At 36.7% G+C, this 72,089-nt stretch overlaps 3 protein-coding genes across 4 annotated transcripts; all 3 read left to right on the top strand.

The window, feature by feature from the left end:
- The first annotated feature begins 39,999 nt into the window (after positions 1-39,999).
- Positions 40,000-46,783, top strand: LOC118482206. 2 transcript variants are annotated; one of them, XM_035977791.1, is made up of 4 exons: positions 40,000-40,183; positions 44,879-45,263; positions 45,449-45,698; positions 45,785-46,783. In XM_035977791.1, exons 2-4 carry the CDS (start codon positions 45,065-45,067, stop codon positions 46,533-46,535), a joined length of 1,200 nt encoding a protein of 399 aa, XP_035833684.1. In that variant the 5' UTR covers positions 40,000-40,183; positions 44,879-45,064; the 3' UTR covers positions 46,536-46,783. The 2 variants fall into 2 exon arrangements, with proteins under 2 accessions (XP_035833684.1, XP_035833685.1); XM_035977792.1 differs by lacking the exon at positions 40,000-40,183 and adding an exon at positions 44,104-44,221.
- On the top strand, positions 41,726-43,214 carry LOC110879309. The gene is made up of 2 exons (XM_022127754.2): positions 41,726-41,911; positions 42,000-43,214. Exons 1-2 carry the CDS (start codon positions 41,740-41,742, stop codon positions 43,163-43,165), a joined length of 1,338 nt encoding a protein of 445 aa, XP_021983446.2. The 5' UTR covers positions 41,726-41,739; the 3' UTR covers positions 43,166-43,214.
- A 790-nt stretch (positions 46,784-47,573) lies between the features above and the next one.
- Positions 47,574-53,269, top strand: LOC110879310 (agamous-like MADS-box protein AGL11). The gene is made up of 9 exons (XM_022127755.2): positions 47,574-47,710; positions 48,285-48,475; positions 51,835-51,916; positions 52,141-52,202; positions 52,326-52,425; positions 52,519-52,560; positions 52,654-52,701; positions 52,819-52,985; positions 53,071-53,269. The coding sequence occupies exons 2-9, from the start codon at positions 48,294-48,296 to the stop codon at positions 53,072-53,074; spliced, it is 687 nt and encodes a 228-aa protein (XP_021983447.1). The 5' UTR covers positions 47,574-47,710; positions 48,285-48,293; the 3' UTR covers positions 53,075-53,269.
- The last annotated feature ends 18,820 nt before the right edge of the window (positions 53,270-72,089 follow it).

Genomic DNA, 72,089 nt, shown 5'->3' with positions numbered 1-72,089 from the left:
ACAACTCATGACCTAGAGTTAGGAGCCATAATTTTCGCTCTTAAAATTTGGAGACATTATCTGTATGGAAGTAAGTTTACTATCTATACGGACCATAAAAGTTTAAGGTATATATTTGGGCAAAAAGAGTTAAATATGAGGCAAAGAAGGTGGATGGAAATCCTAAGTGATTACGACTGTGATATTCAATATCACGAAGGAAAGGCAAACGTAGTCGCAGACGCCTTAAGTCGTAAGTATCATGAAAAGCAAAAGCGAGTCCGTGCTCTTAGGTTAAATCTACAATTAGATTTAATGGAACAAATAAAGGAAGTTCAAGGAACGGCAATCAAGGACGATGCCGAAGGAATGAAAGGTTACCTAAAGGAATTAGAACAAGGAAAAGATAGAAATAAGATTTTAGAAGAATCTCATAAATCTAGGTATACTGTACATCCAGGAAATAATAAGATGTACCAAGATTTAAGAAATAATTTTTGGTGGATAGGAATGAAAAAGGATATAGCTGAATACATATCTAAGTGTTTAACCTGTTCACAAGTTAAAGCCGAACATCAGAAACCTTCAGGACTACTACAACAATTAGAAATGCCTGTATGGAAATGGGAACTCATAACAATGGATTTAGTTACTAAGTTACCCAAAACCAGAAAAGGCAATGATGCTGTTTGGGTAATTGTGGATCGATTAACCAAATCAGCTCATTTTCTACCAATAAAGGAAACCTTTAGCATGGAAAGGTTAGCCAAGTTGTATGTAGATGAAGTAGTATCCTTACATGGAGTCCCACTCTCCATTGTATCGGATAGAGATAGTCGTTTTACTTCCCGTTTCTGGACAGGTTTCCAAGAAGCAATGGGAACTCGACGTAAATTGAGTACTGCATATCATCCTCAAACGGACGGACAAAGTGAAAGGACGATACAAACCCTGGAAGACATGCTCCGAGCATGTGTAATTGACTTTGGTGGTAATTGGGATAGCCATTTACCATTAATTGAATTCTCCTATAACAATAGTTATCATTCGAGCATCGAAGCTGCTCCATTCGAAGCACTGTATGGACGCAAGTGCAGAACTCCCGTTTGTTGGGCAGAGATAGGAGAAAGTCAGTTATCAGGTCCAGAGATTGTACAAGAAACCACAGACAAAATAACTCAAATCAAGGAAAGACTGAAGACTGCTAGAGATCGTCAGAAGAGTTATGCGGACAATCGCCGTAAGCCATTAGAATTTCAGGTTGGAGACAAAGTACTTTTGAAAGTATCTCCTTGGAAAGGAGTAGTACGATTTGGTAAGAAAGGAAAACTGAGTCCAAGATATGTTGGACCATTCCCAGTGATCCAACGAATAAGACCAGTAGCTTATCGTTTACAACTACCAGAAGAGTTAGCTGGAGTACATGATGTGTTTCATGTATCCAATCTCAAGAAATGTCTATCAGAAGAATCCCTGGTAGTACATCTTCAAGATATAGAGGTAAATGAAAAGCTGAAATTCGTAGAGAAACCCCTACAAATAGAAGATAGGAAGATTAAGTTTCTCAAACACAAACGACTAGTGCTAGTAAAAGTCAAATGGGAATCCAGGAGAGGACCAGAATATACTTGGGAACTGGAATCAGAAATGAAGCGAAAGTACCCTCATCTATTTCAGTAAATCTCGAGGACGAGATTTTTCTTAAGGTGGGGAGAATGTAACAACTGCCACTAAAATCAATAATTAGGACGATAATTAGTTAATAAGAAAACCCTAATTGAGACACCCAATTAATTCTGCACTAGCCCTAAAATTTTCAGAATGATCGGAATCAGGATCAGGGCCCCTAAAACTCGAGGGGGGCAAACCCTAGTTGATAATAATCTAAAATAAAACGTTGCAAACTTCTGATTGGTTAATTGTTTTGATTCACCCAAGCTAGTCCCGAGCTAGGCAGCCTATGAATTAGACTGCTTAGCTTACGGACCGTAAGGGGTCCGGCATACGGTCCGTAAGGGAGTCCCAAAAGTTGCTATAAATAGCCGACCGTGGCATTAGAACAGAGGTGTTAAAACGTTGCACAAACCTTCTATGAACGTTGAGATATCCTGAAATCAGTTCACCACACACACACACGATCACGAGGTGCTGCCGCAATCAGGGTAATAACTCGATCGCTATTACGATTCAACGTCCGATCGATTATAACTATCCAACGATTGTCCGAGTGCTGCTCAAATTGAGCTTGTACTTTGTTATTCATTGTGATTTCGACTTGAATGTTTGAGTGCTATTCGAATTCGGACTATGCTCTGTCATTCGTTGTGAATCCATTGAATTGTTAAGTATCGCACTTGATAATAGTTGTGAAGGTTTAATCTCGTGAATTGACGTAACTGCTGAATTAGTTACTAATCCTGTTTGTGTGTGTGCATTGTTATTTAAATTAGGTTAGAAGGCTAATCAGTAAAGCTTATACTCTGCTCGTAAATCTGCAATGTGAGTCATTCCTCTTTTATAAACTCTTTTCTCACAGTTTGTGAGTTATTCTATTTTTATCAACTGTTTTACAAAACTCCAAGTTATTTTTAAAGTTATAGTTACAGTGATTAAGTCTATGTAATCACCAAATTACAGCCGGTATGTGGGGTTTTGTATACATTACTTATTTCCCGTCACACTTGGACAAACGGGTGGCCAAGGGGTGATCTGACCACAGTCACAGACACCATTGGACAAATGGGCTAGCCAATGGATGGTCGAGTGACAAATATTGTGGGTAGTTGGTTTGATATCAGAAACATTGTAATTCCCCTTAATACTGTAGATTATAACAAATGTGTCGTTTTCAGTAAAATGAATGATTCACTCAGTATTTCCCCGCTGACAAAACCTTTTTCAAACATGTTTCAGGTGATCTGGTATGAGCAAAGAAAAGTGTCGTGGAGCACTCCCAGCTTAGAAAAGTGGCTCAGTGTAAATAAATAAATGAACATGTTTTGAAAATAAAGATTTCCCTGAGAAATCACATTATTGTAAATTTCGGGAATTTATCCCTAAGTTATGAAACGGGCAGTTTAAAGTAAGAGATCCTGTTTTAAAAAGACTTCCGCTGTCGCCTAAATTAAATACCACGAGATTCCTGTCCCGCGGCTCCTGAAACGGGTCAAACCGGGTCGGGGGCCGTGACACTTCTTCTTTAATCTTTCCGTAAAAGAATGCAGATTTGACATCCAGTTGGTAGACCTTGAATCCCTTCCATGACGCATACGCCAAGAAGATTCTAATTGCCTCGAGTCGAGCAATAGGAGCATACACTACAGTAAAGTCAATCCCTTCTTGCTGACTAAATCCTTGGACTACCAATCATGCTTTGTTCCTTATAATAACCCCTCTATCATCTCTTTTACATTTGAAGACCCACTTGGTCTTGATCAACTTCTGATCTTCCGGTAGATCAACCAACCTCCACACTCCAAGCTTTTCAAATTGTTGTAGCTCTTCTTGCATTGCATTTACCCAACTCTCTTCGGTTAATGCTTCTTTATATTTTTTCGGCTCTACCTGCGAGATAAAAAATTTTAATAAGAAGTCTACTTGTAAAGGAGCGACAGATGCGTAAAAACATGTAAGCCCTTTGTTTATTTGATTGCGGGTTTTCACTCCGCTTTGAAGGTCACCAATGATTTGCTTTGATGGATGGTAAGATAATGTTCTTGGCATGACTGTATCCGGTATGCTCACTTCCGATTGCAAATTTGTTATATTTTAATCACCCGTGTGATCAACAGCATTTGAAGTCTCAATATTTGGTTCCTCGTCATAAGTCGGATCGGTTTCCGATTCTGAGTCTTCAGATTGGTCAAACATTGGAGCTGGTTCTTCTGGGGGTTCGTGTGCAGTTCCACTTGGACCGGCCTCATGATCATTTGAACCCTCGGTGGGCGGAGAAACTACCAACGGTCTCGGCACTTGTTCTTGTGAAAGAGACTGCTGTTGTTGTTATAAGTACGCCAGTTCCTCCTCACTAGGCTCTGTCGGCAAATGGAATGACTCCCAGAGATTATTGTAATCGAATAGCAACTTGTTTCCGCGAAGTTTTTCCGGAGCAGTAAACCTTTGACAGTCAACGTGTTGAACTTGTATAATCTTCCCCAAACACGGAACAAATACTCTCTTCAACGGACTAGCGTAACCTACAAAAAAAACCTTTATTAGATTTAGCACCAAATTTACCGTCTGGATCAATGAATGTGCATGGTGATCCAAATGGTTCTAAAAATTTCAGATTAGGTTTATAAAGATGTAGCAGTTCAAAACAAGTTTTCTTGTACTTCTCCACCGTAAGAACCCTATTGAGAGTGTAACATGCCGTGGCAACCGCTTCACTCCAAAAATATATCGGTAACTTCGAATCTGCTAGCATGGTATGAGCTGTTTCGATCAACGTACGATTTTTCCTTTTTGCGACACCGTTTTGTTGTGGAGTATACGGTGCGCTGAATTCATGAAGAATACCATTATCGTTGCAGAATTCGAGCATACGGTTGTTCTTGAATTCTGTGCCATTGTCGCTTCGAATGCGTCTGATCGGCAGTTTGTAAAGATTTTCCATCTTTCTAAATAGCTTCATCAAAGAATCAAACGTTTCGTCTTTTCTTTCTAAAAACAACACCCAGGAGAATCTTGTAAAGTCATCAGTAACGACTAAACAGTATAGATCTCCACTAATGCTTTTCACATTTACCGGTCCAAATAGATCCATATGGAGTCTTTCGAGCAGTAATCTGATGGAGTTCAAAAGCTTTTTCGGATATGATTTCTTTGTCTGCTTACCTTTCTTGCATTCGATACAGTCATCGTTAAGATGGAAGCTTTTCAAATTAACACCCTCAACAAGATCATTATGAACTAAGAAGTTCATCTTTCTGACATGAATATGCCCCATTTTACGATGCCACATGATGGATTCTTTTGCTGTTGTCTTCGTCTTACTTACAAAGCATTGAGCCTTTTTATCTGTCATTGTTGCAACGCTCATGTTTAGTATATAGAGATCATTTTCACGAGGAGCGCGCATCAACACCATTTCTTAAGGTATCTTAAACCCTGGTTTCAAAATCAGACATTCATCTTTTGTGAAAAGAACAGTGAACGACTTGTCACAAATCTGTGAGATGCTCAACAGATTATTTTCCAACTCAGCAATGTAATTCACTTTCTCAAAAGATACGACACCGTTTGTAAGTATTCCTTCTCCGACGATTCTACCACCTTGAGTTCCAGCAAACCCGACATGACCTCCATTAATTGATTTGACATTGTAGAGAAGTGCTAACATTCCTGTCATGTGCCTTGAGGCGCCGCTATCCATTATCCACTTAGAAATGATAGACCTTGGAAGCCCCTGCACACATCAAAAGACATTTACTTAAACAACGATGCCCAAGATTTTTCAACATTTGGTATGCTACCAAAAACAATATCATGAGCTACTTTGTCAAGTTTTGGAGTGTTAAAAACAACATTTGGAACATCAGGTTCTGGTTTTGATTTTAGAGTTCCCTCTTTGATAGGTGGAAATTCTTCAATCACCTTTTCTAACTCAAACTCAATTTTCTCATTGGTTGCAAGAATTTTTGGTTCAGATTTTAAAAACTTTTCCATTTTCTTTTCTTCAAAAGAACGTTTAGGTTTTTCCACCCATGATTGACTTTGGGAAGTCTTTGTTTTAGGATAAACCTTTGAAGTCTTTTGTGACTTTGAAGATTCACCAATCTCAAAAGTTGATTTTGGTTTGTCCTCTGACTTCAAAGATTCACCGCGTTTCAGAATACGCACAGGGGATACCATCGGTGATTTTCCCTTAACATCTTTTGAAACTTTTGGTTTTGGTTTATGGAAAACTGGTTTTATCATCTTTTTAACACATTGTCTTGCCATATGACCAATTTCATTGCAGCGATAACAGATTCTTTTGTCATATTCAACAAAAGTGGATATGTTGGTCTCATCTCTTATCTTTTTAGCCGCAATAAAATCGTCAATTGCTTTCTGACTAAAGATATAATCTTTTTCAACTTCTATGTTATTACTAGCCACAAACACTTCACTCAGTTTTTCCTTTGTCTTAACTTCTTTCTTAGCCATGTTCTTCTCAAAACCAACACCTTTCTTTTTGAAATTATTAACATGTCTCTTATTATTACCATTTTTACCCACCCATTCGTTTTTCTTTCCCGGGTTGTTTGTCGGTTGTTGTTTAACAAAAGATTTTTTTGGTTTTGAAAGAAATGAGTTGTTGTTAACTTCTGAAATGTCAATTTCCACAAGTTTGAAAACTTTTCAAGATTTTCCAGATTAGCATTCTGAATCGGGTACTCAAAATCAGTATATAGTTTGTCAGTTCCGATTATCGTGTAAACCACAATGATTGAACTGTCATCCAAAACTTTATCTGATTTTGGGATAAACTTATCAAGAAAGTTTCCGTCATCATCAGAATCTGAACTGGAATTCTCAAAATGAGTTTTAACCGTTTCGAATTCAGTGTTATCACTCTCTTCACCCAACACTTGGTCTACAACTGTTTTAACCAGTTGTGACTCGTTGTCGGCGTCAGACGGAGAGAATGTAACATTTATGTTTTCCGGTAACTCATTCTCCTCTGTTCTTAATTTGAGATTCAATGCCTCTTCCACCTCGTCTGGATATTTCTGAGTATAATGATTCCACATTGGGGGTGGAACATTTTTGAAATCTGTTTGTTGAGGAACGATCTGATCAATCACATATGAAGATGAAAGGTAACTGATCAACTTTTTGTCAACTCTTTCTATCTCAATGCGCATCAGTTCAAGTTCCTTCTTTAAAGATGCGATTTTGTCCAAATGAATATTAATCGACATTTGCTTATCCATGACCGTAGCTTTGAGCAGATTAACAATTTTATCATTTTCCAAACTCTCAGTTTGAATCGCTTTAATTGATCGTGACAGAGTGTCATAAGCTTCTTTAACATCATTAAAATCAAATTTTAATTTGTCATGAAACTTTTTCAATTCTTGAAACCGTTTTTCTTTTTCAAGACAATCCATGCATGGTTTTAAACAATTTTTGCATGGCGTTTCAGGAATTGGATCAAATTTTTCAAAAACCTTTTCTTGTTTGTCATTTTTACTTTCTGATTTACCAAACTCTCCGGACTCAGACTCAGACTTCTCTCCGGATTCGGACTTCACATTTTCTGATTTGCCATCGGACTCGGACTTCTCATTTGACTCCTTTTCAACTGACACTGACTCTTGAGTTGCATCTTTGGTCTCATTGTTATCAGAAGGTGTTTTAGTTTGTTCTACCTCTTGCAACTTGACCATAAGAGCTTTGTCTGCTATTTCTTTCAAAGTCTCTTCATTTATTTCCTTTGAGACATCAATGATCTCTTGAACCAGTGTTTGTTCAGCTTCGTACTGTGGGCAGAAACCCGTAGTCGGTTCTCCAAAGAAACCTGCAAAAGAGTTAAAACACATTAGAAGGCATTATAGATTTAAATGTATTAGCAATAACCTCCTGTTCAGACTGATAATAGTAGACCACTGCTGCTGCCTCTTCTAGTTCAGCAAAACTTTCTTAGTCATCACTTCACTGACTTCTTCAACTATTTCCGGTTCCTCAATAATTTCAGCCATCATTGCAAGACCCCCTCCTGGAATGTACTTATCCCAACTGAAACCTTCTGGGATCTTTTCATTATCTTGATTCAACAAAATAGCTTTTTCTGTTTTGGATGGACTGTTCTCGATTTGAGGTCTTGGATTGAATGGTGTTTGACTGTTTTTGTGATAGATGGCCTGTCGGTAATAATCGTTGGCAAATGGATTCTGGTGATTGTTAACTTCTCTGTTTGGACATTCGCGCTTGAAGTGTCCCTTTTCTTTACACTTGAAGCAAGTAACTTTTGATTTGTCGAATCCAAGTTTAGGATCAGGACCTGCAAGACTACTTCTTCCAGTAATTTCCATGAATCTCTGAGCTCTTCTCATAATGCTCGCCATACCCCATTTAATGTCAATGAGTTCTAGTTCCTCTGGATCAATTTGATCGTAATCTTCTTTTGTCATGTCTGGGTTACCAATTCGTCCTGCTACTAGACTCTCGTAAGACTCAAGTACAGAAGCTAGAAGTGCTATATGCTGCTTTGCGGCTGTCTTGGTAAAATCTTGACCGTTTTTGATGTTAACAGCAATGTTGCACAGTATCCCATGAGCATAACTCTGATTGTTCGAACCTGAAGAACCTTGAGAAGAAACTTGTTCTGGAGAACTCTGAACCTTAGGGTTTGCTTTGTAGTTTGGAAACGGTGAAAAGTTGTTGTTAGATGTGCTTTGAGGTACTCCCGATGAAGAATCTGCACTGAATGCCGTTTGAATCTTTGGACTTGGAGTAGATGTGGCAGATGAGCTTCCTTTATAATAAAGCTGAACATCTTGCTGCACATTTGCAGATTTCATTTTACTCATCTTCCGCATCTCAAGCTCTTGAGCTTCAATTCTCTCGATAAACGTACTCAAATTGAAACCAATGTATTCCAAGTTGTTCTTCAAAACCATTAAGAACGTACCCCACACTTCTTGTGGTAATGCGTCAGCCAACTTATCAACCAACTCTTCGTCTGTTTTATCTATACTCAAACGCTTCATCTCCACTACCAAGTGACAATACCTCTCAATCAATTCTTTCGTTGATTCTCCACTGATAGCAGTAAATATATCGAATTCTTTTTTCAGTAGTGCCTTTTTGCTTTTGATCATCGCAGCACTTCCAAGAAATTTCATTTTAAGAGAGTTCCAAATAGATTGTGGGTCATTCTGATGCTGTAGCAATACCAAAATGTCTTCCTTAATTGCGTGTTGCAATATACTGACCATCTTCTTCTCGGCTTTAAAACTTTCTGCTTCAGCTGTAGTTAACGAGTTAAGTGTTTTCGGAATACTAGCATCATTCACAGGAACTACGTATTTCATTTCAACTTTCAACCAACATTTGAGATGATTTGCCTGAACCCATGTACGAAATCTATCCTGCCACCCCGAATAATCATCAATGTTGAGCAGTTTCGGTGGTTTTTGCATGGTTCCGAGTTCATTTTCCAAATTCATATTCTGGGCTATACTCGTTGGAGTTTGAACAGGCATACCTCCTCCGAAGAACGCATTATAAAACTCTTGATTGTCCATTTTAAACTTTGAAAATGTTTCGGAAAAAATTGTAAGTTTTGAAAAATCAGACTTTCAAGCGAACTGACTTCCAAACGATCTGGATTTTCAAACGGACTGGACTTCAAACGAACTGAAGTGTTTCACACGATCTAGACAATTTCAAGCGACCTGAATTGTCCAATCCGTGCGAAGTGACAACAATCTGGTTAAAAAAACTTTCAATTTGTGCGAAGTGAACAATTTCACACGAACTGGTACACACTTCGTGCGGACTGAACAATTTTCACACGATCTGGTCCAATTCGTGCGATCTGAACCAGATTTTCAAACAATCTGGTAAATTTTCAAACGAACTGGTTCAATCCATGCGAACTGGACACAATTTTCACACGAACTGACACATTTTCACACGATCTGATGTTTTTGACACTTTTGGATCAGTTTTAGTTCGATTTATGGTCTGTAACTTTGTAGGATTGTTTAAAATGGTGTTTTACACACAATATCCAAAATTCAGTTCATTTTGTCTGTGGATTCATCCAAAAATCCAAGAAAGAGTCGAAGTTTAGAGTTCTAAACCATTCAAAACACTGATATCAACTGATTTGACTCATCCTGAGCTCTGATACCACTTGTAGGATCGAGATTCGATCAATACGAGTCAATCTGAGTCAAATCTAGGTGTCTTGAAAGGCGGAAACAGACTAGAACCTTTGCATCAGTCTTAGAATAGGAGTAGAAGAGCAGAAATACACTTTAAACACGTTTTCCATTGATTATAAACGTTTTCGTACGGAGAGAAATGGACAGCAGGTCGGTACACCAAATCTCTAGAAGTTACAAATGAAAAACACAAACAACCTATTTATAGGCACACCAGTTCGCACGGGATGAACAATCCATTTCGCACGAACTGACATGTTCCAGTTCGTGCGACCTGGCATTACATAAGCCACTTCGTGCGAACTGGCCCAATACATATAAAACTTACATTTTTAACCCCTATTTCATACAAACGACACGACCTAGACTGATGACGTAGGCGATAGACATTGTGTACCAACAACCACCCCATTTTGTTGAGGGGTGTGGGGGCAAGTGGTTTCAAGTAATATTCCTTGTTCCTTGTAAAACAAGGACATGTCATTGGAAGTGAACTCACCCCCGTTGTCGCCCCTAATCCGCTTGATCATTTTCCCAAATTGTGTTTTAACCGTATTACAGAAAAATTTTAAACTATCACTCGCTTCATATTTATGTTTTAAAAGGAACACCCAAACACTTCTACAATAATCATCAACCAAGTTTAAGAAATAACGTGCTCCTGTAAAAGAAGGTGTACGATACCTTCCCCAAATGTCGCAATGTAATAATTCAAAACATTCATTAGCCTTTGAAACACTAGTTGGAAAAGGACATCTAGTAAGTTTTGCCTTAGAACAAGAGTCACAAAATTCATTAAAAGAAATACGTTCAAGGAAATCAATCCCATTGAGTTTTTCAGTAGAGGCATGACCCAACCTTTTATGCCAAACGTCTCCGGTTGTCATCATAGCTCTTCTTTTATTGTCAATCATCTCCATTCGGTATAGACCACCATTCCGCTTACCCGCACCAATCAAGTCCCTCGTTTTGAGCTTCTGCATGATACAAAAGTTAGGGAAAAAAGTCATGGAGCACTGTAGGTCGTCAGTTAACCGGCCAACCGAAAGAAGATTACAATTAAAATTAGGAACATAGAGAACATCTTTTATTTTAACCCCATCTTGTAAGATGCAGTCACCCCTTCCCTTTACAGGTATGGCCTCCTCATTGGAAATATAGATAGGTTCCTCTTTTCTATTTACTGTTTTGTTTTGAAGAATTTCAATTTTATGGGTAATGTGTTCGGTGGCGCCCGAGTCCACTACCCATCTGTCGTTCCGATAAAACTTACCTGCCATATTGGCTACACAAGGGGTGCTGTCTTTAGTGCCATCACCGTCATCAGAAAAGTGGTTCAAAAGAAACTGGTATTGATTGTTTGTCAAACCTGGTATGGGGCTGGAATGGGTCACGACGTATGATGCCTTCGCTTTAGCTTCTTCTCGTTTCCCTTTGTTACCCGGCCACCAATCTGGTACCCAATCTTCTTGAAACATCCATTCTTGTTATGCCCATCTTTATTACAAATGTCACAGTGCTCAACAACTTCTCCATGTTTCGGTTCCTTGGAAGCACTCTTATCCTTCCAATTCGTGTCGCGTCGGTTGGGCGTGTAGGCCTTGAGAGCGATGGCTTCAGGTCCCGCTCTTTTTCTGCGGATATGGTTCTTTGCCGTCAATGAGTCCTACTTTGTTTTTGGCAAAAAGGAAGTTGAGCATTTCCTGGGACCAGTCGTCGTAGTTGCTGTCGGTGAGATTCTCATTGACATGGAGTTGTTTCGGGTAGTCAGACGGATGGATGTATAGAGGTGAACTCACATCCAAACCGACTTCGGTTTTAGGGTTGGCTTCATTCTTGTCTCCTACCATGACGAGGAGGTGCTGGTCGGGATAGGTTTAGTACCACTCTGATACCATCAAGAAATCGATGGTAAGGGTTCTTGTTATTCTGTGTATTTTGATGGATGCAATACATGACCCAAAACCAGGAAATAAATACGAGAATAGGAATGCAAAATAAAGAAAGTTGCTGAATATAAGGACTAAATAAAACGAATGATAGGGAGGAAATAATCCCGAGAATATCTCGATTCCAATAGCATTTGCGTTTACGGCAGAATAATGGCTGCGAACGGGCCGTAAACGCAACAGTTAACCGCTGCATTTGCAGCCGTTAAACCGCAGCGTTTACGGCCCGTTCGCAGCCGTTATACGGCCTTTTTCCACAATTCCCAATTCGGTTCACAGCTTCCTCAATTCGGCTGTGTTCGTGTCTTAAACAGGTCGTGTTCATGTTTTAACAGGTCGTGTTCGTGTCTTAAACAGGTCGTATATACGTTGGTAATTTTTTCGTGTCTTAACAGGTCATTTCGTGTAACCTGTCTATTAGCAGGTTCGTGTTTGTGTTTCGAAAATCTGACACAATAAGATTTCGTGTCGTGTTCATGTTTACGTGTTTCGGGTCCGTGTCTTATCGTGTTCGTGTCTTAACAGATCGGGTTGATACGTTATGCCAGTCCTAGGTATTTTTGTCATCCCTAGTGGTAAGCTGTTATCCCCTCTATCCAAGGGTGGAGGGTTCAAACCCTATAAAGTGCACCTGTACGAGTATTTAGAAGGATGTTGGTTTGTGGTTCATAAAAAAAAGAAATTGTTAAATAGAACCAATTACAAGAGACATGTAGATGTATCTTGGATTGAAAGTTGGAGCGAATATGAACAAGGTTGGAAACTGGAAGGAGGTAGTTGACAATTTAAACAAAAGATTATCAAATTGGAAGGCAAGGCTATTATCTTTTGCGGGGAGACTCACGCTAGTTAAATCGGTCTTGGGATCAATACCGAACTACTTCTTGTCCGTTTTTAAAGCTCCAAAGAAGGTGATAAAGATACTAGAAGGGATAAGGAGTCGGTTCCTTTGGGGTGGGTGTGGGAGTGGAAATAAAATACGCTGGTTAAAATGGGAAAGAATAGTGATGACGAAAAAAACAGGTGGACTCGGGGTCGGTGGAATTAAGGAAATGAATATGGCACTTCTAATAAAATGGAGGTGGAGGCTCAAAGAAGATCCGGAGCAGTTTTGGGTCAAAGTCATAGAATCATTACATCGTAATAAAAGGGTCGCAAATAGCATGCCATTTAAAAAGTCTTCAGCAGGGGTCTGGAAAGCAATCGTGGGGATAGAAGATGAGTTCAGGAAGGAAGGAATTGAAGTGAACAGGGCTCTTAGATGCAGAGTTGGAACCGGCGAAAAAACATTTTTTTGGCTGGATTCATGGGCGACTGATAGGCCTTTGAAGGAGGAATTTCCGTTGATATTTGGTCTGGCAAAAAACAAGATGAACAAGGTAAGCCATAATTATAAGAAGAATCAGAATGGGGTTTTTTGGGATTGGCAGTGGTGTAGGTTGCCGAACAATGACAGTGAGAAGAATGAGTGGATAGCTCTAAAAGATTTACTCGTGAATCAACCAGTGGGCCGTAATGAAGACGTGTGGAGGTGGAAGGAAAATAACGTGCTGGGTTTCTCGGTAAAGGATGTAAGAAAGGATTTGTCAGGAATCATCGACGTAAACATGGTCCCAACCGATTACGAATGGAGCAAAATCGCTACTTCCAAAGTAAACTTATTTGTGCTACGGGCTGTGGAGGAGAGGATACCGACGATGGTATCATTAAGAAAAAGGGGTGTACAGCTTGGATCGGATCTGTGCAAGGTGTGTGGTATAGAGCCGGAAACGGCCGATCACATTGGTATCCATTGTCCAGCTGCGAAAGAAGTGTGGTTGCAGATATGGCTATGGATTAAAATACCTCTTCGGGATCACCGAGAAAAGATAACAACAAGACTTTCCGAAAAAGCAGAATGGCCCAAGAAAAAGATGAAAATAATATACGCGATACATCTGGCAACTGTTTGGCAGCTCTGGAAAAACAGGAACAATAAAATTTATAACAATAAGTTTACGGACCCATTCAAGATTGTGGAAGAAATCAAAGAAGAGACGTATGACTGGGTAAGAACTAGGGCAAAGCTCTCGGAGATAACATGGAGTGATTGGAAGAACTTCATCTTTATGGAGTAATTTTAGTCTAGTTTTTGGTTGTTAGTTTTCTGGGTGCAAGTATTTTCTTTTATATACTGGGTTGTAAACTGGATTGATAAGAGGCAATATATAGCACCTTGCTGTATGTTTGTTTTTTCTTTTGTTTTTTGATGGAATAAAGTTGTTTTGTTGTTGTTCAAAAAAAAAAAAAAGATACGAATGATGTGTCCGAGGGTAGATCTATATGAACTAATCATGTGTTTGTGGATCTATATGACTCTATAACATAGGTTGGAGCACAAAAAACATTAAAAAATAAAGTAGCAATGACCAGGAAAAGTTGGATGCTAATTTGATTCCTAAAAATCTTTATGTGCAACTTGAGTAGGATAGCATTAAATTACTTAAAGTTAAATGTGATTGCAAGCGGCCACCCATTAGTATTAGCAAAAGCCAAAAGCGGGGCTTTTTGATTGTTTAATTAGATAGTAAAGCGGGGCTTTTTGATTGTTTAATTAGATAGTAGTGGCTTCTCCGCCAGTTTTGAAAACCCAGCCAATTGAATTGCATAAGCTAACACACCTTATACACCATTTAATATATATTTTTTTTTGGCAAACACAAACCCCTTCATATCTGTCTTTTTTTTAACAGCTAAATATTAGACTACCCCAACATTAAACTCATGAACTCCTCCTATCTAAAGATCTAAGGGTAGAGGATTTTCTCACTATTATTGGGCCAAAGCCTCAATGACCCTAAATATCTATCTATTGCCTACTTTTGGGACTTTACACGAACCACTTTATTAGGGATAAACACTTTATGTCAATAAGCCAAACGGCAAAGAGGAGCTGACGTGTAGGAGTGTCAATCAATCAGTAGCAAGTGACTTGATTAATAGTATAATCTTGATGCCCCAGGGGATCGAGCAATCGATTAGGAGCATAGGGTTTAATCCAGCAGGCCGCATGGTTGATCATGTTTGTTTGATTTAATTGGCATTTGGGGAGTTAATTAACAGTTTTGTTTTCAAAAGATTTCGGAAAGCTAGCTTCACAATTCGTTTAACTATTTAAAATTGCTACAATAGTTTTGTTTTGTTAATTTATTGTTTTCATAATTGTCGTCTTATTATTGAATTTATATATATATATATAAAAGTTTATATTTTAAAAGATATTTTTTCTGATCATACAGGGCACACACGAATTCTCAAACACGGACCTGCTGCCAAGTGACCATCAACATAAACCACTTTAATTAATTTATGCTCACACAACTTTATAATTAAAGTTCTCATCAAGTAACAGATTATATGATAAAAAGAAAATACGTATCTTTGCAAAATCTTACCCATTACATTGATTTATATCTTATTTATTATGCCTAGTGGTATTTTGGGGTGAGATGAAGCTTAGAGATCATAAGGTACTTGGTTCGATTTTCACAAGAGTTATTTTCGAGATTTATTGAGTTTTCTCCTTAATTGATGTATACACATTATTGCCTACTAGAGATGGATATGATCGGGTGGTTACGCTGATGGCACGATAATATTTCAGTGTTCCGCCACTAATCCAAATTTGCCGTTAAAAAATAGAAATATTAATCTAAGAAGAAACTTTCCAACCATTGAACATGTTGATCATGGGGAGTTGTATGTATAATTTGTCCCTGCCAGATTAGGACGTGACTGATTTTCCTTTTACACTTTTGAAATCCTGGGTCATAGAATTTTGGTTCAACCCTACAGGATATAAAAATCCTCAAGTTGATACACGTGAATATCAACACATATTGATTCTCCTAAGAAAGATTTGTGTTGGGTCATGTATGTTTTATTAAGCTATGGTGTTTTAACATTAAACGAACTCGTTTTGGAAGTGCTCTAACATTACTCACTTTATAAGGTTCTGTTTTCAGAGTAAGAGAACCAATGATAGTGACCGAGTTGTTTCAAACTAGCCACAATCTCTTTCAAAAGAGCGTGTCCTTCACTTAGATTTCCGTATCATGCATAGATAACGTATTGTTAATTAATTATCATACCACCATCTGGTTCATATATTATATATTGAACAGCTTTGCAACATATATTTGGTGCATCTAATTGTACAAACATCAATGTTTAAAAAAAATAAAGTACAATACAGGATTGTTGGTGGATGCAAGAATAATATTAGGATGAACTTTGATATATTATTCATTGCCAAAACAAAGAAAAGTCTTGTTAAATATTGTCAATCTAAATTTGAAATTTAACTAGAGAAGTAAATAAACATCTAATGATTTAACAATTGTTAATCTAAATATGAGATTTAACTAGAGAAGTCAATAAATAACTAATGGTTTAACGAATTGGTGCCAACTCACAACATTTCTTTATAAATGAAAATCATGATAAATATTTAAAATAAGTTGAGCTTTATTGTTATTTTTCACACATCTTTCAGATTGCCGCCGATCTGTGTATGAATATGTTTGTTGCTTGGATTGTGTGCATTGACGGGTCATGATATCACACGTTGGTTTCGCGGTGCGTGACTTATGTTTGATTTCTACATTTCAACTTAAATTAAAACTCACTATAAACATAGTAGAAGATTAAATAATACAATAATAAAATCTTATATTTGTTTCAAAACCTAATCTTCTAAAATAATCAGAGATTACTAAATGAATGCTAAAACTTCTTTTCAATGGCAAGTTAATGCCATATGGCTTATTCTCATGTAACAATCCGTTCCTGTAACATCCAACAAACTTAACATGTTCTTAAAACAACATTATCAAACATGCAATATAAACACGTTATTTCAACTTTTAGACTCATAAAGCATACAAATAACATTTAAAAACCTAATTTGCGTATACTTCAACTCAAAACACAAAAAATCAGGCATGAAATCTCACCTTTAAAATGTTCAACCGAAAATGTTAACATGGTCTTGTAACGAACCCGTGGGTATATGAGTTGAAAGAACGAATTCAGCCAAGATTAAACATGCTTGAGCTCGAACATAAATTGAATCTGATTTAGTTAATGAGTCCTAGGCTGATCATGTTATTTATTAAAAAATATTTTTTTGTATTTTATATTAAAATATCTAACTATATAAACAATATTAATACATATAAAGCTACGGTGAAAGTGCCTAGTAATATATATTGTTATATATAAATACTATAATGATAAAATATACATGTGTATTATTAATTATATATGCATATATATAACTAAATACTTTGAAAAGTTGTTCATGATTTGAGTTTAAGTTTTAGACACAACTTAAAATAATTAAGCTGAGCTTGAGCTCGGACTCTCTTAAGTTAAAAGTTATTAAGCTTAGTGACAACGTCATTTGCTAGTACATATGTCTCATTTTAGTGAAGGATATGTAAAGTAAAGCCCAGAGATAAAAAAGAAAATATGATTTTAGACCAAACCCAAATGTTTGCCTTGCATTTGGGCTGGGCTCGCAATGCAAGATGTCTAACAAATTGCAACGGAAAGGAGAAATTGTGGAAGGCTACGTGAGAAGAAATGCCAATAGTGGTCCCACCATTAATTTTTGGTTTTAAACCATTTTTCTTTTATTTTGTTAAAGCCTTTAAAATTGTTTCTTTTTAACACAACTTAAATAATAGTATTCAAGTAAACCTAATTTTAATAACTTACATGCAACATTCAATTTTTTTTTCCATTTTTACAGAAATTAACAGAAATTCAATAAAACTAACGGTAATATAATAATAATAATAATAATAATAATAATAATAATAATAATAATAATAATAATAATAATAATCAAACTATTATAAATATAAACATACAACTTCAATTTCTTTCACACGTTAAATCACCATAAGCTCTAGTTAGATGAAAAGACTCCGAGTTTCTTTATTTAAATTGCCAAAATGCAATTTCAACAATTAATATTCGTTGATATTGAGAAAATTGTCATGCAATTGTTGGAGCTTCACATCGGATATGAGTAAAGTTTTCCCGGCCAAAGGCGAAATGCAAATATATTGACATGGATCGTGAAGATAGAGACAATTATCTGTTGAACAACTACTTTGCTCCAATGTCTGTGTTCTATAAGTGATTTTAGACCACAATTCCTGTTAAGTATACGACTTTTTAATCGAATTGTCAAATGTATATCTGACCACTCTGAATACTTTACATAAAGACATGATGAATCGGGTAAAAATGGTCTTTGGTCTAGACAAAAATGCACATATGCCATACGTCAATGGGATATGACACATCATCTGACTAATTCGATGAATACATACGCATTGCTGAAACTACTACTACCTTTTGCCTACACAAGTTTCATAGGTGTGTTGTAGAAGTTTTCTCCAAAGAATATATAAGAAGTCCAAACCAAAATGACATCCATCGACTACTAGAAGTATATTTATCTTTGCACGTGTTCCCCAGAATGCTGCTGGGAAGCATTAACTTAATGAATTGGGCCCGGAAAAATTGTCCAGTTGCATGGAAAGATTAATATACGCGTGGTGACCATGGACATCCAATCTATATGCTATAGGTAGTTGCATCACATGACATCTAGATTTAGCATGCATATATTGGAGTAGTAGGCTCAGATAATGACATCAATATTCCCAGTCAATTGCTACTATTCAACCAAGCCTTAAAGGTCAATGCGTGAGAATGCAACTTTTCCAGTGAATGGGACACAATAAACAAAAATGTACTATCTTGCAGATGATATATATATATATATATATATATATATATATATATATATATATATATATCCTGAATGGGCTAGACTAGTGAAAAGCTTTTCATATTCACAAATTGCAAAATGATTTTAAAAAAACGACATGAGTCTGCAAGAAAGGTTGTTGAAAGAGCATTCGGTGTCCTTCAAGCTCGTGGGGAATTATACGAGGTCGAGCGAGAAATTGGAACTTAAAAGTAATATGCGACATAACGTATGTATACATTATACTACATAATATGATGATTATGAAGGATGAATGTTATGCCATCTCTAATTGGTCGCATGAGGACCACATGGAACAACCGTCAAGTTATGAACATGGAGCCATTAGCGTTTCAACAACAAATCGAAAGGTATAAAGGTTTATGTGTTCAAGAAGCTCATCAAGCTTTGAAGCGATTTAGTAGAACATCTTTGTTCTAACAAAGACTAATTATATTTATGTTTTCTTTTATTAGTGTTTGTTTATGTTTATTTATGTGATGTTTTATTTTTATTTTTAGTTTTATAATTTTAATGTTTAAAAATATACTTGGTTATCCTAACTATATTTAAATATTTTAATTATATTTTATTATTACAGTTATATAGTTAATATTTGAAGTAAATTTTAACAAATGCAAAAATAAAAAATATGTATTAATAATAAATAAGAATTTGTGTATTAAATAAATGTAAAATGATGTGATTTGAAAATCCAAGGATTGATAAAAGTATGTTTATAGTGTTGAAAGGAATATGAGTGTTTTTATGCATTTATGAAAATCTGATATGCAGGGTCGGCTCTAGGCTCAGCAAACCCGTGCCGACGCTTAGAGATGGGCATTTTCGGGTATTTTTAAAACCCGGAACCGGTTCCAACCCGGAACCGGGTATGGGTACAAGTGAATGGAACCGGGTTGTAAGTGGAACTGGGTCCGGGTATAACCCGGGTACACGTCATTTTTTTTAGAACCGGTGGAACCGGTTTCGGGTACTATAGAACCGGGTCCGGGTACTGTGCAGAACCGGTTAGGGTACTGTGCAGAACCGGTTCCACTGCGTATTTCAGAAAAAGCGACTGACGGCTACTGTTAATAACCGGTTCCGGCAGAAAAAGCTGTTTTTTTTTTAAATTTGTACCGTTAGAACCGGTTTTCAAATATAAAAATCGATTTTTTTCATCAAACTCTCAAACATTTCCAATTTACATCATCCATCACTCTTCTTTCTCAAACATTTCCAATTTACATTCAAACAATCAAACCCGGAAGAACACTATGGCATCGGAAGAAGGAGTTGTTTTGATATTAGAAACCAAGCGTAACCCCGCTATTTGGAAAAATTTTGATTTGTGTTTGATGTCGGATAACCATGAGATGGCTCGTTGCAAGAATTGTGGTAAGTTCATGAAGGCGGCGGCAAACTCCACCCTCAAGAAGCATACCGACAAACATTGCCCGGTGACAAAGGCAAAAAAGGAAGAAAAGGGCGAAGGATCCGGTTCTTCTAATATGTAGTTTGGTGGATGCGTTTGTTTAGTTATGTTTGATGTCTTATGTTTTATGTGTGATGTTTGAAGTGTTTGATGTGTTATGTTTTAAGTGTTATGTTTGTGAAATAATAGCTCGTTTGTGGAAAAAAAAATTCGCATATATAATCGTTTAAGTAGTACAAAAAGTCGGTTCTTTCGGTAATCATAATCGGTAATAAAAATCGTTTAACAGAACCGGTTCCGTGGGTCTGATCAGAATCGGTTCCTTCGGGACTGATCAGAATCGGTTCCTATAATTTATTTTTTTGCTCGTTTGCTTGAGGACGGTGCGACACTTTCACTTCCGCTACGCTTTGGTGCGGGCACTTCGTTACAATCGTCTTCGGAATCATTGGTCTCTACCTCGTCTTCCTCTTCATCCTCTTCTTCAATAATCTTGTGCTCCAACTCCACCTCGTCTTCGAGACTCGACTTATGTTGAACACGATCAACGCCGTCCAAATGGTCTTTTAGGCAAATTACCATCTCTAACGACTCCGGGGTTAATCTTGTTCTTCTAATCGACAATACCCTACCACTAAGAGAAAGATCACTTTCCGAAACTACCGTGGAAGCTTGGACCGTTAGTAAATCACGAGCCATGGTGGCTAAAATCAGGAATTCCGATTCTTTAGACTTCCACCATGCCAAAATGTCAAAATTATTATACTCCTCGGCCGTCATAGTAAGTGCATCATCCCTTAGTTTATATCAGCCGAGTTCACTAGATGGTTCGTTACCCCTTTGTTGTTTCGCCGTTTCGTCTCTAACGACGTTCAACATGGTTATGATGGGGTCGGCAATTGTTTGATCTTTAGAGGCCGATGATGAAGCTCCATTAAAAATGGTATGATTTTTTCCCCATATTTTTTTAAATAATGATCATAAAGTTTATTCAAAGATTCATCGAAAATTTTTTTAGTTTTGGCTTTCAATGTTGGATCCTCCTCGTGCATATCCAACTTGTCGTAAATTTCATCAACTAACGCGTTAACACCCGCTACGTTTAAAATTGGGTTTAAAGCGGCGGCACATAAAAATACGGGTGGTAAGTCCAAAAAATATTTTTTTAAATTTATTGATCATTGGTGTCAACATGTTCCTCAACATGTCACTTGAGTTTTCAAACTTTTTAAAATTAGTTGTTATCAAATATAATTCGGAAATAACTCGAGAACTAGTGGGATAATAAACACCGGAAATTAAAGTTGTTGATTTTTTGAAAACTTTTAAAAAATCACTTAGTGTTTGAATGTTATTCCAAGCCGTGTCGGGAAAAGGGTCGACTTGGTAGTCATCACTTAAAGTTGTATGAAATGCTTTTAAAGTGCCCATTTGTTTTAAAGCCATTTCAAACATATGACAAGTTGAATTCCAACGAGTTGGGATATCCCAATTAGGACCAATTAATTTTTGGTTAACTTCTTTACAAAGTTTTTTATAATCTTGATATCTTTCTTTACCACTTTTAAAAACATCTTGAAGCATAGTTCTAAAAGCTATAATAAAATCCGCTACAAATTTATTTTTTAAACCGTCTTGCACAACTAAATTAATAATATGAGCAACACATCTTGTGTGAAAAAAAGCACCATCACAAATTGGTTTGTACTTCAACTTTAGTTTTTGGATCGCATTTGAGTTGTTTGAGGCGTTATCGAAAGATATTGAAAATATTTTACCCTCTAAACAATATTTTATAATTGTGGCATTCATAATTTTATAAATATTTTCTCCCGAATGAGGAGAAGGAAACTCTTCAAATGCGATCGTACGTTTCATCATTTGCCATATATTGGGATCAACCCAATGAGCGGTGACACAAATGTATGATTCGGGTAAACCGTGTGGAGCCGACCACACATCACTAGTTAAATTTACACAAGTCTTTAAATTTTGAAAAAATGCAATTAAATCTTTTCTTGCATTTTCCCATATATTTAAACAATGACGTTTTAAAGTTCGACGACTTACATGTTTGTAGCTAGGTTGAAGAGTCTCCCTAATTAGCTTAGTGAGATCGGGGTCGTCAAAGTGTCCAAAAGGCAACGCTTTTTTGATGACCAACTTCGCCATCCTATCACGAGTTATCTTTTGTTCGTAGCGGAAAATGTTACCATCTTTTGAAAGTTGAACTTGACCGGGTGTCAAATCTTTTAGAGCTTTGCAATACTTTTTCGCATGCTTCGTTAAAGTAGAATTAGAATCCTTGCTTAACAAGGAGCCACAATGCTTGCATTGAGCCTTTTGCGAACCATCGCTCATCTCGACTAAATCCCAATTGCACCAAACATCCATATTGCGGCTATGCGATAATGTTCCCACCACAAATGGAGCATTTGAACCTTTTGGAACATTATTGACGGATGGGGAGTTTGTGCTTTTAGAGTTCTTGGAAGCCATTAGAAATATGTAAAGAAGGTGAAGAAATAGATACAAGAAGAAGATGAGTTGTGAAAAAAAATAAAAAAAAAATTGTGATATTTATAGTATAACCGGTTCCAACGGTCATAAAGGAACCGGTTCCAACGGTCAGATTTGCATTTAATGAGTTACCATATATCAAGGAACCGGGTACAACGGTCAGATCCATATAAGAATCGGTTCCAACGGTAACATACCGGGTACAGATAGGAACCGGGTACGGGTAGGAACCGGGTACGGGTAGAAACCGGGTACGGATAGGAACCGGGTACGGTTGACTTTTTTTAGAAAAAATGGGAACCGGGTAATACCCGTCGGGTTTTTTAAACCTGGGACCGGTTCCTCTGAGCATCGGGTAGGAACCGGAACCGGGTCCGGGTCGGGTCCACTGGAATCGGGTAGGAACCGGTTTTTATGCCCATCTCTACCGACGCCTGCGGCCCAAAATTTCAAAGGGCCCGAAAAGTCTTTATAAGCTTTTATATATTTATTAAATCATATATTTAGTATATTTATCCGTTTATTATGCAAAAAAGAGTGGCAAAAACCAGCTGAAAATAATGTAAAGATCTCAAGGTCGAGACTTTGCTCCATCACTAAGTTTTTATTTTTGTAATTCATTTAACCTTAACCATAATTTTGGATCCAATTCTTTTCGTCGCCCAAGGCCTAAATTTTTTCAAGAGTTTTCAGAAACGGCTCTCCTGATATGATAACTGATTAAGCATTTTTGTAATACAATCAACTCCTTACACCAATGATTGTCTTACCGATAGGAGGTCAAAAGTGACTACACCACTTTGTAATTTCTTTTGTAAATTCCACTATGCGATGTTATGAGGTTTTGTTATATGAAAATATTGCATCATATTAAGCTTATACGTGCAATAAATCATTTATCGTACTAACGTTTTTCACTCCTACTTTAACAACACATCACATCACTATCTCCTCCCCTATTTAACCGATGTTATATGCATCCCTCACTATTTTTTAGTACAATTAAATTCTATTCTATTAATTTTAAACATTTATATACTATTATTTTGTAATATTTGTATGCGTATATGGTTGTACATTGTGTTTAAGTTGTTGTATATTAATTAAATAATTGTTTCATTCTTTAATTTATTTATATACTATTATTTTGTAACATTTTTGTAAATTGTGCTTAAGTTGTTGTGCCTTAATCAAATAATGGTTTCATTATCTAACCAAATTCAATCTATTTTGTATGCATGTATGGTTGTAAATTGTGCTTAAGTGGTTGTACCTTAATCAAATAATGGTTCATTATCTTACCAAATTCAATCGGTTTGATCTATTCAAAGTTGTGTTGTTTTATTTGTAAATTATTATTATTTATAATAATCTAATTAATTTAGCCAAAATCTTTTATAAATATAATTTGCAACATATTGATGCAATGGTTGTTGTAATGTATGCATTATGGTTTGTATAGTGGTAATGATATATATTATATATAGATTACGATGAACCTATCAAACGGGAAAATATAGACGCGGGTTTATCGTAATGCGCGAGTCCTATATCAACTTAGTTATTTTATTCTATGTTTTACGCTTCGCTTTAATTTCTTCGCATTAACACGCAGCAACTTCAGTGTCGGTGGTTGTTGGCAGTAGTGTGACATTAGTGTTCGCCCCCGCCGCAACGCGGGGTTCTTAATACTAGTTTAGTAATTAAAACACTTAGTTACTAAAATAAAATTTTTAATTAATAATAAAAACTAAATTTAAAAAGAAAACTACATAATACATAAAAAACACAAAGAGGCTTGGGTTTGCTTGTCGGAATGAGAAAAGGAAGTAAATCAAATCCAATTCTTGTTTGTGGGTTAAAATGAGAAAAAGAATGGTGAATTTGAGGATAGGCAATATGGGCGAAGAAGAGGTCGAGGAAGTGAATTCGGTTGAGGAGAATTAGGAGGTGGAAGAGGCTTGGGTCGAGGTGATGGATTGTCAATAGATCTCCTAATACTATTAATAGATAAAGGAGCTAGGTAGAGGGATTAATGTTTGAAAAACTTTAGGTCCTGTACGAATAGAAAATATGGGCCCCTTAAATATAAATTTTTAAAAGAGTAAATTGCCATTTTGGTCCCTATGGTTTAGGCACTTTTGTCATTTTAGTCCAAATCTCAAACTTTTTACATCTGGGTCCCTGTGATTTGCATTTTGTTGCCATTTTAGTCCAAAACTCAAAATCTCTGATTTTTTACTGTTGAAAACTGATCATTTTGTCCTTTAGTGCAGGGGCATTTTGGTCATTTTTTAAATCTTTTTCTATTTAATGTCACTAGATAGAAAAACCCTAACACACATTTCTCAAGTCCAACAGCACACAAAGACCACGTTCTCTCTCAGATTCATCATCATCTATGTCCATCTCCGCCGTTCACTGTTCAACCATCCATTCATCATTGTTCATCACCGGTGACAAGCATCGTCTCTGATAATCACCGGAACCTGCAACACATCTTCAACCTCCGAAAAACCATCACAAACTCAACTTCTCCGTTCGTCTCCGGCCACATCTCTGTTCATCTTCTTCATCTCTGGCGACCTCCACCTCCACCTTCATAATCTTCTCCGACACCCTGTGTCACAACCGCCGTTCACCGTCATCGTCCACCTCCATCTCCGGTAACCATCACTACACCGATCATCTTCACCGGCGCTACACCACTTCACCGGCACACAAACCCTCTATCCAGTATAGTTTTTTGAGGTGGATGACGGTATGTTTCGATCAATCAGATTGGGGGGTTTTAAAGATGGTGTTGTTGGATTTTAAATTGGGGGGTTTTAAAGATGGGGTTGGATTTTAAAATTTCAGATCTTTTATGGTTATTATTAGATTGGGGTTTCAATTAGATTGGGGGTTTTGAATGGTTCCTTCTGGTGCATATTCTTGTTCAGCCATGATTGGGGGTTTTGAATGGGTACATGTTAAATCAGAGTTTGAATGGATACAGGTTAAATCAGGTTGAAGATGATGAGGTTGAAGATGATGATGATCAGGTTAAATCAGGTTGAAGATGATGAGGTTGAAGATGCTATCGCCGGTAAACGAGGAAGGAGGTGTGGGTGTGACTGTTGGATGGGACGACGCCGGAGTGGCGGTGGTGAGAAAGGGGAGGAGGTGGAGGTGGTGGTGGTGCTATAGAGAGAGAGAGAGAGAAGAGAGAGAGAGAGAGTTGATCTGGGTTTTAAATGAATTTACAACAAATTAAATTTAAAAATGACCAAAATGCCCCTGCACTAAAGGAGAAAATGATCAGTTTTCAACAGTCAAAAATCAGAGATTTTGAGTTTTGGACTAAAATGGCAATGAAATGCAAACCACGGGGACCCAGATGTAAAAAGTTTGAGATTTGGACTAAAATGGCAAAAGTGCTCAAACCACAGTGACCAAAATGACAGTTTACTCTTTTTAAAAAGAATATGTATATATAAAAAATTTAAATATACGAAAATGAATTAATGTCATTTGAATCAACACCAATCATTTAATGCAATTTGACAAAAATAGGCAATTAATGTCATTTTCATTTAATAAATAGATAAAAAGCAAAAAGAAAAACAAAACTGAGGACGTCGGGACTAGAACCAGCGTTTTCTTATTATTAAAGTGACTTTCAAACCACCAAACCAAGTGTTTCAAGATGGTTTTTTTCCACTTCATTACGTATATATTCTAACTTTACAATGTATATATTAATATAAAAACAAAAAAATTTGGGCCCCCGATGGGTTTGGGCCCTGAGCCGTCGCCCATCCCGCATACCCTTCGGGCCGACCCTGATTGGCAGGGAGCAACTGTAATATGAAGTAGCCAGGTATGTGTTTTCATATTACAACCATGGTTGTAAAAATCCCAATTAGGCTTCGATTAATCCTTGATTAATGCCGGTTAATCTCGATTAATTGCCGATTAATCGCTAGTCCCGATCAACCGACCAACTAGCGATTAGCGGTTTTTACAACCATGATTACAACTCGTTTATGATGCCTTGGCAAATTGGATTTAAATAATCCCAACTCACTGTTATTGGCCAATAATAATCCCAACTCATTTAATCACCAATAATAATCCGAACTATTCACTTTTGTTTGTAAAGTACTCCCAGTTTAAAAAACACTAACTAGGTTAAAAATTTGCTGATGTGGCTTGCCACGTCACCTGCCACATCAGTTGCCACGTCATCAAAAAATGCCACATCAACTGCCACATCAGCTGCCACGTCATAAAAATGCCACGTAGACTGCCATATCAGCTGCCACGTCATCAAAAAAATGCCACATCAACTGCCACGTCATATGACACATCAGCTAAAAGGGCCACATCAGCAAATTTTTAACCTAGTTAGTGTTTTTTTAACTGGGAGTATTTTACAAACAAAAGTGAATAGTTCGGATTATTATTGGTGATTAAATGAGTTGGGATTATTATTGGCCAATAACAGTGAGTTGGGATTATTTAAATCCAATTTGCCTTGAATAATTGGTTGCCAAAATCATATATTTGTACAATGAGGACATTAATATGGGGAAAAATTCTCTTAGTGTTGTAAAAGTCCTGCCTAGGCTCTGATTACTTGCTACAAGGTAGGCTGTCGAGATCCGAGTACTGTTCGCCTAGGCCAATTACTCCGCTAGTAATCTCCGCCTAGGCCAAGTACCTCCCGAATACTCTTGAATCTGACTAGGGAGCGTCTAACGACTTTTACAATCATGGTTAAGACTAAGTATAATCGTTGAAGAAGATTATAGATGTAAATATAAATATGATTGTATAAACGTGCCTAACTATTTATAAGGTGTTTAAAGATGAATAGCCACCGGTAAGAAAGTTTAAATATATTGGATTGGAATAGTACTTAGACATGGAGATGGTTCACACTTTGGTTTCGGGGACGAAACGTATTTAACGGAGGTAGATTTGTTACATCCAACTTTTTAACAAATGAATACATATTATGGCGGTGAATGCGATAATGTCAAAATAGGTACAGATCTAACACAACCACAATCAAGAAAGAACAATACACCAGAAATAATGACAAAATAGTGACAAAACTTTATTGATTACCCAAACCAAAAAGTACCCAACCAATAACCCTAGATCTCAGCTTTCTGAGATCTAAATGAAATACAATACAAGTTCAACAGATTTGGATAATCTGTTGAACATAACAGAAATACAAGAAAAAAGAAAGAACAACAACAGAGATCAACAAGATCTCAAAATATAACCAAGATCTCAACACTGAGATCTGTACAACACAGGATGATGATGATCTTCAACTCCGGTGAAACTCCGGTGAACAACACAGCTGAACACCACAAGAAAGACAATCAGAGAAGCGAAGTGAAACCCTAGAAAATATCTCGAAGAATGAATGAGTTCAATCTCTCTCCTCCTTATATAGATGGGTCAAACAAACAAACACTTTAACCCCATGAACTTTGAGATACTATGCATTTCAACCCTTGAACAACCGACATAACAAACAAGGCCAGAAGCCCAACTGCCCAACTGTTGTTAGCCCAATATCAATAACAAACCTGTAACACTTATCACAGCCCATTATTTATAAATAACCCAATAACCAATATGTTTGATAATAGAATTAAGTTTGCATATTATTTAACACCCCCTCATAATTCAATTAGCAAACATATCAAACAAACCTAACTTTTCACACAATGCATCATGTTGTGCAGTATTTAGACCTTTAGTAAAAATGTCTGCTATCTGATTTTCAGAAGCAATTTTTTGTGGGTCAATTATGCTACTAGCTATTTTTTCTCTCAAAAAATGCAAATCTAACTCAAAATGCTTAGTTCGTTCATGAAAAACAGGGTTTTGAGAGATAGAAATAGCAGATTTACTATCACAGAACAATCTCATAGGTAATGTACAGACAACTTTTAACTCAGACAGAATATTCTTAATCCACATAACTTCACATGCAGCTGAACACATAGCCCTATATTCAGCCTCAGCTGTAGACCTTGAAACTATACCTTGTTTCTTGCTTTTCCAAGAAACAAGAGTATCACCAAGAAATATACCAAAACCAGTAACAGATTTCCTGGTCACAGTGCATTTACCCCAATTTGAGTCAACATAACCAGATATATCAAAGTTATCAGTTTTTTCTAAACATTACACCTTTTCCTGGATTTTGCTTTAAGTATCTCAATAATCTTAAAGCTATATCCAAATGAGATTGACACGGTTTATGCATAAATTGACTCAAAAATTGTACAGCATAACTTATATCAGGTCTAGTCAAAGACAGATATATAATTTCCCAATTAGTTTTTGAAAACCATTAACATTTTCCAAAAACTGATTGTCCTTATCTGTTTTACTAGTAATAACATGTGACTGCTCAATTGGTGTATTCACTGGTTTACACCCTAAGTATCCAAACTCATTAAGCAATTCAAGACAATACTTCCTTTGAGACAAACAGATTGCCTCATCAGAGTACAATACCTCTATACCAAGGAAATACTTAAGTATTCCTAAATCTTTAATTTTAAAACTTTCACTTAAACTTTTCTTTACACGTGTGATTTCAGAAATACTATTCCCAGTAATCACAATATCATCCACATATACCAACAACACAACAATCACATTATCTTTACACAAAACAAACAAAGAATGATCACACAAACTTTTAACAAAACCCATTTCAAGTAACACAGAAGTGAGCTTTTCATTCCATTTTCTTGGAGCTTGTTTAAGCCCATAAAGAGATTTCACAAGCTTACAAACTTTATTTTTATCATTATCAAAATACCCCTGAGGTAGGGTCATATAAACATCCTCAGACAAAGAACCATACAGAAAAGCATTATTTATGTCAAGTTGATACAAAGGCCAGCCTTTGTTAACAGCAAGTTTTAAAATGACTCTAACAGTCACCATCTTGACTACAGGTGAGTAAGTCTCACCAAAATCAATCCCCTCTCTTTGATTAAAACCTTTTGCCACTAGCCTAGCCTTATACCTTTCAACCTCCCCATTTGCTTTATATTTTATCCTGTATACCCATTTACAGCCAATAGGTTTTCTACCTTTTGGCAAATCTACAATAACCCAAGTGTTGTTCCTATACAGAGCTTCCATCTCACTATTCATAGCCTCGATCCACCTAGGATCTTTAATGGCTTCAAAGTAAGAACTTGGCTCAACAGTTTTATTCAAAGAGTTAACAAAACAAAAATTTTCCACAGACAAATTAGAATAGTTCACAACCTTTTCTATACCATACTTTACTTTCCCTTCTACAACAAATTCATCAAATCTTTTTGGAAATAATGTTTTTCTAGATGATTTCCTAACAGTATTTCCCTCAGATTGGTTGGTCTCATCATTTACCTCTACAGTGTTATCTGCCCTGCCACTGTTGCCTAGACTACTACTAGCCAACTGTTCCTGCTCATGTTGATTTTCTTCAACATTTGGAACAGTAGCAGATGTAGAAGGTGACACTGGCTGCTGATCATCACTGTAGTGATCTTGAGCACCAGTTGTACCCTCCTCATCATTGGGAACTGCAGGAACCTTAGATGTTATTGTTTCAGTAAAATCAAAAAAGTTAATCTGATTTAACTCTGTTTTATTAAACTGTTCTTGATTTTTACCTAAGTTAGACTTAAAAGGATACACATTTTCATAAAATTTTACATCTCTTGAAAAATGTACTTTTTTATTATCCAAACACAACAGTTTGTATCCCTTTTTTTCATTAGAATAACCTATTAAAACACACTTATCAGCATGATAAGCAAATTTATCAGATTCTGACAAAATAGTACTAAAACAAAGACATCCAAAATTCCTTAGATGATCTAAAGAGGGTTTAAAACCAAACACAACTTCATATGGACTCCTACCATTTAACACAGAAGAGGGTAACCTGTTAATCAAGTAAACAGCAGTTAACACACAATCTGACCAATATTTAAGAGGCAAGTTACTCTGAAACATTAAGGCTCTAGCTGTATTCAGAAGATGTCTATGCTTTCTCTCCACAACTCCATTTTGTTGTGGAGTATAAGCACATGAGGTTTGATGCAAAATTCCTTTGCTTTTACAAAATAAGTTCATTTGATTATTAACAAACTCAGTTCCATTATCACTCCTAATTATTTTTATTTTCTTTTCAAACTGAGTTAACATTAATTCATAAAAGTTGCAAAAGCTATTAAAAACTTCAGTTTTACTTGCAATCAAATAACACCACACTGTTCTGGAAAAATCATCCACAACAGTAAGAAAATATTTAAACCCTTCATAACTGGTAACCTTATAAGGCCCCCACACATCAAGATGTATTAACTCACCAATAGACTTAGTTTTATGATCACTAAGAGGGAATGGAACTCTAACTTGTTTTGCCCTATGACACACATCACATGGTCCATGTTCAACACTTTTAACATCAAACCTATCCCTTAATACAGCTAGAACTTGGTCAGAGGGATGACCAAGTCTACTATGCCATAGACTTGCTTTAAGATAACTATTATAACAAACATTTATAGAATTACCATTTTTTCCAACAAAATAAAGACCACTTTCCTGACTACCAGTCACCAGGACTTTCTTTGTTTTGGAATCCTGTAAAACACAACTGTTTTCATTAAAAATCACTTTTATATCATTATCTCTTGCAAGTCTATGAACAGACAACAAATTCACATGATACTCTGGGACATAAAACACATCTTTTAAAATAATATCATTTGTTAATTTGACATCTCCAATTTTTAGTACTTTAACATTAGTTCCATTTGGATGACCTACTTTAATGTCAAACTCAGAAACATCAACAGTATTAAACATATCCTTATCACTATTTAACATGTGTTGACTCGCCCCAGAGTCAACTATCCAACTAAACACACCACCATAAAACAAAGAACTAGAACAACTAACACAGTGGTTAACCAAACAGGACTCACCTCCTACACTTGTGGATTCCACACCAGATTTTTCACCAACTAAACTTAGCAACTTTGCAATCTGCTCAGATGTAAAAGGAAGACCAGAAGTAGACATACTAGTAGAAGAACCAATAGCAGCATTTGACTTATTTGTTTTACCAGATCCACTATTAGGCTTTTTCTTAAAACCTGGTGGATATCCTATCAACTCAAAACATCTATCAATGGTATGACCAATCATATTACAATGTGTACATTTTAGATTTGGATTAGGTCCTCTTTGATTAGTTGTTTTTCTTTTTGATTCAAATGACTGATTTGGTTTAGAAACAAAAGCAACATTTTGCCCTTTTGACCCACTACTAGTCATCCTATGTGATTCCTCCCTAGAAACCACAGAATAAGCAACCTTGACAGATGGAAAAGTTTCTCTGGTTAATAAATTTGTTCTTACTGGTTGATAAACATCATCAAGTCCCATTAAGAATTGCATTAGCTTGATTAGCATATTAAAATCATTATAATCCTTAGCTGCTTTACAAGAACATGTTGGCAGTTGAAGCATAGCATCAAACTGCTTCCACATTGTTGTTAATCTATTATAATAGTCAGCTACAGTTGAACCATTTTGAGAAATACTATTTATTTTCTTGAACAAATCATAAACCACAGAACCATCTATCTTGTCATAGGTCTCTTTCAAATCCTCCCAAACCTCAGAAGCTAAACTAGAAAAAACTTGACCTAAGAAAAGTTCCTCAGACACAGAGTTCAAAAGCCAAGTTAATACCACTGAGTTACACCTATCCCACTGACTAGCAAGCACAGAATCCTCAGTGGATTTTTCACACTTTCCATTTATAAAACCAAACTTATTTTTAGCTTCTAAAGCAAGTTTCATAGATGCAGACCAAACAGCATAATTTTCAGTACCCTTCAACTTTACACTAACAATAGTAAGGGCACTAGAATCACTAGGGTGAAGGTAAAGTGGATCTCCAATATCCAGTTTACTTATTAAGGTCTGAGATGTACTAGCACCTCGTTCTGGTTGATCCACTGGTTCTGGCTGAACCATGATGACACACAATCAAGAAGACAGACAATACTCACTAACAAACCAACAGATATAACAGATAACACTCAACAAAGAAAACAGGTAAAAAACACACCAATAAACCAACAGATATACAACACACTACGGCGAAGCTGTATCAGTGTCAAGATTTCAGGTTCATCACTTATAGTGCCTGAACATGTCTTAATACAGGAGCCAAACCCTAAAACCAATCAAGAAACAAACAAACAATGGTGCCGGTCCTCACTACCCCGACTCCAACTAATCAACCAATCAAAACAAAAAAACTAACTACAGAGGAAAGGAAAGATCTCACAGTGGGTGCAATATCTTCACATGTGATGAAGACCGTAACCTTCTAGGGTTACTAGTCAACACCAAGAACAAAGATAATACACTGGTTAGTTTGCTTTGAAACCTTCTAGGGTTTCAAAGACTAACACAGCCTTCGCACAGATCCCAATAAAACTGATTCAAGATCCACACCTTTATATCCCCAAGATCAGATAAAAGAGAAACACAGATCTACAAAGAACACAACAATATCAGAACAAATCTATATAAGATCTAAACAGCGGAAGACTTAGATCTGGGTAAAAGAGCCTTGAAGCTCTGATACCATGTCAAAATAGGTACAGATCTAACACAACCACAATCAAGAAAGAACAATACACCAGAAATAATGACAAAATAGTGACAAAACTTTATTGATTACCCAAACCAAAAAGTACCCAACCAATAACCCTAGATCTCAGCTTTCTGAGATCTAAATGAAATACAATACAAGTTCAACAGATTTGGATAATCTGTTGAACATAACAGAAATACAAGAAAAAAGAAAGAACAACAACAGAGATCAACAAGATCTCAAAATATAACCAAGATCTCAACACTGAGATCTGTACAACACAGGATGATGATGATCTTCAACTCCGGTGAAACTCCGGTGAACAACACAGCTGAACACCACAAGAAAGACAATCAGAGAAGCGAAGTGAAACCCTAGAAAATATCTCGAAGAATGAATGAGTTCAATCTCTCTCCTCCTTATATAGCTGGGTCAAACAAACAAACACTTTAACCCCATGAACTTTGAGATACTATGCATTTCAACCCTTGAACAACCGACATAACAAACAAGGCCAGAAGCCCAACTGCCCAACTGTTGTTAGCCCAATATCAATAACAAACCTGTAACACTTATCACAGCCCATTATTTATAAATAACCCAATAACCAATATGTTTGATAATAGAATTAAGTTTGCATATTATTTAACAGATAATATTTTAAGCTTAAGAGCCGTCAATTTTGGGGCATGAATAAATGATATTTTAATATTTGATGATCTAGTATGAATCCTAAGACTTTTTTTTTTTGAAAAAAAAAAAAAAAAAAAAAACTTTGAGTGGCCATTTATGCTATTTCCAAAAGAGGAAAATTATGGAATAAAATAAAGAGGATCATTGACCTAGAGACCAGAAAATAAGACGTTATAAATGATAAAAAAAAATAAAATAATATATATCACGAGCAATTGTTATGAGTGACATTTAAACAGGGCGTGCAAAGTCCCAAAAATCATAGATATGACCTTCATAACTAGTGATATGCAAAGTAATTCGAATATAATATTTAGCGTGTCATAGCAATAGTGCATGATTGATGGTGCACTAAATCTTTAATAAATCTTGATGTTGGGTAGGGATTAGCTGTGGAAGTCGGGTGTGGGGATGATTAAACAATCATAGTAAAGATTAATTATAATAAACTAATTACAAAGCACTAAACAGGCATGAGTTTAAAAGAACAAACATATTGACTATTAGAGTTAATTCATTTGTACTCTCCTTATTGAACTGAAGTGTAAATAAGATTGACATGTCAATTGATCTCATTGCAAAATATTTTTGGGACAAAAAAGAGGTATGTTTGGAAGATTTGATCGGCTCATTTTATATACTAGTATTTACATGTTAATTATTTAGTAGGGATACTTAGTTTGGTTATAAACTGTATCACTTATTGTTTGGGGTCAATGGAGGAGGTGAATTTAAAGAAAAGACTACTTAGTTAAAAGAAACTAAATCATGTTGGCAAAGGAATTAATATAGAGAACATAACGCAAATTACATGAAGATTCGTGGAATTAACTGTTTATGAATTATGAATGATAATTGATTTGTGTTATGTATATTAAAAAGAGATGAGGGAGAGGGACGTAATTTCTCATGAATGCAGCTAAATTCGTTAGCAGTTTTATTAATTTAGGAGTCGGAAATTACAGGAAATGATAATGCTGTAATTGGATTGTTAAGTTATTTCAAGTGGGCTGAGTTTAAAAACATTTGGGTTGAGCCCACAAAAAATCAAGCATACTTGCAAGTCGGAAGTAAAAGAAACGGAACTGAAGATAGATAAAGGAGGGTTCGACAGGTTCTTGGGGACATCATCGTCGGTAGGGAATTGAAGCAAGCAAGTCCAAGTTTAATTAATCAATGTAATGGAATTTGTATTTGTGACGGTGTTAGATTTCTCTGTAGGTTTCAGACCCAAGATCACAACACAAAGATCACAACACAAAGAAATAATAAGCTTTCTAACTCTTGCTTGTTATTAATATGAAAAGTGGGTATACAGAACTTCTACTATATTATTTATAACTAGTATTAAGCACCCCCACGTTGCGGCGGGGGCGTAAAACCATGCCAAATAGTATCAATGTTATACCACCGCGAGTGACCATCAACATTGAATTTGCGTCGTGTTAATACGGAGCAATTAGACCGAAACGTGAAACATAGAAAATAATAACTAAGTCGATTGAGGACCCGCACGTTATAACAAACTTGTCAAACCTGGAAAAAATAGAAGACGTAAAAACGTTGAACCACACACGCACTTTACCCCATGTTGACTGGCGAAATTTAGAATGAAGCATAAAACGAAAAATTTGCGAAAGATGAAAAATATAGGGGAGCAAAGTTGAATATAAAAAGATTGTAAGGTAAAATTGTAAAAGATGAAAAGTTTTGGGTTAAAAGTAAAAATTTAATTAGTTTTTGGTTAAAAGTAATTAATCAAAAACTTTAGAGCTAAAGGTAAAATACTCAAATAATTTTGAAAAACTCCCAAAACTCTAGATACAACCCTTATATGCACATACATGTTAGTAATTTATAGTATTGAAATATCTAGTATCGAAAGGTTAAAAATATTAGGAAATTTAAAGAATTTAAAATTAGAATATAATATCTAGTATTGAAGAATTTTGGTTTGAATTCGGTATTATCTTTAATCTTTAAATCTTTAAATTAAAATAAAATAAATATTTTTTAATTAGAATGTTTGAGGGTGTAGGAGAAACTGCCATGTGACATTTTATGGAGTCTTTTATTAATATTTAGATAAGGAAATACTAGCACATGCAAAATAACTCAGCCCCCACTTCTTCCTGATTTGTAGCAATGATTCCAACGTCATTTCTCATATACTTGGTCACCACGTTGCCATAGAACTCGGTCAAATCTGACCACTTTGTTACTCATTATCTGGCTTGCTAAATTGACTCCAAGACCCATCACATGTGACCCGACAACTTGCTAACCCATTTAAATAAACCCGGTAACCGACTTGATCCGTACTCGATCCGAACTTGACCCGTAAATAACCCGCAACATCAAGATTACCCAACATTCTCTATATTTATAATTGATAAATTATTTCGATCACAACCGAGTGTAAAGTTTGGTTATACATATGTATAAAATCTGATTTATGAACTATGCTAAAAGAACCTATATGTGTTTTTATTATTTTACAGGTGAATAATTTGAATACGTTCTTGTGATTAGGGTTTGTGTTTAACTTTTGTTTCAAAGAAAAGACTAGTCTTTGTTGGATCTATTCTATGGATCTCGTATCATACGAATCGAGTTTCATTTGTACGGCATCCTAGCGTGTGTTCCTTTTTGGTCATCATGACTTGTGAGATCGATGGTTGGTGAGATTATATTATATTTTTTTATTCTTTTTCGGTATTTAAATCGTGAAGTCAATACACTCTATTTTTGATAATATCCTAATTATGTTCTTTTTCGGTATCTAGGAACGTGAAATCAATGCATCATACGGTTGTATTGTTTTTGGGTGTTCAAAGTACATTTTGGTGGTGTGTTCTTTTTCGATAACCATGAAGTCAATATATATAACAGGTTTTGTCTGTCTTGTAATTGTCAGTCAAACGAAACTTTGAAACAAGTCACGTCGTTACTTTTTCAAACGTGGTAAATAAATTAGCTTGTATATTTTGCTATCAAACCCAAACCAATATGTTATCACTTGTTTCTTGTCTCATGTTTATGTGTCGTTTATTCATCAGCTTAGGCTAAGACTGGTTTGTTTCACTAATCAAATCCTTGTGTTTTACTTTTATATAACAAACGTAATATGTAATACTAATCATATGCTTCTCATGAATAAATGTCGGACTTATCCTAACTATCTAAGTTAATCGAGTTTTTGAATACTAGAGGACGGTCATGCCAAAAAAAAACTTTATGATTGGTATTATATTTGATGTGTTATATGATAGGTTTTTTCAATTCTTTGTATTTTATGTTTTGGCTATGCAAAACTTGTTGGTTTAAGTTTTATGGGTTTTTTTTTTGTATTAAAATTCCTTTAGCTTTTATTAGTAGATCGAAGAAAATTAAAAGAAAAATTCTTATATAATTTTTGAAATTGCACGTTTTTTAAACGTATCAAACAAGTAAATTACATTTTTTCGTCCTTTATGTTTGTATAAGTACTTTCACATATGGCATGGTTCAGACTATCATCACTTTAAGCAAAAAGTAAGGCTTGATTTGTTAGAAAATTTTGAAACCTATAATCACCAAAGTGTGAATCTGAGTCTCATTGATGTTTTAATTGAAGAAGGTCAACCCATGAACAGAGGAATTAGCCTCTATATATTTTTTATGTTTTTGTTGTTACTGTGATTCTTCAAGGTGTTTCGACTCACTAATTTTGGGGATTTTAGTATTTTATTGAAATAGCGTTAGAGTTTTGATCTTATTGTTTCTCTTTTTTTAACATCTGTTTGATAAATATGTGTGAAATGATGTAATAAAACAAACCATTTGACCTTTTGTGGGTAGCGGTTGCTCGATACAGATTTGGTGGTATTGGTGGACGATTTTGGTGGGTGGCGGTTGTTGAATACGGTGGTGATAGTGGAGACTGGTTGAAGAGAGAGATGGGGAGAAAGTGGGATAGAGAGATGACTGAGAGAAGAGAAAGGTTATATGTGTAAACAAATGAGTTAAATTAGCAATCTACCCTCATGAGATCAAAATTAACTTAAAATTTTAACTTGGTTAAGGAGTAGAATGTAACATGTTTTCCAAATAAAGGATTGTGGTTGTAATTATTAAAGTTAAAGACTGTCTATTGCAATTCGATAAAGAAATAAAGAACGAAAAGTGTAATTTACCCTATAAAAAAAGGTAAAACCGATGCTTCTAAAAATCAAATTTTAGCAAGTTAAATATTTTTAAAAGTTTTTATTTATATAGTATCCGCTTTTTAACTAAAAATCCAAATTATATGATACGATACAAATACGAAGGAGAAATTGAAATGAGCGTGTACATAGCTAGTGTCTCATAATCACGAATGAGCTAAGCACTTCTATAGTACGTAGCTAGTGTCTCATAGTACAAATGAGCTAAGCACTTCTATAGTTATGCTAATGTTAACAGCTAAGCTACCTTCATTAGCAAGCATAATAACTTTTTACCTGATTCACTATCCATCCCTTATAGTTTAATTGTTTATACTGACCGTATAATTTACACCAGCGATTTCACATAACTGAAATTCCTACATTAATTTTTTACCGCATAACTCACACATCAATCATCATCATCTAATAATATTCTTAAAGCAACACATTTTTTCTATCATGGAACATGAACACTCAACCTATCAAGAATAGACACGTTTTCATACATCTTTGTATCGCAAGGCTACAATCTCTTTGAACCATTAATGAAAGTCCTTTAACACGGATCAATTCGATAATTCTACATGTACCTATATACGAATGAGCTGGTATTTATAGACAAGTTGCCATTCGCTAGGCATCTCCTAGCGAATGGCTCCATTCGTTACCACCCATTCGCTAAACATCCTTAGCGAATGTGTACATTCGCTAGCCCTACTTGTGTGAGTTGTAACATATGTAACATACAGGGGCGGATGTACTATGGAACAAGGGGTAGCCTCCGCTGCCGCTTAGTCGGAAAATTTTTGACGTTTTTAGTGTAAATTTTAGAAAAATTTGACGTTTTTTCGATTTCGTTACCGCTTATTTATAAAACGTTACCGCTTGGTCGGAATCCTAGATCCGCCACTGTAACATACTAACTATTCAAAGCAAATCTAGACACTATCAACGCCTATTACCTGAAAACATGAAACCTACACGGCTATCGACATAAATTCGTCAATGGTTCATACTCTTTATAATCATTTTGTATAGATCATGTTATATAGTTTTTCTTTTCTTTAGTGTTTTAAGTTGGGTGTACATATTCAGACACCTTTTTCCCTAAATCCACACCCTTCTATACGCTTCGTATAGGGCTATACGAAGCGTATAGGGTTGCTTTTCCCGACCAACTTCTGCACCTCGTACAACGTCACATCAGTCAACTTATACGGGGAGTCTAGGCCTGTACGAGGGGACAATACGAAGGCCCTTAGACGCCTCGTATAGACCTATACGAGGCGTCTTGGACTGACCGATTTGACTATGAAGGGACTATGTCTGACATGACTTAAAGGCATACGGGGAGTAAAGACCTATACGAGGCGTCTTTAGCTCCCATAAAATGCAACCTACAGTGCGTTCTTGGTCCACATCCGAGGTTTCAACAAAAAAACACTCACATTCTGTTTGTTTTTTTATTTGTGTTTGCGTTATTATCATCCCGGAGTGTTGAAATGTCATCATATTGGAACGGCAACTATATCTTCGGGCAATATTCTAGCGAAAACTGGGGGCACGAAAGCGTTCCGGTAACAGTTATTACCCTGCTAGTGGATACGGAGGAGACGGTGGATACGGAGGAGACGGTGGATACGGAGGACACGGTGGATACGGAGGAGACGGTGGATACGGAGGAGACGGTGGATACGGAGGAGACCGTGGATACGGAGGAGACGGTGGATACGGAGGAGACGGTGGATACGGAGGAGACCGTGGATACGGAGGAGACGGTGGATACGGAGGAGACGGTGGATACGGAGGGGACGGTGGATATGGTGGATACGGTGGATACGGGGGATACGGTGGATACGGAGGAGACGGTGATCATCAGCAATTCATTTCCCCGGGCACTCCTTATGTTCATCAAAACAATTCGGACGTTGGAGGATATGGTGGTTATGGTGGATATGGTAGATATGGTAGTGAAGCACCTCCCATTCTGGACAGTCTGTACTTAAAAAAGACGGTATAAATTACTATTTTATTATTAATATTTTATTATTATTAATTTTATTATTATTATTTTTATTATATTATTATTATTATTATATTATTATTATTATTATTATTATTATTATTATTATTATTATTATTATTATTATTATTATTATTATTATTGTCGATGTTACAGGTTTTCAACTCCTTAGATGAACTAAAGAAACGGATACAAGAAATAGCAAATGCGGATGGTTTCGTTATTGTCACCCGTCGATCAAAGAAAATCGGGGGAAGAACCGGGAGGGTATGGCTTGAATGTGATCGTGGTGGTGAGCACCAGAGTACAGCAACACTTAGAAAAGCTGGAAGCAAAAAAACCGGTTGCCCGTTTTACCTGCTGGCTGTCCGAAACCACCCGTATGAAACCTGGGAGATAAAAGACGGAACAATTGAACATAACCACGAACTTTGTGAGGACCTGTCGGCCCACGCGTTTGTGCGAAGGTTTACTCCAAGCGAAATGAAACTGATCGAGCAGCTGACAGCTCAAAACATGGAGCCGCGCAAAATATTTCAAACGATAAGGAAGCAGGACCCCGACAGGTTTCATGTTCAGAAAGACGTTCAAAACGTTGTAGCGAAGATTAGAGCCGAACAAAGACAAGGATTGACTCCCATGCAGTCACTAGAAAATGTGCTGATGAAGAACGACTTTATTTACGAGATCCGGGAAGAACCCGGAACAGAGATCGTAACAGAGATCTTCTTTCTTCATCGGGACTCGAGAGTCTTGTGGCGTGCATTCCCCCACGTCATGATGATCGATGCAACGTACAAGACAAACATATACAATATGCCCTTTATCCAGATTGTTGGTATGACGCCTACCAACAAATCGTTTATTATCGCGCATGCCGTTGTTAGTAAAGAACGGGGTGATAACTTTGTGTGGGTGCTTGAGAGGGTTAAGGCAATGTTGGATGAATGTATGGAGCCACGTGTGATTTTAACGGATAGAGACCTAGCCCTTATGGGCGCGTGTGCTAAAGTATTTCCAGACGCCTCCAGGCTTCTTTGCAGGTGGCACATACAACAGAATGTTATGAAGCACTGCAAGGGTGCCTTCACAGACGACGACTGGAAGAAATTTTTGTCATTCTGGGGTTCATTGATTGAGTCTCCATCCATACCCATCTACGACTACCACTTGCGCAACATGCGAAAGCGACTTGTGGAGTGCAAACGTTCTAGTAAGTTTTTCTAATAACATACGACTCACCTATGCAAATTTTATTAAATTATTTTTACTTTTTAGGAGTCTTCAAATACGTGTACGATAACTGGCTAAAAGACTATAAGGAGATGTTTGTCTTTGCGTGGACTGATAAGAGGCGCAACTTTGGTAATCGTACTACAAACAGAGTTGAGAGCCAACATGCCAACTTAAAGAGATACGTCGAAGATAGGAGCTCGCTGGACCGTATAGTTGGTTGTGTCCGGGATATAGTTGAGACACAGTTCGGTGAAATAAGGAAGACTTTTAGAGAAAGCATCGAAAAAACAATGAAACACCACAAACACCCGATGTTTCAACACCTACTTGGAAAAGTATCCCACAAAGCCCTTGACTTGTTGCATGGAGAGGCAATTAGGAGGCTAGATGTCTTGGAGCGCTTTAATTCATCATGTGGTTGCCAAATGTGGCACAGCTGTGGGTTGCTCTGTGCTTGTAGGATAGAAAAGTACATGCGTGAAGGTAATAATTATTGAACGTCGTACAACACTTGTGTGATATATTTCCTTTCCTTCATTTTACCTAAACAATATTGTTTTTAACCGTGCAGAGCGTCCGATTCAACTCGAAGACATAGACGTCTTCTGGCGGAAACTTAACTTCCAAAGTTGTAAATTGATAGACGACTCCCTTGACGTGGTCGAAGAGCTAGATGTTGTTAGACAACAATTACAGTCGCACCCTCCAGCTCAGCAAAAAAGCCTGCTTTCAAAGATTAAAGCGGTGTTGACTCCAACGAAATCTACCAAGAAACCACCGGTTGTCCAACAAAATACTCGTGGCCGACCAACAACAAAGCAGGTACAAGAAAGGTTGGACGAGGCCTCTCGTATAGATGAAGAATTGAGGAGAAGCTCCTTCGGTGATGCAAACACGTGCTTTGAAGGTTCACGACAAAGTAAGTACGATAAACCTCGCCACAGCTCGTACGTTCCGTCTCAAGCCTCACAACAGTCGGTTATAAGGTCCCAAAAACCCAAAGCGACCCTAAGCCGTTCAAAGAGTTCTAAGAAGAAAGAGACACGAGATGATCACGGTTTTCCTTTAATCATTGGGGACGAGTACGTGGGAATCATCGAACGGTTTAAGTCTGACATTCCGCCAGTGTTCCATCCGTACGTCTCGTGCATACGAGATGTGATGCCGGACGGTCATTGTGGGTTTCGGTCTGTGGCTGTGGGCTTAGGGATGGATCAGAGTTCATGGGGGCGTATTAGAAGGGACCTTGTCCAAGAAATGGATCAGAACGAATCGATCTGGTTCCCAATATTTGAAGCATGGGCTGCAGGTTATTTTTACACGCATCGTCAGGGCCTAATTTGGGATTCAGTGGCCGGTTGTGGGGAGAATCACTGGATGGACTTCCCCTTTGCAGGACTTCTTATTGCACAAACGTACGGTATCGGGGTGCACCTGTTAACGACAACCATGGGTGCGAGTTCCACTTACTTCCCAATACTAAGTCCTCCGGCTAATCAACAACCATTATTCATAACGCTTACACATGTTAACGAGAACCACTTCATACATGTTAAGCTGGAAGGGGATTATCCTATGCCACCAGCACACGGGCTATGGTTGACCCACCGAAGACCCCACACAGAACAATGGGAAGATATGTACTTGCCACGTCTAGAATGGTATACATCGATAATGAATCCTCGACCAAGATCAAACCCCAGTCTTAATTACATAGATAGTTACACGGAAGAATGATTTTTGTAATTAATAGTATTTTTTTGGAATTAATAGAATTTTTTTGTAATTATTAGTATTTTTTTGTAATTAATAGAATTTTTTTGTAATTATTAGTATTTTTTTGTAATTATTAGTATTTTTTTTGTAATTAATAGTATTTTTTTTGGAATTAATAGTGTAACTTTGTAATTAATAGTATTTTTTTTGTAATTAATAATATTTTTTTGGAATTAATAGTATTTTTTTAAATTTTTCTACAAAAAAAAAACTATACGCTTCGTATAGGACTAGACCCCTCGTATAATATTGCACAAAAGACCATTTAGCCCCTGATAGGCCCCCAATATAGGCTTATTCCAGGGGCTCAAAGGTAATTTTACACCAACCAGACGCCTCGTACAGACCTGTACGGGGCGTCTATTTGAGCGGGATTTTAAAAATTCAATTTTTGAATTTCTGAAATTCAAAATTTGAATTTTTTGAAAGTAGACGCTTCGTACAGACCTGTACGGGGCGTCTCTTTGAGCGGTTTAAATTTGAATTTTGAATTTGAATTTTGAAAATCTTTTTAGTTAATTACTATTTTACCCCTGATATGCCCCCAGTATAGCCACTTAGCAGGGGCTAAAAGGTAATTTCAAAATTGTACGACTCGTACAGACCTGTACGAGGAGTACAGTTGAGGCGGTTACTTTTTGCCATTTCTTTTTTTAATTAATAAAATGTATTATTAAATTACCATTATGCCCCTGTTTACCCCTTAGTATAGCCTTTTTTCAGGGGCAAAATGGTAATTAACCATTCCAGAAATATCTTTTTGGAATGGTCAATTACCATTTTGCCCCTGATAAAAGGCTATACTAAGGGTAAAACAGGGGCAAAATGTCATTTAGCAAAAAGCATAGACGCCTCGTATAGGTCTATACGAGGCGTCTAGGCTTCGTATAACACAGGGGGGGGCCTAGACGACACAGATCACACACACAAACAAAAACACACACATATACGGTGCATTCGGATCTATACGCCTCGTACGTATTTCAACCGTATTTTTGAAGAATCGAAGCATCACCGGTACGTATTTCATCCCGTAGTTAAGTATTTTTGTCTCGTTTATGCCTTTAGACCGTAGGTTTGCCCTAAAAGTTGAATTTGGTTGGGTTTTGGGGGTTTGATGTTGATGATGATGAAGAACTTGTGGAACAGGACGCTGAGTATAGCCCTATACGAGGGCTATACGAGGGTCTGTTTTTTTTTTTTTTTTTTTATTAATTATATTATTATTATTATTTATTAATTATTATTAAATATTATTATTATTATTTATTAATTATATTATTAAATATTATTATTATTATTATTATTTATTAATTATTATTATTAAAAACATTATTATTAATATTATTATTATTTATTTATTTATTTATTTATTTATTTATTTATATTATTATTATTATTAATTATTGTTATTGTTATTAATATTATTATTTATTATTTATTATTTATTTATTTATATTATTATTATTATTAATTATTGTTATTGTTATTAATATTATTATTTATTATTTATTATTTATTATTATTAATTATTGTTATTGTTATTAATATTATTATTTATTATTTATTATTTATTATTATTAATTATTGTTATTGTTATTAATATTATTATTTATTATTTATTATTTATTATTTATTATTTATTAATATTATTATTATTGTATACGTATACAGTATTTATTATGGAGGACGATCTGATGCCGGGCGATGACATTCACATAGAGCCGGTTCAGCAGGGTCCACGACGGAGACAGCGACCGCCTGTGGATACGTTGCAGGGGCATCCCTATCTAGAGTTTCCCGACGGCACTGACGCCGCCCGTCATTGCCAGAAGCTTAGGAGGATGCACGTTGAATCGCATGCATCGATCGATCGACTGGGATGCGATGGAGGAGATTGCTGAGACGCCGAGAGTGCGTCGGTTTATACCTATCGATTCGCCGTGGCATCGTCTTTTTGATTTGGCGCACACGCCGACCTACAGGGAGCTGCTGGTCGAGTTCATTTCGTCATTCACATTTCACCCTCCTGGGGAGCCAGTGCCGATTCCGTACCCAGGTGAATGTTATTGATATTTATTTATTTATTTATTAATATTATTTATTTATTTATCTATTTATTTATTTATTTATTTCTTTATATTATTATTATTATTAATTATTGTTATTGTTATTAATATTATTATTATTATTTATTATTTATTATTTATTATTATATTGTTTTATTTATGATTCCGTACCCAGGTGCTCCCCCTCCGCCTGAGGTTTCTTTCAGGCTTGCTGGCGTTCAGCGTTCGATGACGCTAGCAGAGTTTGCGGTGCGCTGTGGTTTATACATGCAGGAGGAGATCGAGACTGAGATCTACACAGCGGGGCTAGTGGTGGTTGAAAAACCCACTCTTGTTGGGTTTTGGCAGGTGATTGCGGGGGCGGATCATTGGGAGCATGACAAGTCGAAGGGGAGGGTGTCGTTTGTTAGCGACCCACTATACAGGTATGTACGTTTATTATTGCAATTATTGTGATTATATGCACTGTTTATTAATCTCTGTTTTTGTATTTCGCTAACACTATCTGCAGGTATCTGCACCATTTGCTCGCCACTTCTATATCAGCGCGCGGCTACAGCCGTGAGTGGTGTACGACCACAGATCTTTTTTTCCTATATTGTTTGTTGTATAGGAGGCCGTGCGCGCTAGCACACGGTCTAGCCCAGTACTTCGCCTCCGGCCATCACCGGCAGGAGCGCGGATTTTTGTATGGCGGGGCGTACGTGACCGTCATTGCCCGTTCTTTTGGCCTCGTACCACATCAGGACCCACATCTACGGACGCCGGCCATCATGCCGACGCGGATGGGTATGCAGTCGCTATGGGGGATGAGGGTTATCAAGAGGTTCCCGGTTGGCCCGCGGTTTAAAAACCGCGAGGGGGGCGTATGGAGAGAGGAGGACCTACCAGAGCATTTCGAGGACGTTCATCCTCCTGCAGATCCTGCTGATGTAGTGCCCGTGGAGGACCCTCCGGAGGATCTAGACGGTGCAGCGGCGCCACAGCCACCGCCACCTGCCGGGGCACCTCAGTTTCCACGTCACGCTATTCGAGGTGGTGCCCCAGGAGCTGCACTACATCCGGATGTACGAGCCAGGCTTGACAGGCTCGACGATTTGGTAGGTTGGTTGGTACGGGCGGAGCAGGATAGACGAGAGAGAGAGGGATTACCCCCGATACCGCTTCCACCGGTTCGAGCACCACATCAGCAGCAGCAGCCGCAGCAGCAGCACCAGCCGCAGCAGCAGCATCAGGATTCAGATTCGGATTTGGATGCATAGACCTGTTGTTGTTTTTATTGTTATTGTGGATGTACAAACTTATCTTCTATATTTTTGTTATGGATGTAAACAGTTATCTTATATATGTCATATTTATGTTTGTTTTCAGTTATTCGGTTACTCAATGATTGTTCTCTTAAATTTAGATAATACGGAAACAATATAACCCCTGAATATAATACGGAAACAATATTTGAAAGAAATAAAATTTTAATCGAAAGAATAATATTTAAAAAAGTAAAATGTTAAAAACAATATAATATATTTAAAGAGCCGATTTTTAAAATAGTTGATTTAATCGACGCTGAAACAAAAATTTTTTTTAAACTTTTTATAGTGTAAAAAACAAAAAAAAAAACAAAACTTTTTTAAAAATAAAAAAAAACGATTTTTAAAGGCAAATAGTTAATTTTTAAAAAACAACAACTTTTTATAGTGTAAAAAAGAAAAAAAAAACTTTTTTTAAAACCTAAAAAAATTTCATCAAAAAAACACATCTTCAAAAACCATCCAAAAAACCAACCCAAAACCCACCAAAACACCCCTCATTTCAGCCAAAAAAAATACCAAACAGAGACGCCTCGTATAGCCCCATACCCTGCGTATAGGGTTCCTTAAACAACGTGCCTGACACCCTCTGTACACCCATCGAATTCAGTGCATGGACGCCTCGTATAGGTCTATACGAGGCGTCTAGGTTTGCAAAAGTGTGGAATTAGGCGCAGTGGGTGTCCGGATAGGCGGAGCCTTTAAGTTATACCAAACTGATAAATTATCAAACAATATATATGTATCAAAACAAACAACAGTAACATATTTGAAGAAAGAGCTTAATTTGTCTGAACGGTTAATATTATTACCACTAAAATCATGGTTTGCATTCACCACAGATGGTTGGTTTTTGTGTAAATAAATGAAAAGGCTAAGGAGCTAAGGGTAAAACCAGAGATGTAAACTTCACTTATCAGTTTAGGGAAGTTCTTCCTCTTCATTGCTTTTCTGGACAATATATCAAATATGGCACATGTCATTTTCCCAGCCAGCTCCCGTTCCTCTCTCTCTCACACACACACTCAGTGCTTATAGGGCACACCATGATGAGATGCACATAAACAAAATAATCATTCGATCGGTTGAACTCTTTCTCAGAAACTGGTGCTCTATCTTCTTCCAAGGTTCATATCTCCATCCTTTTACCTTTAAATCTTCTTGCAAGTTTCATTTCATCTATACACACCTACATACATGTATATGTGTGTGTATACATATATATATAGAGAGATGGAGAGAGAAAGAAGTTGTCTGTGTTCTTTTATCACTCCTTTATAGCTACTTTGTAATTTATTCCGGCCAATTAAAAGAGAGAAATATACTAAAGAGTATAGTAATTGCAAGAAACTAAAGTTCTAAATGGAAGAAATGAAATTAGTCTCTTGGGTTGATGACGTCCAGTGTTTTGGTTGTTTTTATGAAGTTTTATTTTATATATTATTCAACGAGTTAGGGTTTCTAAATATATTGAAGCTTTCCTTTTTGTTTGACTTTGAACCTTTTTTTATAACACTATTTTTTTTTTTTGTTGATTTTAGCCATGGATCGTTACAGATCTACTACTAGATCTTGGTTGATCTCAGTTTTCAGGGTTAATTAAGTCCGAAAAATAAAGCTACCCCTTAGAAAACAGATCATATATATATGCATTTGGTAATTAAGAGTGGTATGCAAATTAAATTGATATAATTGGTACAGGAAGAAAAGATGGGGAGAGGAAAAATTGAGATCAAGAGAATTGAAAACAATACGCATCGGCAAGTCACCTTCTGCAAGAGGAGAAACGGGCTGCTAAAGAAGGCTTACGAGCTTTCAGTTCTTTGTGACGCTGAAATTACGCTAATCGTCTTCTCTAGCCGTGGAAGACTCTATGAGTACGCCAATAACAAGTATATATCCTAACTATCCACAATTTTCAATCGCATTTCTTTTGTAAAATTGGGACATTCCATCCACACGCCACACTAACAATCTAACCTTACACCGTTTTCAAACGTTTGAATTACACCAAATAACTGTTTGAAGGTTAGGCTTGCATCATAGTCACACTAGTGAACATTAGTGTATTTGTGAACTGAGTGACCAAATCCTGGCCCTTGATTTACACTTGTGTATTGAGAATAGTATTAGTTCACTAGTGTTTACAATTAAAGGAGTTGTTCACATTTAAACCTAACCCTATAAATATATACTGAAGCATAATATATTTAATGATTTTGTATAATTAAGATTGAGGATATTGATCTGTATTCGAAAGTTAATAACTTCATCACTTTCTTTTTAACGTTCGAGTGAATTTAGTTGCGGATCTAGATTATGAACATGGGGTTAAAGATAGTTAATGTTTCTTTTTATTTTTTCATTTTTTTTTTTGACAACGCCTGGTCAAACAGGCCAAGTAAACCAACTTGACAAATTATATTTATCCATTCAGAATAAGACTTACCGGCACTCCCTATATCTTACGATACCAAAAAAATATCTATTTCAAATACGACTTCATTTTCAATCAAATATATAACAGAATGTTGAGGAGCAAACATTAAACACGACCGGGTATTAAGTTTTCTTTGTAAAATGTTAACTAATGAAGGTTTTTGAAAGTAAAAAAACAAAAAACAAAAGCCAAAGCAAACTAAAAAAAGTCAATAAAAGTCAAACTAAAATGATAGTGTTTTTGTGTGGGAAAGTAAATTTGTTAACTAATAGGAAATATATGTCTAGTATAACGTTGTTTAATGCATATATACAACTCATGTTTTCTCTGAGTTGCGAAAATGTAATTTTATATATTATGGGGCTGCTATACACACGCCATTAATAGTTTAATCACACATCCTTTTCAAAAGACTGTTTAAGATTGTAGTGAACGATCATTTGAAGGCTAGAGCTTGCGTCACAACTCCCTACTTTTAAACGGTAGTTTGAGGATTCGTCGAACTGCATTTGGAAAGCTAGTGCTTGCATCCTGCCCCATACCTCAAACGCTTGTTTGAGTTTGGAGGGTGGCATAAGATTAGTACGGGCATAGGGCACCAAATTGTTAGAAGGCATTTGTGGATACAAATTGTAGAGCATGAATCATTTTTTACTTGGATCTTAGTATACTTTAATAACTCCTAAACATTAGTTATTTTTTCAACGCCCACCACATAAAACTACTCCTAAATTAAAACTCAACTATGGTACAAGAACCATCAACCACTTGAGGAGGAACAAACCCTTTGATTCTAATCATTTAATTGAAAAGAAAATATTTTACGTAGTTAAGTCCATATGATTTTGCATGCATATGACCTAAAACAAAGGCCATTCAAAAGTTTCTCTAGTGAGTATGCAAAAGAAAATTACATTATTGTTGGGCTAGCTAGAAAATATGAATTTTAAGTACATTTCAAGAATAATAACTACAAAGCCCGGATGAGCCTAGAAATCAATCTTGTTAACAACAACAACAAAAGTAATAAATAAATAAAAAATAAAAATTCGTAACAATTTAAATGTCTACATTGACTAAGGCGTTAGTGTACCCTAACATCTGGGGCGTTAAAGGTAACATAGCATGTTAATCAGTGTTGCACATCACTCCTTCCTTATATTATTGGGCATCAAAGAGGTTATTTGTTAACATGTTAACCAAATGCTAAAAGATTGAATTAAATTGTTTTTTTGAACCAAAAACCACTAAACATAGGGGTATTGAAATTTAACGAGATTAAACCATTTCCTTGAGATGAGCTGAAGTGAAATGGGGAAAAGTGAATGATGTGCGACTTAGGTGGCATTGAGCAGGGTTAAATTATACCCCAAGGCCTAATATCTTGAAATCAAAGTTTAGGGTTACGTACCATCATGTTCTTGTTGTTTAAAAGGCAATGTAGCAAAGAAATTTGGTACTTTTGCAGGATAATCTATTGAACAGAAATTCCTTAAGTTAGATGCTACTAGTTACCATAATGTTCTATGGGTACTTGGGTAGTTTCTTGTAAAACCAATTTTTACCATTCTAATGTTTTCTTTGGAACTAGAAGTTGCTAATGAGACTATGTCTTTAGAGTGTCCTATTTTGGTGCAAGTAAAGTCTGAGTTGCACCCTGATTGAAGTGAAGATAACAAGTAGCATTAGAAAAGACTTTGCTTTTACAATCCACACATTGGATAAAATCCATCAATGCTGAGACTTTGTATTGGAAACATAAATTAAGGGGAAGTTATAATTTCTCATGTCTTTGCCATTTGTGTCAATGGTCTTTGTCTTTTCAATTTTGGCAAGTTTATATAGAAGATATCAGTATAGTCAAAACCCTACATATATTATATATATAAAAACATATATTTTGTACTTTTAAATATCAAATTCATATATAAGTGGTACATGGATCTGTGAAAAAGAACTACCAAACATAAAAAGGGTATACAAACTTCACAATTATTTCTGGAAGAATATAATTTCTTTTACACGAACACATTATGTTCTTCACATTAAAAAATATCGTTTCTTTAGTTGACCTTTACTGTCAGGGGCGCAGCTTAAGAGGGCCGGGGGACGCCCGACCCCCCGAACTTTTCTCTCAGTAGTGTTATATATGTAGTTTTCGTATAGAAATTTTTGGGTATATACGTTTTCGACCCCCCCCCCCCCCCGCCCCCCGGTTTATAGAAATTTTTGAGCATATACGTTTTCGATGTCAAAAAGTATTTTGTTGTAACTAGTTTGTTTAGTAGCTAGACTTTTGAAGTTTGACTTGATGGATCTTTTAAAAATTTGTAGACATTTAAAAGTAATGTTATGGTTTTCTTAAGTCTTTTGAAAGTGTCGTTAATTTACTTGAAATAAAGTTTGCCAAAAACAGGGATATGCTCATGTTACGATCGGGTCATGCCGAATTTTCTAAAATTAATTGTTTATAATTATCTAAGTCTAAAATGTAAAGAAATGGGCGTTATATAAAAATGAAAGTTTTAAATTAACGACATTTTTACATGTTGTTTTGACCGTATGTAAAGGTGGGCGTATCAAGCCCCCGTCTTCATTGTCAAGCTTCGCCACTGTGTACATGTAATCGGTTAATTACTGATTTTTAGATAGTAACGCGGCGATTTTCTGAATTGTGACAACCCTACTTCAATCGTGGCTTCCTAAACAATTGCTAATTTACATACTTGACATATTGACCCTTCAAATAAATATAATTACACATTTGACTCTTATATTTGACCCATAACATACTGGTTGTGTTTTTTTAAGCATAAAATCAACCATAGAGAGATACAAGAAGGCTACTTCAAGTACACCAGACACATGGTCAACTCAAGAGGTCAATGCTCAAGTAAGAGATATTCCACATTACAAATTAATTTATATGGAATGGAATTAATTTATATATAGAAGTCCTTGTGTATATATATGCATGTTACCAATTTGTGTTAATCTTATGGATCATTTAGTTAAATGACTGCAAATAATAAACATGTTACATTTAATAAGTTTTTGTTTTACGTTGCGGTACGTTAAAGATTATGGCCGACTTTTTTTTTTCTTCCGGTTGAGCAGTTCTATAAGCAAGAGTCAAAGAAACTTCGCCAGCAGATTCAAATGCTTCAGAATACTAACAGGTGAACATCATGATTCTTGGCTTATTATATTGTGCTAATTAACCCATGGTGTTTTTTTTTTTTTTTTTTTTGGTTCCTCATTATTTCTACTTTTACAACTATCATGTTTTTCTTTTGTAACAGGCATCTCATGGGTGACGGATTGGAGCACTTAAATGTGAAGGAACTGAAGCAATTGGAGGGCAGGCTTGAAAAGGGAATCTCAAGGATTAGGTCCAAAAGGGTATATAACAATATCTCTCATATTCATATGTATATCTATCTATGTATTTGCACTCTTGACTATTTTAACATTTTTTTCATTAACTTTGAGTAGCATGACCTGATACTAGCTGAAACTGAAAATTTGGAGAAAAGGGTAAACTCCATATAACCCTATACGTTAACCATTTTCCTTAAAGAATGACATGTTCTTATTTGATCTTGGTTTCTTTATTGCTTATAATGTCAGGAGATCGAGCTCGAACATCACAATGCATTCCTACGTTCAAAGGTGCAGGTAAGTTATCTCTTTATAAATACCAAAACGTGTGTCTAAACATAAATGCTACATAATAAATCAATTAGTGCATGTGTGCTAATCTCTTATGTAAGTATGTGTTGTGGATATATGCAGGTTGCTGAGAGCATGCAGCAGCTAAACATGAATACTGGGGAGGACTATAATGCATGGCAAGCATACATGGCTAGGAACATGCTTCACCTCAATATAATGGAACCTATGACTCTGGAGGCTAGTCCTTCAACCTTCTCCATTTGTCCCAAGCCTTCTCTTCACCTTGGGTATGAATATGCTAACTTAGCTACTTAATTAGCACTTTTGAACCTTGCTCAGTCTCTTCATTTTATGAAATGATTTTATCATTAGGTGATGTCGCAAAGGGAGATGACCACGACAATGATGCAGTGGTAGCTTATTATTGTGTTGCTTTTGGAATAAAGATCTTATGGATGCCCATGTATGTTTGGCGAATGACGTAATTAAACTTAACTATGTTGTGTGTGTTTTTCATTTGTGATGTTATCAAATGTTTTAATTTGAATGAAGTTTGCAAACTTATATATCATTAACTTATTACATGAATCATGATATTGACAAACCCAAAGCTATAACCTAACCAAGGCCCATACCGCTTACTCCAACAAAGAATATGACAAAAACCCAAACTCCTAGAATTTACTACCCAATCCCATTTTAGCCTTTTTTTTCCTCGTTTTTTTTTACCCTACATCTCCCGATCCATTTCTTTCCCTCCATCCCGGAAAACACCATAACCGCAATTGCACCACTATTGGAAACAACCACAGCCACCCTAGTTGGAAGTTGAAACATCGGTCCTTGGAAACCACCGCTATTAGATTATTGTTGCACTATTAAAAGTAACCTAGGATTAAAGCCTCGATTCATCTCTTCACCCAGATGTCCTCGAAAATGGCCCAAACGAGAATTGAACCTGCGTCTCACCTAGGAAGGGCAGACCAATTTACCACTAGACCAAGTTCTCAGAACTATTTGTTTGTTTGTCCGATTCTTATAGTTGAAGATATTATTGAGTATATATACTTTTAAATTTATATAATTAATTATAAATATATTTTGTAAATGGTAGTTCAGTATATTGTTTCGACACATAAACAAAAATTATTCATTCTGTTAAGAACTATTGACTTAGTTTCTCTGAAATTACATCAAGTGTTTTTAAAAAAAATTGAAATAAAAAAACTAAATGGGGGAAAAATTTAAGAGAGTCAAAAACATCTATCTATACTTTCTATAAAAGGAGAAATCCAAGTGACATAAGAAAAGCTGATATGTCAGCAGGAGAGTCCAACAAGGCTTTTCTTATCTCATTATTACATCATAAATCCTAATATATAAATCACTTTAAAATTCAAAGTTGGCACACATCTATCTTTTCAAAGGTCTGCCTTATACTCAAAGGTCTGCCCTGATCGTTTATATTAAAGTACTGATGTTAATTGAAAATTCAAAAAACCTCTTCTCACGTTCAAAATTCAAAATTCTGGCTCCACATTCAAAATTCAAAATTCAAACCATATATATTCTAATTTTAATCCTATAAATAAGATATAATTATCTGGCTCCACATTTAAATCTCTCTCGCTTATATCTACATATGAATTTGGCTCCACATTCAAATTTCAATTTATCTCTCTACTTTGTATTTGCGATCATATCTCTCTTACTCAAATGCATAGTTCTCATGATTGAGTCGGTTAATCTTCAGATACAGTTCTTTGTTCCAGTGTCATTGTTCCAGTATCATTGTTCCAACATCGTTGTTTCATGGTAGCTCTGTTTCACACACTCGCCTTTGACCTTGGCTTTGCGGGTTATTTTAGGTTTGTGGATTCTTTTAAACTGTTTATTATGGTGATAATATTTATTTTAGGTGTTGATATATTTCAGCTTTTTTTTTCGAGCGAGCAGTGGGAAGTTCTTCTGCACTATTTTTGAAGTCTGAAGTGTAGAAAGTGGAGTACTTCTTTATGATAAATGAAGAACTTAATGGTAATTATGAGAATCTGTTTTTTTCTAATTTTATTTTTGTTCTTTCGGTTTATTGATATTTAACATTTTACTACAATTATGATATCCTTCTTTTACATGAGGATAGGGCTACTGTTCAAGAGCTGAAAAGCTGAAGAGGTGTTTTGGTGATGTCTTTCTGCACTTCGGAATTCAAAAACAGTGCAGAAGCTTTTCATCACATTTTACTACCATTATATCCTTCTTTTACATCGGAGTTGAAGAAATATACAAGTTAAAAATGTCATCATATCCTTCTGTAGGTTCTTATGATTTAAAGTATTGTTTTTTCAAGAAAGTTGAGGATCAAGTATATGAGGATAGGACTACTGTTCAAGAGCTGAAGATTATTAAATTTCGTTTTTCAGTTCTTAATGTAATTGTTGATCTTCGTAGAGCATTTTATTTTTACTGATTTGAGCATCAACAGTTGTTAGTGTTGATATCTGCTATTGTAAATGTTGAGTTGCTATTGTTGCCAGCATCTGTTTAGCAAAAGATTTATCCACTGTTTAAAGGTATTGTCTGTTCTCATAATTCTTGTTTTTTGTAACGACTGTTGAGTTGCTACTGTTGGCGACATCTGTTATTCTCATTAGCGGTTTCTAAAGGATTGTCAACCATCAATCCAATAGAAGTTCTGAACATTATTAAAAAATAGGTATTTTGAAAAAATTTGACAAAAAATCTTTAAAAGTCTGTTGAAAACAGTTGTTTTTAGAACAACTGTTTGGCAAAAGATTCATCCACTGTTTAAAGGTATTGTCTCATCTCACAAAATGTTGTTTTTTGTAACGACTGTTGAGTTGCTACTGGTGCGAACATCTGTTATTCACAACAGCAGTTTCCAAAGAATTGTCAATGATTAACTTTATAGAAGTTCTGAACATCTGTTATTGCTCAACATCTTTAAATGAAGACGTTTTTTACCGTTGTTGATTTACCACTGCTCAACAGTGCTGAACAGCTGTTATTGGTCAACTGTTATTGCTCAAGTTGCTACTGGTGCGAACATCTGTTATTCCCAACAGCAGTTCCAAAGAATTGTCAATGATTAACACAATAGAATTCTGAACATCTGTTATTGCTCAACGTCTTTAAATGACGAGGTTTTTTACTGCTGTTGATTTACCACTGCTCAACAGTTCTGAACATCTGTTATTGCTCAACTGTTGATTTACCATTGTTTGCCATGTAGATTATTGTTGGTCTTTAAATGAAGATATTTTTTTATATTTCTTTATGGCAGAGGTTTAAAATTTGTCCTTTCAGTTTCTTGATATTTAATTTTATAGTTTTCACATGAAAATTTATTTTTTAAATGTTTTGCATTAAATGGCTGCTGATATTTAATATCAATTTATTCGTTTATAATAAAAGTCTGTTGAAAGGACTGCTAAGTTACTATTGTTGTATAAGATCTGTTGTTGCCCAACAGTGGTTTCCAAATATTGCTGAAGGGTATTGTCTGTTCTCTTAACATCTGTTGTTGGCCAACAATGGTTTTCGCTACAACTGTCAACCATTATCAGAGCAGAGGTTGTGACGTGGACAAATGTTAGCCATCAGATCTTTCTAACTTCTGACACGTCAGCATTCACCTTTTCACTTTATAAATCGCTGTTTCATCCCCAAACAGAGGTTTTACTTTCGTCTGTAGTTTAAAATTCAGCAGTAAGGTTTCCACCTTCTTCTTCAACACTTCTTCATCAACCTCTCGCAACTTTCAATTCCGATCATGACTTTGGTGATGAAAAAATCGCATAACTACGTTGCTATTTTTGGGAAAACCGAGAACAATACTCTATATCATTTGATGATTGAGATTCTTACATCATCAAAATATAAGGTCATTCTTACCGCCGATGCACCCATTTTCCAAGAGACGCTTCGCGATTTTTGGGCTAATGCGAATATTGAAGAACAAAACAATGTGGCTATAAGTATAACTTCAAAAGTTGGAGGTGAATCGGTTGCTATTACCCCCAGTACCATATCAACAACATTTGATGTATACGACTTGGCAGGTAAGACCTCTTTGCTGAAAAATGAGATTCAAACATATTTGAAGGGGAGGGGATATGATGGAGAGTTGAATAAGGAAACTATGTTTAAAGGTAATTTTCCACCGCCGATGAAATTCCTGTTCCATACTCTCTTAATCTGTCTCTCAAATAAAACTACTTCTTTTAACGAAATACCTTTGAAAATTCAATCATTGGGGTATGCAATTTTGACAAATACTGATTTTAACTACTCCCAAGCACTGTTTGCTGATTTGGTTGCAAATTTAAATAACATTAAAAAGGGCAAAATTGCTGCTATTAAAAAGGGCAAAACTGCTGTTATTAAAAAGGGGAAAGCTGCTGCTATTGAAAAGGCGAAAACTACTGGTTTTCTTATGTTTCCTAGACTATTAAGCTACTACCTGCAAAAACATGTTTCTCAAAAAGCTTTTGAAAAAGGTGAAGCTATTAAAATGAATATTCTAACTCTTACTCGCCTTATGGCTAAAGAGTCAGATGTTTTCAAAACTTAAGCAAGGGGGAATGAGGAAATTTTAGATGAGTTTACAACTGCTCCTCAAACGTCTGTTGTTGAGCCCACTTCTCTTGGTGACCACAGCACTACAACCACTGCTGTGAAACCCCCACCAACAAAACTCAAAAAGACCAAAACAAAATCCAAAAACCCACCGAAACCAGCAAAACGGGTCTTCTGGAAGATGAGATCTCAGAGGTTAACCCCGTGACAACATAGATGTCACTACAAACCACTGTTGCTACTTCCTCACAACATGTGGAAAGATCTCAACCCATAAACCAAACTCCTCATGATTCCTCACAAAAGGAACATGTTGTATTCACAGGGACACCACAATATGATGTCATACCCTCATATGAGAGTATACTTAAAAGCCCTTCTCCCGCGGCAATATCTCTTTCGACAACAATCCCCTTCATCTTCCATTCCACCAAAGTTTGTAACATTGCTTCAAGCTATTGGCATTCAGAGTGATAGTAATCCCTCTCACGAACACTTTACTGAGAGTTTAACTTCAACAATAGCTATGTCTAAACCTTTTCAATTACCTAACCCAGAAATAGTTGAGGAGGCTACACCTCTTGAATTTCAGCAAATTCTTGATGGTATTTCAAGTGGAGCAGCTACTACAAATGTCAAATCCACTGATTTACATTTAGACAGTAGTTTCATCAGTCAGACTCCCTTGAAGGCAACCACTGTTGTGTCTATCAAGGTATCCACTGGTGAGTTCAAGTTAACCACGGGTGAGATCACTAAGGTAACTACTGATGCAGAGGGAAGTCCCCAGAACCAAGAACAAGGGGCATCTGCTAATGAAAATTTGGAGATACCTCCTCTTTCAAAAGCAGATACAACCACCTCTGGTGGGAATTCAGATGATCCTATTAAGTTAGATGATGGATTAAAATACCAGGATTTTACGGACAGGATATCTAACTTGGAAACAACTATTGCTGATATGAAAGATCAATTGAAGCAGTTGGTGGATGCTTTCAAAAGTGGACCTTCTCATCAGCAGTTATGCCAAGAGCTTTGGAATTCGGTACAACCCATTCTTGCAGCTCAAAGGGAATTGGCTGAGATTCAACCTAATTCCTACATGAAGCTAATTAGAGTTATGGTTGAAGCAAGATACAAAGACACACAGGCTGACATCAAGGGCATAAAAGAATGCATTGTAAAGTTAACTGGTACAACCCCTACACCTGTGTTTGAAAAAGAAGATGAAGATGATGCTGATAAGAGGGAAAAGGATTCCGTGAAAAACTTTGGCAAACCAACACCAAGGAATCAGCCAAAACAAAATCCAAAGGATGCCAAGCAAACTTCTGCAAAATCTCCTGGAAAATCTGATACTGGTAAGAAAAAGGGAATTGATGATTCCGTTAACAAACAGACAGATAAGGAGATTGAACGAAAACAGAAGAGGAAGCATACAAAAGAGGAAGATGAAGTGCTCAACATTGGAACTTCAAATAGTAGAAAATCAGTGAAAGATAACGAATCACCACCAGAAAAACCAACCACTGCTGCGAAACTCAAAACCACTGCTGACCCTAAGAAGTCAGATTCTGATACACCTAAAACAAAACTCTCACCACAAAAACCACCTGTCAAAAAGCAGAATACCAAATCCTCATCACCACTGCCAACCTCGACTGAAATAATTGCTGATGCAACAAATGTTTCAGCATATGTTAAGACAACAGCAGTTGAGACACCAGTTGTTTCAACAGTTGTTAGTCAATCCACTGATTCTACCCAATTTCAATTTCCATCACAATCAACCCTTACAGTCATGGCACCTTTTTCTTCCCTAACTCCTCCTTCTCCAAAATCTGTTTACACAAGAAAGAGAAAATTCATGGTGTATGAAGAAGAAAAGGAAGATATACCAGCACCAATTCCGTTATCAGCTACTCCGTTCATTCAAAGTTCACCTAAACCATTCGTCCCACCTTTATCAACAAAGATCAACCCATTGGCAGTAACTTTCCATCTGGAACTTCTTGCAGTTCAAGATGAAATGACTCAGTTTTACACAGAGGATGATCCATCGAAAAGAACCTTCCAATCTCTTCAGGGATTTGAAACTCCAAAGAATATTTATGAATATCTGAAGCTAAAAGGCAAGCAAGCAGAAGATAAGGCAAATGAAGAGTGTAAATGGCTAGGAGACATTAATTTATCGGCTCGCATACAACATTGGCTTGGTGAAGTCAAGAAGCTGGAAGATTTTGCTAGAGACCTGAGTAAGAATATGTCAAATCTGTCACCAAATGCTGAGCTAGAAAAGACATTAAGAAATGATTTCTTAAACACTATCATGGAAACCAAGCCCTACGAAGCCTACAGATCTGATTTCAATGGCTGGCCCCTTGAGGCTTTTAATGAGGAAGTTAATAGAATTGAAAAGATGAATAAAGATCCTCAAATGCCAAAATCTGCTCCCAACTGGAAAGAATACAAAAAGGTTGAAGTGGATGAAGTGTTGAAGTATAAGAGAATGAAGGCAGAACTTGTAGCAGCTAAGGTTGGGACTGCTAGACATATTGGAAAATGGACTAAGCAGTCTATTGATCTAGCTTACAGTAGGTTAGAAGAGCGAAGAAAGACAGATCCATCCCTTCCTAAAAAGCCAGTATACAAAGATGAAACGACTGTTATACGTCGGCAGACCGTTACATCTAAAAAGCTGTTCTCATCAGCAGATGTATCCATTGCTGCCTTGAACCAAAGAAAAAGACAACAACTGATGGATGAGGAAGATGAAAATAGGTATGCTGAGCACAGAAAAGAGTCTATCAGAAATCAGTTACGATATGGATTGGATGATGCTTCATTGAAATTACAAGCTCAAGTTGCTCAAACACTTCAGAAGTTGGCAAGCAGGCCTCAATCGCCAAACTCCTCTCAAATAAAACTTCTCCCAAGAAACCCAACAGACTCAAAAATACTAAAGTGGAAGTCTGACAAACAGACCCATGAATTGACTTTGATGAAGTCTGATGGTAGTGTTGAAAAGATATCAAGGGAGAATGCACGTGGTCTGAATCCAGTTGACCTCCAAGATATTTTTAACCTTCAGCTTGATAGGGATGAAGATGATACTAATTCTTTGGATTTTGAGCTCCAATTCAAAGGGCAAATCCAGGAAATGTTGATGAGAGAATAAAGAAAAGCTGATTTCTAAAATCTGCTAATTCCTTGATTTAGTTTTGCTGAAAGTTGTTGAGGCAGGTGATTGTGTTTTTGTAGTTAACGTTTGTTGAACTTTAAGTTGTATTCAAATTCTATGAAGTACGTATGTCTATAAAAAGTTTATATTTTCTTTTTTGGGTAAACAGTTAAATTGTATGTAATTGATATATTAACCGATAATCTATGTTTATAGTTGTCTTTTAGCTATAACAGATAACACGTTTTGGTACAATATCTATGCACGTATCTATATGTTCTATTAATATGTGTTATGCATGCTTGTCTAAGAAACAACTCGTGTTTGCAGCTCTCATTTTTAATGAGAGTACTAAATTCTTTGTTAATAACATTATTCTCTTAACATCTGTTTACTAACCTTTGTAATTTCTGTTGACTGACCTTTTTAACATAGGTTGACTAACATGCATATTTGTTTACTATTTATCCATCTGGCAAGCTCTGTTGGAGATAATGGATAAAATTTTTTAGTAAAGTCTGTTGGAAAGCAACAGAGGTTTTTAACAGTTAATAGACAACAGTAGTTTGCTATCAACATAATGGAATTGCTGTTGAATAAACCTATTGACCATTAGTGTATAACAATTCATAAGTCTGCACTAATTATTTTTTTACTCTCTGTCAATATGGGCTATGCATGGTTTTCTAAGAAACAGATGTTTGTGCTTAAACAGATGTTTGGTCATAAACAGATGTTTCACCTTAAACAGATATTTTGCCTTAAACAAATGTTTGGCCTTCTATATCTGATATTTGGACTTAAACAGATGTTTGGCCATAAACAGATCTCTGGTGTTAAACCAAACATCTATTTAAGGTCAACATCTGTTTGACTATTGGTCAACATATGATTGACTTTTGGTCAACATCTGTTTGAATTTTGGTTAACATCTCATTTAGTATTCAACAGAACTTTGAATAACTCAACATCTATTCAATTTGTTGTTTCGTTTTCTTGAATTCTATGTAATTTTGTAAAGTAGGACAAAACAAACATTTTTACAAAATCCTAAGTCACCCTATCGTTAAAGTAATTTTGTAAAGTAGTTTGCTCTCAACATAATGGAATTGCTGTTGAATAAAGCTATTGATCATTAATTTACATCAATTTTGTAAGTCTGCAGTAATTATTTTTTACTCTCTGTCAGTATATGTTATGCATGGTTTTCTAAGAAATGACCCGTGTTTGCACACGGGTCTTACCGCTAGTACTATATAATAAAAGAAACCATTTGAGGGATACTTGTCATCGTATTAGACCATATACCTTTTAATTTTTTTCCAATCTTTTATGGATAATTATTATTTAGTTTAAATTTAATGTATTACATTTACATTTACAATAATATTTAAATTGTGACATATAAGATAATTTCGTAATTATAATTATGTAACAACTTCTTTCTCTCTTACACTATATACTTAAATAGCTAAATACAATTTTTATAAATTCTTACGGTTCTCCATATTAGATATATGGAGATATATCTAAACTTTGTTATAATATAAGTACACAAATCAAATTAGATACAATAAGTATCAATTTTATAAGTACATGAATTAAATTAGATATGATAAGTATCAATTCTAATTATTAAATATAAATATCTATTCTATACTTACTATATAATAAAGTAAATCAAATGAGGGACACTTGTCATATTACGGGGAGATTTCCATTGGATTCTCCCGCTTAACTTTTATAGATGGTCATACATAAAAAGATAAGTGATCACAATCTAAATGGATTATACTGACTAGATTCATCGATTATTTCCAAACCGACTGAATCAAATTAATTATTTTTTAGTGAAAAGTTATTCATACTAAAAATTAAAAAATAATTATATTATACATGAATAATCATATAAATGTCGTAATATTTACCTTTTTTTTATATAAGCATGGTTCCTAACTTAAAAGTTTACTTTATGTTTAGAAATAAAGGTTTAGGAACATATACAAATGTTGGTGCACTTGTGTCTGTACTTTGTCTGTATTCGGTCTGTGTATAAACGATGTCCAAAGTTGGTCTGTAAGTTGACCAAGTCAACTATCCTCCTAGTTAGACTTGGTCAATCTGTTTGTAATATGCTAGTCTGAATCGAAGGATAGCCTCGAAGGATACTGTCGATCCTTCGAGGTAATCGAAAGATATGCTTCGAATTGTTGGACCTCGAAGGATCATCCTTCGAGGTCATTGCTGATCATTCGAACATGTTGTCATCGATAGATGATCCTTCGGATCATCTATCGGATCCTTCGACCAAGACCTGCTGTGTATGGGTATAAATACCCATGCAGTGTGTTGGTTTCAGTAGACAGAGAGAGACAGACAGATAGAACACACACATCCGAGAGATAGCTTTGAGAGCTTTCTGTCCGAAACTCACACACACACTTTGAGAGTTTACAAGTTAGGTTTGTAAACATTGTGCTTGTAACCGAAACCTTCATTTGCATTAATACAAGTTGTGTTAATCGGTGAACCCGTGTGTGTTATGTTTGTACTTGCTTAATCCCGGTTTGCTCGCTAGCTTGGATTCCGCACTCGCTAGTGGGTTAGTATAACAAGGTTTGAGGTTCGTCATCCGACAAAAGGGACCTACAAGTGGTATCAGAGCTTGGCTCTTTACCTTGTTTAAAACCGGGTTTTTCAAGTTCTTGGTGTGTGTTTGAACACTTGGTTTAACACCCGTTTTTGTTGGTTTTTCTACACTTTTAAACTGGAAAACGTGTTTTAAACTTACCGGGAGTGTTCATAAGTGGGTTGGGTAACTTGAAAATTTGTTTTAAGTGACTTTGTAATTTCCGGTCATATCTCCGGTTGTTATTCCGGTGACTGGTTCTGGATAAGGGTCTTCTATTTTGGGTATATCTTATTTCAAAATCAAGGTTGGTAAGGTAGTACAGTCTGACCATACCTTTTTGCCGAAAGTTGACCTTCACCAACCCATCACCTTTTCACCAACCTATCACTTCAACGTCAGTTGTGTCAGAATCTCTCGAAAGATATCTTTCGACATCGAAAGATCATCTTTCGATCATCTTTCGATCAAGGAAGGCTCGAAAGATTATCATCCTTCGACCCATCCTTCGAAGTCTGAAACATATCCTTCGATAAAGGAATCTATTCGAAAGACAGTGTCCGAAAGATAGGGATTTAACTCGAAAGATAAGGATCTTTCAAAGGAGAATCCTTCGAGTTCTTGAATCTTTCGACATCATTGTTCGAGATTCAACAGTAATCTTTCGAGTACTGTTGATCCTTCGAACAAGTGTTGATCTTTCGATTGTGGTCAGGTTATTGTTAACAAGTTTCTGTGATTTCAGATCTTTCGGAACAGGATCCTTCGGCCGTGATATCTTTCGGATTACTCACTTAGCATTTATTTTGCTTATCTATCATGAATCCGAGTTGGTGGAATCCGGCTCCAGATAATGGTGAATATACAAGATCAAATGTCACTCCCTCATGGTGGGGTACACCGGCTCCAGACGATGGAAAATACACGAATACAAGGTCATCTCCTTTATGGGCCGAGTCGCCGGTATCGACATCTTCTCAGGGAAATCAATGGGCTTTGGTATCGAATCAAACTCCGAGCATTCAAAGTATTCTACTAAGCGAAAGTGAAACTGGAAGTTTGAATCGACCTCCAAAGTTAATGCATTTGAATGAATATCCAGGATGGGTTGAGAGATTTAAAACATATGTTCTTGGTCAAAATACCGAACTGTGGATACGTTTCACCACAGATTTCGATCAAGCCATAGAGGTTGCTGCTTCAGATTCTGCTACGTTTGCTGATCTTCCAGAAGATAAAAAGAAAACCTATGATCTGGAAAAGAAGGCATACGCTATTCTCACTCAGGCGTTGAGCAAAGATATCTACCATCAGTTTGTCAGCTTCAAGACAACAAAGAAGTTGTGGGACGGATTGAAAAACAGAGGAGTGGGAAATGCAGCAACACGTCAAATGCGTCATGATCTTCTCAAGAAAGAATTCGAAGGTTTCACTTGTATGGATAAGGAGTCCTTGGGAGATATGACAAGCCGATTTTATCATCTGCTTACAGAATTGGATAATTATAGTGTAGTGACAACTCAAGCTGAAGTGGTGAAGAAGTTTGCTGATGCTTTGCCTCCTCAATGGAGTAGTTTCTTGGAAATCCTGAAGTACAACGGAGTGTTGAGAACCACTAATATCAACGAATTCGTGCAACTTTTGGAAAACAAGGATCAGGAGGAAACATTAAAGGCGAAGAGAGTTCCATTGCCACAAAATCCAGAGATGTATTGTGGAACTTCCAATTCTTCGTCTGCAAGAACCGGTCCACATGCTCCACTTCAAACAGCGTTTGTCACAAGCACAGATTGTTTTGGCAACCCAATCCAAGTTCCTGTTAAGCCACCTCCCACCACAGACATGTATGGAAATCCAATCCAACCACCTCCACCTCCTCCTGCTCAACAACAACAACGTGCATGTTATGGAGGAACATCATCTGCTGGTCAACAATCAAAGTCAAGTACAGTACAGCTCGACACGTCAAGCTTCTCTAAAATCAGTGTAGAAGTGGCTAAGGAACACATGGAGCTGCTTAACACTGTAGTGAGCGCGTACTGTGGGTTGATAGAAGGTCAGATTGGCAACATTAATCTGACACAAGAAGATTACAGGCAGATTGATAAAGAGGAGATGGACTTGATGGACATCAAGTGGGCCTTTGCTAGTGCTGTGAGAAGAGCAAAGGATTGGATGGAAAGTACTGGCAGAACCAGCTTGGAAAGTAAGCGAGACACCAAGTATGGGTTCGATAAGCAAGCTGTAAAGTGCTTCAACTGTGGTGAACGGGGTCACTTTAAGCGGGAATGTACAAAGCCAGCCCAGCACGGGAATCAAAACCCCTTCAGAAACCAAGGCAACCGGCAGAACAGAAACAATGATCGTACCATGGTACCTGTCAACAACCAAACCAACCGAGCACTTGCGGTTCAGGTAGATGAAGGTTGTGACTGGTCAATCCAGTTGGGTGGTGATGCTCCTGATGGAACAACATGTTTTGCTCAGATTGTGAAGGAGCTAGTTCACACCAGTGGTGGAGAATCTTCTGCCAGTGGTGGTGAATCGTCTGAAGATGAAGACTCTTCTGGGTACAGTAGGAGTGTTGATGAAGAATCATCCAATTCTGGTGATGATCATGTGGGTGAGACATCGAATGCAGCAATCGATGCAGATATTGATGAACTCTTGGAGGAAGCTGCAGCAGAAACTCAAAGAAGATCTATTCTGGTGGATCAAGCTGCTTATACTTCGTCTTCTCTCCATTCAGCCTTTATGGCTAATGTCGACGGTTCATCAAGTCAGGTATGTGTCGATGAACCCACTGCTGTTAATTGTGATGAATGTGCTAGGTTGCATGCTAGATGTGCTGAAATGGAGAAAAGTATGTCTGAGTTGCAAGGCAAACATGATGCTTTACAAGCTAGTTTGTTTGACTTGCAAGACAAACATACTACTGTGAATGAGAATTTGAGTGACTTGCAAAGTAAGCATGACGCTTTGCAAGAAAAGTATGATGTGACTTTCCTCCACAATCAGAAATTGACTGTGGACCTTTCCAAATGCACAGAAGCCAATATGTTTTATGAAAACCATGAAAAAGAATTTAAGTCAGTAATTGAAACATTAAAGAAAGATAAAACTGAACTGACTAAAATGGTTTCAAGAAAACAAACTGATATTAATTTGTATATATCTCGCCTTGAGATTATGCAAAAAGAGATGGCTTGTGTGAAAACCGAAAGTGATGCGATCCAACTCAAGCTAGACAGTTATTTGAGCTCTAGCTATGTGTTAGATCACATCATTGATGTTCAGAAGGAAAAGAGGGATGTCACATGCATAGGCTACAAGAAGTGTCCACCACCAGTGAGACATAATTATGACGCCATGCCTGATGAAGAGGACAGGGTATTCTTTGAACCTTCTGTGCCTCTAGATGTTAAGGAGTTTGCTGCAGGGCTCGGATACCAAAAGGAAGTATCCTCAGATTCAGATGTGTCAGCAGATACATTTGTGAGTGCTGAACAGAATCAAGATCCTCCAGTTGTGATTGAGGATGCTGATTCGTCTGATGATGAATCTGATGATGCTGTTCCAGCAAAGTCTGATGCGGTAGCCAAAAATGAGGACATACCTCTTGAGAATCACATTTTATGTGATCCCCCTGTGCAACCCGCTAAGACTGTTGCAACTGAGTCCTCTTCTGCAGAAGAGCCGGAGAGTGTGAATTTGCTGTACACTCTAGTTGGTGATGATAAAATTTACTCAGACAAAGATTTTCCCATTAAGAATGTTAATCAATCCTTAATCTGTAAAGTCTTTGAGAATTCGACGAGTAAGTTCTTGGGAAAGGCAGGACCTAAAGTTACAGTTACACAGTGTCCTCCTATTCCAAAAGCTGAAATCCGAAAGCAATTTGGCAACAAGAAATTGCCAACAGTGCCAACACAGCAAAATCACACCAAACCCAAAGGTAAAGCACCGGCTCAAGCTGACAAGAAGCCGAACCAAAAGAAGAAGAAAAAGGTTAACTTTGTGAAATCGACGGGAACGGACAAAATTGAAAAGTTTGAAAATCAATCTAACTTAGATTTTGTCAAGAAAGCTATTGTCGAGAAAAGAAATGAACCAAGTAGTTCAAAGCCTAGTACCTCGGGTTCACAAAGTTCAACATCATCGGCTAGACGATCACATGATTCTTCGGGGTTTGTTGAACGAAGATCATGTTTTGAATGTGGAACCATTGGACATATTATTCGTAATTGTCCATATCTTCATAAACAAAAAGGAAAGGTTGATGATCCCCGTGGCAAGACTGATCGTAAGCCATCTGTTTCCACAAAACAAGATCCCCGACTTGTAAAAGAAAGGGAAAAGAAACAGAAACGCCAACAGGTCAAAAAGATTGAAAAAGCAATTAAAATCGATGAAGTTCAAAAACAATCTGTTGCTGTAAAACCAGAAAATTCTAAAACTTCAAACAATCAGGAAGTTAAAATTTTAAAGAAAGACTCTGGTAAAACAAAACAGACATGGAAACCTAAATCGGTTACTGAATCAGGGGGACCATCACAATTCACCAACCATCAAAGACAAGAAGTTATTGTCATTGATGAAAATGGAAGACCCAAGACCACAATGGCTTGGGTCCCCATCTCCAACTAATAATTTGAGTTCATGTGCAGGGTGCTTCAGGAGGAACTATCAGTAGTCATTGGATTGTTGATAGTGGGGCATCCAGGCACATGACAGGCGACATGAAGCTTCTCTACGATGTTAAATCTATTAGAGGAGGTTATGTTGCTTTTGCTGGAGATAAAGGTGGATATATAACGGGAGAAGGAATGATATCTAACGGGATTGTCAGCTTTGACAAGATCAATTTTGTGCAACAACTTGATCACAATCTTCTCAGTGTTTCTCAAATCTGTGACAAGCAGTTCTCAGTACACTTTGATGCTAATGGATGTTATGTGCTGAAACCCGGCTTCAAGATTCCAAAAGAATGGATTCTCTTGTCGGCTCCAAGGATAAATGATTTGTACGTCCTTGACATGAGCCAGGCTATTACTACGTCTGCACAAGCAACATGTTTCGTTTCTAAAGCCACAGAAAAAGACACTATCTCTTGGCACAGACGAATGGGTCACATTCACTTACGAAAAATGAATCATTTGGTTTCAAATGAATTGGTGAATGGTGTTCCTCTCAAAAATTTCCATCTTCAAGACGTCTGTGTTTCGTGCCAGAAAGGAAAACAAACAAAGAAGAAGCACCCTACAAAGAAGATCAACACAGTGGCAGTTCCTCTTGAACGCTTGCACATGGATTTGTTCGGTCCTGTCAAGCACAAGAGTATTCGAGGTGATCAATACTGTCTCGTGGTTACTGATGATTATTCAAGATTTTCTTGGGTTGCGTTCATGGCACACAAGAGTGAAACCTTTTGCATTATCAAAAACTTGATCATTCAGATTGAGAATTTGTATAAGTTGAAGGTTAGGCGGATACGTAGCGACAATGGTACTGAATTTAAAAATCATTCCATGGCGGAGTTCTGCACTTCAAAGGGTATTCTTCATGAGTTTAGTGCAGCTTATACTCCTCAACAGAATGGTGTCGCTGAACGTAAGAACCGCACATTGATCGAGACTGCTAGGACAATGTTGGTAGAGTCGCAGCTACCCATTCCATTCTGGACTGAAGCTGTGGCCTCTGCATGTTATACATTGAACCGAGTCCTTACAGTCAAAAGGCACAACAAAACCTGCTTTGAGCTTCTTCAAAAACGGAAACCAGATTTGTCTTATCTAGAACCGTTTGGAGCTCCATGCACAATCATCGATCCAAATGGAAAGTTTGGGGCAAGAGCAATTGATGGATACTTTCTTGGGTATGCCACCCCTAACTTACGAGTCTGGAATCTAGAGACTAAAAGGGTCGAGGAATGGTCTGAGGTCAGAGTACAAAGGCACACCTTGCCAGTCAAAAATCCGGGTCAACCTTGGATGTTTGAGTATGATGACTTCTTCAATTCGATCAATGTTGAAGCCGTTGAAGAAAATGCTGCGGCTAGGATGTTTTTCGAGAGTGACAATGCAACAGTTTCACCGGTGGTTCGTCCAATTCTTGTTAATCAAGAACCATCTTCTTCGGTGAACAATAATACTCTCAACAATGAGGATTTTCATGATGCAAACGAATTGAACGAATCTTCAGAGGATGATGAATTTCTAGATGCAGATCAGGAAGCTCCTACAACAGCAGTTCATGGTACTTCAGAGGGTACTCCTCCAGTAGATGCCCATAGAACAGCTGAGGCTACTGCATCATCCTCTTCGTCAATTCCGGGTCTTGATTTGGTTGTTGATCTTAATCTCAACAATCTGGGTATAAATGTTCCAGTTCCAGATAATCCAGAAACAAGGATTCATAATACCCATCCTCAACAAAACATCATTGGAAATGTGCAAAGTGGCGTTCAAACAAGAAACATGTTGCGAAACAACAACAATGCAGGCTTGTATGCAGCTATTAGAGAATCCGGGCAACAAAACGACTGGTCCTTCGCGTGTTATGTCTCACAGGAAGAACCAAGAACGTGGAAAGAAGCCTTGAAAGATAACGCTTGGGTTGAGGCAATGCAGGAAGAACTGCAACAATTCCAGAAGCTGGGTGTCTGGAAACTAGTAGAGAAACCTGCTGGATACAAGAAGATTGGTACCCGTTGGGTTTTCAAATGCAAAAAGGATGACCGCGGAGTTGTTATCCGAAACAAAGCTCGTTTAGTCATTCAAGGTTTTCGTCAGATTGAAGGGATCGACTACAACGAAGTCTATGCACCAGTGGCACGTCTCGAAGCAATTCGAATCTTTCTAGCCTATGCATCCTTCAAAGGATTCAAGGTTTATCAGATGGACGTGAAAAGTGCATTCTTACACGGTGTGGTTGAAGAAGAGGTATATGTCGAACAGCCTCCAGGTTTTGAAGATCCTATCCATCCCGATCGGGTTTGGTTGCTCAACAAAGCTCTTTATGGTCTTCATCAAGCACCGCGAGCTTGGTATGCAACCTTATCTCACTATCTGCTGGAGAACGGTTTTCGTAGAGGTCTTATCGACTGTACTCTCTTCATCAAAGAACAAGATGGAGATCTTCTTCTGGTACAGGTATACGTTGATGATATTATTTTTGGTTCTACTAATGATGTCTTGTGTAGGGAATTCGAGCGCATCATGCAGGATAAATTCGAGATGAGTGCTATGGGGGAAATGACTTTCTTCTTGGGCCTACAAGTTCAACAAACAGAGTCTGGGATATTCATCCATCAGACTAAATATGTTGGTGACATCTTGAGCCGGTTCCAGATGTCTGATGCAACGCCCATTGGTACCCCATTGCCAACTAATCACGGAATTACTCCAGATTTGAAGGGAGAAGCTGTTAGTCCTTCAAACTACCGCGCCATGATCGGATCTCTTATGTACCTCACAACATCAAGGCCAGACATAATGTACCCAACGTGCCTGCTTGCCAGATATCAAGTTAACCCGAAGGCCTCACATCTTGCTGCTGTTAAACGGATTTTTCGTTATTTGAAGGCGTACCCTGACACCGGTCTGTGGTACCCTAGGGATAATAACTTTGAATTGGTAGCTTTCAGTGATTCTGATTTTGGCGGATGCAAAATCGACGGTAAATCCACAACGGCTGGATGTCAGTTCTTAGGAAATCGCCTAGTCACATGGCAGTGCAAGAAGCAGACGTGTGTAGCTACATCAACATGCGAAGCTGAATACATTGCTGCCTCAAGTTGTTGCTCCCAAGTTCTTTGGATCCAACAACAAATGCGGGACTACGGTTTTGAATTCCTAACTACTCCTATTTACGTTGATAATTCTGCTGCTTTAGATATCACTAGAAATCCTGTGCAGCATTCGAAGACCAAACACATCGAAATCAAATATCACTTCATACGTGATTGCTTTGAGAAAAGGCTAATCGATGTTGTTAAGGTCCACACCGATGACCAACGTGCCGACTTATTTACCAAAGCTTTTGACAAATCTAGATTTGACTTCTTATTATTGGTAAACGGCATTAAGGTCAAGCAAGAGTAAAACCAACATCGGAAAATCCTTTTTGTAAATATCTTTGGTGTTTTTAAATCTGTCTTAGTTTATTGATTTTAGGGGGAGTAAATCCAAAAATCTGAAAATCCAAAAACATCGAAAAATTTCAAAAATACAAAAACAATAGAAAAACAAAAATGAGTTTCCTGGCGAGCAAAAGAGAAAATGATAGTACATCAGTGGTCTATCCAACCTCTTTAAACCTTAAATGTAAAACGATAAGCAGCTCTATATAAGATGTATCGGTAGGCTCACAATCATTTTAAAGTGTGCAGGGTGATATAAATCTTAATCGACTGAAGACCAGGTGGGAACCATTCATTGGCATATGGACTTAGTACCGAAATTTCGTTTGATAGATTGCCGAGGTTCTGAGATATTCGGTCTTTATGCTGCTTATCATCTGGGTATCATGGTTGTATCTTTTACCGAAAAATAACGGGGACGCAAGTCTAGATCTTCCATGATACTATACATACGTGTACATATTACATACTGCATTCGACCTCAATAAGTGATAAACAATCACATGTCCAAACAAATAAGTGATAAAAATATCACATTTATCCGGGTGTCAAGTTCGTCTCTCTGCTGTACGGAAGTACTGACCTGTTCACGGACTTGCACCTGTGCCCTCATGCATACGAAAATCAAGTTCCTCATCAATAAGTGATTATATCACATAGGACTTGTTTTCAAACCAAAATAAGTGAGTATCTCACATTTTATACGGTCAAACAGATGATAATCGGTATACTCACCGGTAAGATGAACTCTCGTGCATACCTTGATACGGGAATGTGTCGTGATGTGGATGAACACCGGTCGGTAAAGTATAAATCATACCTTAACGTATCCCCTCGCCATG

The sequence above is a fragment of the Helianthus annuus genome, chromosome 9 (genome assembly GCF_002127325.2).
Source record: "Helianthus annuus cultivar XRQ/B chromosome 9, HanXRQr2.0-SUNRISE, whole genome shotgun sequence".
NCBI classification, from domain to species: Eukaryota; Viridiplantae; Streptophyta; class Magnoliopsida; order Asterales; family Asteraceae; genus Helianthus; species Helianthus annuus.
This window is presented reverse-complemented; position numbering and strand designations above follow the sequence as displayed.

What these genes read in the sequence shown, in the direction of transcription:
- LOC110879309 (XM_022127754.2), top strand. Translation starts at nt 41,740, where the DNA reads ATGTTTCAACACCTACTTGGAAAAGTATCCCACAAAGCCCTTGACTTG. An exon ending in AGAAAAGTACATGCGTGAAG is followed by an intron (nt 41,912 to 41,999) that starts GTAATAATTATT and finishes TTAACCGTGCAG; the next exon opens with AGCGTCCGATTCAACTCGAA.
- LOC118482206 (XM_035977791.1), top strand. Translation starts at nt 45,065, where the DNA reads ATGCATCGATCGATCGACTGGGATGCGATGGAGGAGATTGCTGAGACG. An exon ending in AGTGCCGATTCCGTACCCAG is followed by an intron (nt 45,264 to 45,448) that starts GTGAATGTTATT and finishes TTCCGTACCCAG; the next exon opens with GTGCTCCCCCTCCGCCTGAG. An exon ending in GTTAGCGACCCACTATACAG is followed by an intron (nt 45,699 to 45,784) that starts GTATGTACGTTT and finishes CACTATCTGCAG; the next exon opens with GTATCTGCACCATTTGCTCG.
- LOC110879310 (XM_022127755.2), top strand. Translation starts at nt 48,294, where the DNA reads ATGGGGAGAGGAAAAATTGAGATCAAGAGAATTGAAAACAATACGCAT. An exon ending in CTCAAGAGGTCAATGCTCAA is followed by an intron (nt 51,917 to 52,140) that starts GTAAGAGATATT and finishes CCGGTTGAGCAG; the next exon opens with TTCTATAAGCAAGAGTCAAA. An exon ending in CAAGGATTAGGTCCAAAAGG is followed by an intron (nt 52,426 to 52,518) that starts GTATATAACAAT and finishes AACTTTGAGTAG; the next exon opens with CATGACCTGATACTAGCTGA.